Source organism: Nycticebus coucang, chromosome 8 (assembly GCF_027406575.1).
Source record: "Nycticebus coucang isolate mNycCou1 chromosome 8, mNycCou1.pri, whole genome shotgun sequence".
Classification (NCBI taxonomy): Eukaryota; Metazoa; Chordata; class Mammalia; order Primates; family Lorisidae; genus Nycticebus; species Nycticebus coucang.
In genome coordinates, this window is record NC_069787.1 from 59,832,030 (window position 1) to 59,904,118 (window position 72,089).

At 38.7% G+C, this 72,089-nt stretch overlaps 2 pseudogenes; both read right to left on the reverse strand.

The window, feature by feature from the left end:
• Positions 1-29,095: 29,095 nt before the first annotated feature.
• On the reverse strand, positions 29,096-29,531 carry LOC128592468 (ubiquitin-conjugating enzyme E2 variant 1-like; annotated as a pseudogene).
• A 21,692-nt stretch (positions 29,532-51,223) lies between these two features.
• On the reverse strand, positions 51,224-51,396 carry LOC128592774 (uncharacterized; annotated as a pseudogene).
• Between the last annotated feature and the right edge of the window lie 20,693 nt (positions 51,397-72,089).

Below are 72,089 nucleotides of genomic sequence, written 5' to 3' on the forward strand. Positions count from 1 at the left end.
TGTTGATAGTATACGCCCTGTATATGACGTGATAAGAATTATCCCCAAAACTGATGATAGTCTAACCATGACAAAAACACACTAGACAAGCCCAAACTGAGAGACCTACAAAATATCTGATCAGCATTCCTCAAAAAGGTCATCAAAAATAAGGAAAATCTGAAAAATTATCATAGCCTCAAGGAGTCTAAGGAAACTTCACTACAAAATGTAATGTGATATCCTGGATGAGATCTTGAGACAGAAAAAATAATAGAGGAATCTGGGTGTGGGGTATATGATAATTCTTTGTCTATACTGCCCTTGAAATTTTTTCTTTAAATCTAAAAATATTCTAAAATAAAATTTGTGCTAACAAAAAAGAATGACAAATATTTGAGTTGTCTATTTCCCGAATGAAGCCATAAACCTGATTTAGACTGGTCATTACTGAAGCCTCTCCCCTCTCCCCAACTTTCCTGGTGTTGACCTGACCCTTACTAACTTAAAAGCAGCAGCAACAAAACAAAATCTAACTTTGAGATGATTGTCTAGGGAGGTTGAGGTTAAGATTAGGAGTCTTTGTGGTTATATGACCAGGCCAGTAAAAATACTGACCTGTGAAGACCATAGTGGTGACTCCATTGAACTATATCGTAAAGAAACTGATGTCCTGTGAACACTTACGCCTGCTTGCTCATCTCTGCATGCCCAGGACTCACCTTGCATATAGTCAAATTTATGTTGAATAAATGCATGAGTAAATAAGTGAATAAGTAATTATATCAACAGACCTAGTCAATGGACCAGCTCACTGATAGGCTGCATAAAAAATAGTACAGAGCCTGGCCACAGTGGGCCCTTAATAATTGATAGTTTCCTTTCATAAGAATCTTTGTATACCAATGGCAATAATAACTGTATTCATGGACATATCTGCTAACCAGGGCTCTTCCATAGAATCAGCCCCTTCTCACCACAAATTGTTCTGCTCCAGAGTCAAGGTGAATGGGTGGGAAGAGGTTGCACTTTTACATGACAAATTAGTGGATAAGATTGAAGAGACAGCCTCCTTCTGCAGGGGGCTAGGAGATAGCAGCTTGAATGAATGTCTCATCATTAGAATACATTTTTTAAATCACAGACTGGGAGGTATTCAGTTTGGAGCCTTGGAATGTTTGGCTCCATCTCTAAATATCACATTGAGATTGAATTGTCTCTTTTCCCCAAAGCTGCTAAAGAATGAGATCTGTGTTTCAGGTGGGATTTAAGGCGGGTGAAATGTTTCTGTTTTTCATTTGCATTTTAAAGCAAAAAGCAAAGTGTGTATTTTATGAGTGATCGTGATGTCTGCCTTTGATGGCCAGCTCTAATCACCCAGGCACACAAAGAAATGGGGCAAGACAAACCATTATTGCATAGTTTATCAAAGTTTAAAAGATTTTTTAAAAGCAATGAATTAGCAGCTTTCATTATGGGGTTCTTTAGGGGAACATTTCCATCATTGCAGAAAGTTATATTGCTCTATTCTAGAGGATAGCTTCTAGGGGCTCTTCTGTTTTGTAGGTCCCACACACAATTATCTATACTGCGTATCTATTAATCAGGATAGGCTAGGTTTTGCTGCAATAACAAATAACTTCCAAACTTTGTGGGTTTCAAACAACAAAAGTCTATTTCTTACTTGTACTACAAGGTGTCTCAAAGGTCACCAATAGAGTCATACTTTAGGGAAAATGAGAAACTTACTACAACATTTTACAAAGTGGTGGTCAACATGAAGGGAATATTTTGCAAATAGTTTGTAATGAATATTTTATAAATAAAGGTACATATAGCTACAATTTCTGATTTTCCCAATAGCTGGCTACTTTTTGGGTGATCAGTAGAGTTAAATACAGGATCCAGGTTGAGATAGAACTTACCATTTGGAAAATTGTCAATCACCCTGACAGAGGAAAAGAAACCTCTGTGGGTCTTGTAGTAACTATTACTTCCCCAGACCAGAAATGCATGTTCTCCATCCCTAACTTATTGGCAGAACAAGTCATATAATCCCACATAACCCTCGAAGGAATCAAGACTTTCAGAGAGAAAAACTGGCTGTCAGTGAGCTGGTCCATTGACTAGGTCTGTACATATGATCACTCACTCATTTAGTTACTCATGCATTTATTTATCATAGATTTGAATACCTGCAAGTGAACCCTGGGCATAGAGAGATGAGCAAGCAGACATGATTCTTGTTCTTATGGAGCTTCCTTAATATTTGCTGGTAAATGACCATTAAAAGAACAATTGCAGTAAAGGGAGATAAGTATTCCAGTAAGGAAAGAATAACATGCTTCCGCATCAGCAAAGCAAGAGTTTGCATGTTTATCAGTGAGATAAATGGAACTATGAATATTTGTCCAAGTTAAAGAATCCAGAACAAGTACTGGGATAGGACAGCAGGGGCTTCTGTTTATTTTTCCATTCCCTTCCATTTGCACATTTGCCCCATTCCCAAATGAAGCCTAAGAGAACTGTTTAACTTGCCCCTGCCAAGAGGTCACCTTGACTGAATGTGCATTGGACTGGTGCCTAGAGTTTGCAGGGGAGCCTCTGTAGGCACACTGGCTTATGCTCACAGAGTCCACCATGGCACTCAGTACTGGCATTCCTGAAGCACAGCCCCAACTAGGCAGTAGGCCTGTGAGCAGGTGGGCGCCCTGGGTTTCCACACTGGAGTAGCTAAGAGCCGAGAGCCACCTGAGTGAATCTCCATGGCAGTGTGTGTGGAAGCAGTAGGAGGATGGGCAGGCAAGGGCTGCCTGGGTGCCTCATGCTGCCTGCAGGGTTCTCTGTGGTTGTCAACACCTTCTTATCTTCAGAATAGGACACATGGCTGGATGTCACAGTTCAGGTCTTGTCGTTTGGCTCAAAGGGTAGCTACAAAGTGCAAGTTTAGTAAGTTCCCATTTCCAATGAAGCGATGGGCCTTGTAGCTCAAGCTAAGGTGATCTCATCTTATTGGATACACAATAGGGAGCCATTGAAGGATATTGAGTTGGAGTTGGAGAGCGAACTTGGTCACTGAGATCAAAGAAGGAAGTGAGAACGTAATTTCACAGAGCAATGGGGCCAACTGAAATGTGTCTCAAATACAAGAGATAAAAATCATAACTGTGCCATTTAGAACGCTTACTGTGCACCTGGCACTATCCTCGGTACTTGGTTTGATGAACTTACTTGATTTTCATAATACTTCCGCCGGATGGGTACTCTTGTTATCCCCAAGTTACAGATGGACCAGAGGGGTTAGTCACTTGCCCAAGATCACACAGTGAGAAAGTCCAGGTCCAGGGTTCAAACCCAGACAGCCTGGCCCTGAGCCCATGCTCTCCCTGCACTATGAGATGCCTGCATTTTGTGGGCGTCAGGGAAGGAGGGGGTGAAATGGAGTACATGGAAGTTGGGAGATACTGCTCTCCAAGAAGGAATGGTGGAAGGGGTGATTTAAAATTCAGCTTGGGGATCCTTCTTGGGAATACTTGTTCTCTGAAACACTAGAGAAAGAGCAACTGTGAATGGAAGGAGCCAATGTAGGATAAGCGCAGTTAAAGGATCTTCTGAGAAGTAATCCTCAGATATTCTAACTTGAGGAACAGCTGAGAGGGAGGTGGCAGAAGGGTGGTGCTTATTAGGGGTTTTCAAAGGGGAAGTGGGCTTTTGAAACAGAGTTCCTGATCATATAACCTAATAAAATATTTGTTGTGCCAGGCTAGGCCCTTTCTGGGAAGGCAGTGTAGCTAGCTTTGTCAATTTCTAGATGTGTGACATTGGGCATATCACTTAACTTCTCTGTGTCTCTGCGTCCGCATTTGGAAAATGAGGCTACCTACCTCATAGGGTTGTTGTAATTTTAAATGTGCTATTTTATGGAGAGGGCTTAGGATAGTAAGCATGATGTTAAGTATTAGCTATTATTATTGTTATTTTTCCTGTAATCCCAGAAATATTTTTGTCAGCTTCACTGAGGTATAATTGATCTAGAAAGGACTGCACATACTTAATGTGTACAATTTGATAACTTTGAATATATGCAAAACCCTGTGATACCAGTACCATGATCAAAGAAGTAGACATATCTTTCTAAGTTTTCTTTAGTTCCTTTGTTTTTGTTTTGTGTGTGGGAGGGACAGGGTGGAAATGAGAACACTTAATATGAAATCTATCCTCTTAACAAATTTTGAAGTGTACAAAACTGTATTGTAAATTATAGGCACTGTGTTATACAAAAAACACCTAGTTCTTACTCATCCATCATACCTAAAACTTTACACCCATGGAACAACAAATCTCCACTTCCCCTACATCCCACTCCTGGAAACCATTATTGTTCTCTGCTTTTACGAGTTTGGTTATTACAGACATCTCTTATAAGTGGAGGCATTGTCAGACATCTTGATGGCCCAGGGATAGTGGTGGTTGTTGGCCCAAACCTTTCCGGACAAGCTCCACAGCCCAGTGGCTGGAGTACAGGAACATTCGTGATGTTTCAGGTTGATTAACAGAGCGCAAGCAATCTATCTATGTCTGGTCAACTAACTTCCTTCTTTTTCAAGTGGCAAATTCAAGGATCACCAAGGAAGCCTTTAGAGACAAATTCCTATCAGGAGAACAGAAGTGTTCAGTAGAGTACTTACTAATAAGGTACAAGCCAAGGGGAAACATGAAGTCTTGTGAAAAAATACTGGTTATGCTAACAAAGGAACTTAATCTGTGCTTCAAACTACAGACGCTACCACCCCCTCAGCAAGATTTCAGTTAGTTTAAAACCCTTCTCCCAAAAGTTATCTGTTTTAGGGAAGACCTTCTGTCTTACCTGGTCCTGCCTGTCCACGCCACCCCCTTACCTTCACTACAGGGACATAAGAGTTTCTGATCACCAACAAAACTGAAGATGTTGAGACAGGTAACTTTCCAGCAAGCCTCTTGTGATAGAGTGAAGTCAAAATGATTCTATTTGAATTTGAGAGCATATTGCAATGCATTTGTAAGATGTAACACTCTCAATAACAATTCACTATATCAGCAATATTTCAGACTAAACCTGTCAGCATCTCAGACTACATGAATTTAAGAGGTACCATCTTGAGAAGCTGGGGAACCACATTGGAAACCTTTGTTCTCCTATTGGCCTGAGTCATTGGAATTGGCAAGGTCCAGGGAGGAGGCATGCCCTCCAGCTCTCTGATAGATGCTCCATGCAACCAGACCTCTACAGGCTTATTCCACTAACTAAAGATTATCTGGATTTATAAATGTCCATTTGTCTTATGAGAATTCTTGCCATATGTCTCTCATTATGCAGCTGAATCAGGCCTTCACAGGCCACCTGAATGTCTGGAAGCCAGGGGCAGAGGTGAGAGAAGAAGGTGGGGAAGATGGAAAGGTTCACCAAGTATTTCACCTTCTTTGCAGATTTGCCTAGGAGAAAGATGATCACTTAGGGAACTTCACAAAGAGGGTGCACTTAAACGAAGAAGAGACCATTTGAATTTCTGTAAAAATCCGGACTATCACTCATCTAATAAGCACATGTATTGAGGCTTTCAGCCTTGGCTACACATTCAGACCAGTCAAACCAGAATGTCTGGGAGTGGGACCCAAGCATCAGTATTTTTGGAAAGCTCCCTAGGTGATTCCAGTTGCAGCTGACATAATGGCACTAAGTGCTTTGTGCCTATTAATACATTTAATTATCACAAAAATCTTGTAAGAGAGGTACTGACATCGTTCCCATTTTATAGATGAGGAGCAAGAAGCACAGCAAAGTCCCATGCTTTGTCCAAGATTGGCAGCTGGTAAGTTTCAGGGTGTGGATTTGAACCCAGGACATCTGGCTCCAAAATCCATACCCTTAGCCAACAGGTTCATTTCCCTCCATGACACGAGAAACACAAATTCTTGGCAAAGCCCCACACTATAAAGTAGCCATGGAGCAGGGGATGGGGACCCTGTATCTGCTTTCTGGGAAGCTGAATAAAAGATCTTCCCAAGCAATGCCACTTTATAATTAGTGGTTTAAAATTTTTTTCTACCAGAAAATGCAGAATTTCCCATTCCTCCCACAGACTGTCTGAGGGTAAAATTTCTAACCTTTCCTTTTCTTTCCCATATCCACCCAAAAAAGGTCACGAGCTGGGCTCCAGCAGGAATTAAGTGAAGAGTGGGTGTGGTTTGTCAGCTGAGTCTTCTATTTGTGGTTAAGGTCCAGCCTGTCAGGTTGAAGGCTCACTGACATGTGCGTGGGAATGGAAGACTTGTCATATTCATGTTTTAAATTAGTCTGCTGCTTTATTAGATGGGCTAAAAGGCTGGGGAAAGAGGATGGGGCTGGAAGGGGAGCTGTATATGCTTCCAATTCCTCCTTTAAACCAGCCCTAGGAGAGGCTGGGATGCTAGTGAGTAACTTCACTTCCCTCTGAGCCTTGGCTCTCTTCTGTAAAATCAAGAGACAATTGGATTCCATTAAAGGTCACATCTCAGTTCAGCCAAGAGACATGTTTTATTTGGCCCCATAGTTTTTTTGAATTTTTTGAATTAATTGCCAACATTAAAAAATTGGAATTATTTACATACAGATGTCGATTCCCAGCTTCTCTTGAAAAATTGAAAAAAATGTTCTTGACACACTGGGTCCTGTAGGGCTGTGAGCCAGAGTTGAAAGGCGGCTGCTCTCTTTAGATGGGGCATATTCTCCCCAGGTTTCCATTTCCCACCTGCCCGACATCATTGTTTACATATGCAGGGGCTAGAAATCAGATGACCTCCAAAGTTTCTTCCACATGTTGAGATTCCTTTGTTCATTGGATCTTAAAACCTGCAGGCAGAGATGAAATCTTAGAGATTCAGACTCGGTCAATATTTTCACATAAAGATGGGGATGATCAAAGTAAGGCTAACATTAATACATGGTAATGTTCTCTGTTAGATACCTGCCTAAGTTTTGTCTTTAACCTCACCACATGTAATTTATAATGTTTGGCATACTTTTTGTGCATTTTTATATTCTGGCTCACTTTTTGAAGACATAAGCAGAGACAAAACAAAAGCCATAAAAGGCTATGAAGAAATTGCGTGGTCAGTAAGAGAGAGGACACCAGGATAATGTGTTCTCAGAAGGACACTCTGAAATTACAGAAGAACTACCTATTCTTCAAAACAAGATAATCTGCAATAAATTCTAAGAAAATATGTCAGGTGGGTGCTGAGTCTGATGTTTTCACAGACTACATTCAATAAAACTCTCTTTTCTGATGGGATATGAAGTTTTTAGGGAGCTGATTCTTTATGTAGAAATCTTCAGATAATCATATATTTACTTGAAACCATATAAATTTAAGTATTTTTTAACTCTTAGAACTCTTCAGATGAGACAATAATAACAGATGGTTTTAATCCCCTCTGTCCATCTGACCACTCACAACTTTCTTCTATACATTTCTTTCATTTTTATTGGACATTTGTGAAAATAAAAGTAATATATACAAATATCGAATAGAGTGGAAATGGGAGAAAAGAGAAGTAAATGTCTTTATTCCCTTTTTTTTTTTTTATCATTTCTTGTGGTAAAATACACACAAAATTTACCATCTAAACCATTTTTAAGTTTTAAGTACATCATTGTTAAGTATATACACTGTATATATATAGTATACTATTAAGTATATATACTGTCAGTACTGTTAAGTATATTAAGTATATTCACATTATGTTTTCTCTCTTATTTTAACCCCAATGTTATTATATTTTTTCAAAAAAATATATGAAAATTCTTTATTATTTATACAAATATATCTCTACATATCTTCCAAAGCTTTCATATCACCATAGACCAATCTTGCTTGTTCTTTTTAGTGGTCGCAGAATATTCCATTTTTATAAATAGAACATATTATATAACCAATTCTTTATAAATAGATACTTAGGCTATCTTGAGATTTTAGCTATTATTGAAAAGAAAAAAATATCCTATAGTGAACATATTTGGTTCATATTATCTTGGCCTATGCACAAGTATACCTTGTGAAAAAATTTTCAGCAGCCCATAAACTGAGATGTTTGTTTGACTGAAACATTTTTATCTGAAAATGGATATAGCTGCATACTGTGACTTTTTATATTGGGAAGAATAAGCATCATAAATGATAATGGGATAGAAAATTAATTGAAGCAGTAAACTAGACTCTAGAATTAGATGATCTAAGTCCAAATTTAAACTCTGACAGAAAGTTGCAATTTAAACTTTGGCAACTTCCTCAATTTTCTCATTTCTCATCTTGGGCAACTTGCCTCAATTTTCTTTTTTATTTTATTAAATCATAACTGTGTACATTAATGCGATCATGAGGAACCATACACTGGTTTTATAGACTGTTTGACACATTTTCATCACACTGGTTAACATAGCCTTCCTGGCATTTTCTTATTTATTGTGTTAAGACATTTATATTCTACATTTACTAGGATTCACATGTACCCTTGTAAGATGCACCGCAGGTGTAATCCCACCAATCACCCTCCCTCTGCCCATCCTCCCCCCACTCCCTTCCTTCTCCCCCTTCCCCATATTCTTAGGTTTTAAGTGGGTTATAGCTTTCATATGAAAGCCATAAATTAGTTTCATAGTAGGGCTGAGTACATTGGCTACCTTTTCTTCCATTCTTTAGATACTTTACTAAGAAGAATATGTTCTAGCTCCATCCATGTAAACATGAAAGAGGTAAAGTCTCCATCTTTCTTTAAGTCTGCATAATATTCCATGGTGTACATATACCACAATTTATTAATCCATTCGTGGATTATGGGCACTTGGGCTTTTTCCATGACTTAGGAATTATGAATTGGGCTGCAATAAACATTCTGGCACAAATATCTTTGTTATAATGTGATTTTGGTCTTCTGGCTATATACCTAGTAGAGGAATTATAGGATTGAATGGCAGATCTATTTTTAGATCTCTAAGTGTTCTCCAAACATCTTTCCAAAAGGAATGTATTAATTTGCATTCCCACCAGCAGTGTATAAGTGTTCCCTTTTCTTCACATCCAGGCCAACATCTCTGGTCTTGGGATTTTGTGATATGGGCTAATCTTACTGGAGTTAGATGATATCTCAAAGTAGTTTTGATTTGCATTTCTCTGATGATTAAAGATGATGAGCATTTTTTCATGTCTGTAGGCCGTGTGCCTGTCTTCTTCAGAGAATTTTTTCTTCAAGTCCCTTGCCCAGCCTGCGATGGGATCACTTGTTCTTTTCCTGCTTATACGTTTGAGTTCTCTGTGGATTCTGGTTATTAAACCTTTGTCGGAGACATAACCTGCAAATATCTTCTCCCATTCTAAGGGCTGTTTGCTTGCTTTATTTACTGTGTTCTTGGCTGTGCAGAAGCTTTTTAGTTTGATCAGGTCCCAGTAGTGTATTTTTGAAGGTGCTTTGATTGCCCAGGGGGGTTCTCCTCATAAAATACTCGCCCAGACCGATCTCTGCAAGAGTTTTCCCAGTACTCTCTTCTAGTATTTTTTTTTTATTGTTAAATCATAGCTGTGTACATTAGTGCAAACAATGGGTACAATGTGCTGTTTTCATATACAATCTGAAATATTCTCATCAAATTGTTTAACGTGGCCTTCATGGCATTTTCTTAGTTATTGTATGTAGACATTTGTATTCCGCCTTTAGTAAGTTTTGCCTGTACCCATTCTAAGATGCACCGTAGGTGTGGCCCAACCCATTACCCTCCCTCCACCCTAACCTCCCCCCTCCCTTCCCCTTCCTTGACCCTTTCCTCATAGTCTTGTGCTATAGTTGGGTATAGCCTTCATTTAGCTTCATACTAGGGCTGAGTACATTGGATACTTTTTCTTCCATTCCTGAGATACTTTGCTAAGAAGAATATGTTCCAGCTCAATCCATGTAAACATGAAAAAGGTAAAGTCTCCATCTTTCTTTAAGGCTGCATAATATTCCATGGTATACATGTACCACAATTTGCTAGTCCATTCATGGGTCGATGGGCACTTGGGCTTCTTCCATGACTTAGCAATTGTGAATTGGGCTGCAATAAACATTCTGGTACAGATGTCTTTGTTATATTGTGATTTTTGGTCTTCTGGGTATAAACCTAGTAAAGGAATTATAGGATCGAATGGCAGGTCTATTTTTAGGTCCCTAAGTATTCTCTGAACATCCTTCCAGAAGGAACATACTAGTGTGCATTCCCACCAGCAGTGTAGAAGTGTGCCCTTTCCTCCACATCTACGCCAACATCTCTGGTTTTGGGATTTTGTTATGTGGGCTACTCTTACTGGGGTTAGGTGATATCTCAGAGTAGTTTTGATTTGCATTTCTCAGATGATTAAGGATGATGAGCTTTTTTCCATGTGTTTGTAGATCATGCGTCTGTCTTCTTTAAAGAAGTTTCTCTTCAAGTCCGTTGCCCACCCTGAGATGGGATCACTTGTTCTTTTCTTGCTAATACATTTGAGTTCTCTGTGGACTCTGGTTATTAGACCTTTATCGGAGGTATAACCTGTGAATATTTTCTTCCATTCTGAGGGCTGTCTGCTTGCTTTACTTATTATGTTCTTGGCTGTGCAGAAGCTTTTTAGTTTCATCAGGTTCCAGTAATGTATTTTTGATACTGCTTCAATTGCCTGGGGAGTCCTCCTCATAAAATATTCACCCAGGCCAATTCCTTCAAGAGTTTTCCCTGCACTTTCTTCAAGTATCTTTATAGTTTCATGTCTTAAGTTTAAATCTTTTATCCAGTGAGAGTCTATCTTAGTTAATGGTGAAAGGTGTGGGTCCAGTTTCAGTCTTTTACAGATCGCCAGCCAGTGTTAAATAGGGAATCTTTTCCACACTGAATGTTTTTAATTAGCTCGTCAAAGATCAAATAACGGTAAGTAGCTGGATTAATCTCTTGGTTCTCTATTCTGTTCCAGACATCTACTTTTCTGTTTTTGTGCCAGTACAATGCTGTTTTGATCACTATAGATTTATACTACAGTCTCAGATCTGGTAGCGTGATTCCTCCTGCTTTGTTTTTATTACTGAGTAATGTTTTGACTACTCAAGGATTTTAATGATTCCATATAAAATGAAGTGTTATTTTCTCAAGATCTTTAAAGTATGACAGTGGAGCTTTAATAGGGATTGCATTAAAATTGTATATTTCTTTGGGTAGTATGGACATTCTAACAATGTTTATTCTTCCCAGCCATGAGCATGGTATGTTTTTCCATTTGTTAACATTTTCAGCTATTTCTTTTCTTAGAGTTTCATAGTTCTCTTTATAGAGATCTTTCACGTCCTTTGTTAGATAAACTCCCAAATATTTCATCTTCTTTGGCACTACTGTGAACAGAATAGAGTCCTTAGCTGTTTTTTCAACTTGACTATTGTTGGTATATATAAAGGCTACTGATTTATGAATGTTGATTTTGTAACCTGAGATGCTGCTGTATTCCTTGATGACTTCTAAGAGTTTTGTAGTAGAATCCCTGGTGTTTTCCAGATATACAGTCATATCATCTGTGAAGAGCGAAAGTTTGATCTCTTCTGACCCTATATGGATACCCTTGATCACCTTTTCTTCCCTAATTGCGATGGCTAAAACTTCCATTACAATGTTAAAGAGCTGTGGAGACAATGGGAAGCCTTGTCTGGTTCCTGATCTGAGTGGAAATGATTTCAATTTAACTCCATTCAATACGATATTGGCTGTAGTTTTGCTGTAGATGGCCTCTATCAGTTTAAGAAATGTCCCTTCTATACCAATATTCTTAAGTGTTCTGATCATGAAGGGATGCTGGATATTATCAAAAGCTTTTTCTGAATCAATTGAGAGAATCATATGGTCTTTGTTTTTTAATTTGTTTTATGGATATTGAACTAGCCTTGAGACCCTGGGATAAAACTGACTTCGTCATGATGTATAATTTGTTTGATGTGTTGCTGGATTCTGTTTGTTAGGATCTTGTTGAATATATTTGCATCTATATTCATTAGTGATATTGGTCTATAATTTTCTTTTCTTATTGGGTCTTTTCCTGGTTTGGGGATCAGGGTGATGTTTGCTTCATAGAACGTGTTAGGTAGTCTTCCTTCTTTTTCTACATTTTGGAACTGGTTGAGTAACATAGGTACTAGTTCTTCCTAAAGGTTTGGTAGAATTCTGATATGAAGCCATCTGGTCCTGGGCTTTTTTTTTTTTTTTAGGGAGATTTTTGTATGGTTGATCCTATTTCGGAACTTGATATTTGCCTGTTCAACATTTCCACTTGATTCTGGCTAAGTCTTGGAAAGTGACGTGCTTCCAAGTATTGGTCAATGTCCTTCAGATTTTCATATTTCTGAGAATAAAGTTTCTTGTATTATTCATTAAGGATTTTTCGAATTTCTGAGGAGTCTTATTATTTCGTCTTTGTTATTTCTGATTGATGAAATTAGAGATTTTACTCTTTTTTTCCTGGTTAGGTTAGCCAAAGATTTATCTATTTTATTGACCTCTTCAAAAAACCAACTTTTTGATTTATGATCTGTTGTATAATTCTTTTGTTTTCAATTTCATTTAATTCTGCTCTAATTTTGGTTATTTGTTTTCTTCTACTGGGTTTGGGGTTGGAATATTCTTCCTTTTCCAGTTGCTTGAGATGTCCCATTAAGTTGTTAACTTGCTCTCTTTCCGTTCTCTTGAGGAAGGCTTGCAGTGCTAAAAATTTCCCTCTTAGGACTGCCTTTACAGTATCCCAAAGGTTCTGATAATTTGGTCTTCATTGTCGTTTTGTTCCAAAAATTTGGCAATTTCCTTCTAAATCTCATCTCTGACCCAGCTGTCATTCAGCATAAGGTTATTTAGCTTCCATGTTTTTGTATGAGTATGCAGATTCCTGCTGTTACTGAGTTCAACTTTTATTCCATGGTGGTTGAGAAGATGCAAGGAATAATTTCTATTCCTTTAAGTTTACCAAGGTTAGAGTTGTGACCTAAGATGTGATCAATTTTGGAGTATGTTCCATGGGCTGATGAGAAGTATGTGTATTCAGTTTTGTTGGGATGAAATGTTCTGTAGATGTCTGCTAAATTTAAATGTTGGATGGTTAGGTTTAAATCTAAAATTTCTTTGCTCTGCTTCTTATTGGAGGATCTATACAACACTGCCAAAGGAGTGTTGAAGTCTCTGACTATTATGAAGGTAGAGGAAATCAAGTTGCTCATGTCTGTTATAGTTTTTCTTATAAATAGAGGTGCATTCTGGTTGGGTGCATAAATATTAATAATTGAAATCTCATCATATTGAGTATTACCCTTAACAAATATGAAGTGACCATTCTTATCCTTCCTTACTTTTGTTGGTTTAAACCCTTTTGTGTCTGCAAATAAAATTGCAACACCTGCTTTTTTCTGATTACCATTTGCCTGAAATATGGATGACCATCCTTTCATCCTGAGTCTATGTTTATCTTTTAAGGTAAGATGTGACTCTTTTATGCAGCAAATATCTGGCCTGAGTTTTTGTATCCAGTCAGCTAACCTGTGCCTCTTTAGAGGACAGTTTAAGCCTTTCACATTAATGGAGAATATTGATTAGTTTGGTAATTTTGGGGTATCGAGTTTTTCGAAAGTCCAGTGGACATTTTTAATCATTTTGCCACTGTGGAAATTGGTGTTTGATCAAAAGTTTCTGAGTGAGTTTATTTTTGTGGTAGAGGATTGGGCTGGTCATTATGCAGGATAGGTCTGAGAATATCCTGAAGAACTAGTTTGGTTATGGCAAATTTATTCAACATCTGAATGTCATTAAAGTATTTAATTTCTCCATCATAAATTAAACTCAGTTTAGCTGGATACAGGATCCAGGGTTGAAAGTTATTTTGTTTTAGGAGATTAAAAGTTGATGACCGTCCTCTTCTGGCTTGAAAAGGTTCAGCAGAGAGATCTGCAGTCATTCTAATATTTTTCCCCTTGTAGGTAATGGACTTATTATGTCTGTCTGCTTTCAGAATTTTCTCTTTCCTATTGACTCTAGTGAAATTAATTGTGATATGCCTGGGGGATATCTTATTTGGATTGAGTCATGCTGGGTTTGTGAAACTGTCTGCTATCTGAATATCAGAATCTCTTGGCATGTCTGGAAAATTCTCTTTCATAATTTCATGGAGAAGGGCCTCTGTGCCTTGCAAGGCCATTTCATCACTCTCAGGGATTCCAATGAGGCGGATATTATCCTTCCTTGAATTATCCCAGAGCTCTCTGAGAGAATGATCCGTTTTTGCTCTCCATTTCTCTTCCTCTTTGAGAGTTTGGGAGTGTTCAAATGCTTTGTCTTCAATATAAGAAATCCTTTTTTCTGCTTGCTCCACTCTGTTTCTGAGGGATTCTACTGTATTTTTCAGATCTTTGAGGGCTGCAAATTCTTCCTTCAGTGCGTCAAAATCTTTGGTGGTTTTGTCTTTAAATTCATTAAATTCTTGAGACAACTTTTGAATTTCTCCTTGAATTTCTAATTCTGGCTTTTGAATTGCTCCTCTAATTTCTAATTCCAAATTTTCCTTCATTCTATTAATCTTGTTTGCAATCAAATTCTGAATTTGATTTCTGACATCTCGGCCAGCTGTTTAATGAATGGGATCTTTAGTTACAGCTGCCATATCTTTCCTTGGGGGTGTTGATCTATTCTGGTTATTCATGTTGCCAGAGTTTTTCCACTGATTCTGCCCCATGATTATTTTACACCATTTGACTTTTCCCCTGGAGCTTTGTCAAGGACCCGTACAGTGCTATGGCCTGAGAAACTAGGGACCTGTTTGGTGTGGTGGGGCTAAGTGGTTCTGTCTTATTTTCAGCTGGTCTCTGTCTTACCCGTGAAACAGTTACTCTGGGTTGAAGTCCCATCTGCGGAGAAATACCAGCAATTATGTTACCCCGTCCCCCACAGGCAACAATTGGAAAATGAAGATCAAACCTTCCTACAACCACCCACCCCGGGCACCACTTGAATAGTCCTCGAGGAATTGGCTCAGTTCAAAAGGTCTAAATCAATTGTCTCAGTCAGCACCTGTCTTATGTGGGAGAGTTTAAAAGGTCTCTGGCAACTGGATCAAAGGGGTCTGATGAAAACTCAAATATGACTTGTTCTGGTGCTCTGTGAAGTCAGGAGGACCCACCCAACAAATAGTTTAGTCTGGGAAGTTTGATGCCTCCTTCCCCACCTTGCACCTCTGTCACTCCCAGTCACTGATAGCCCTGCAGGTGTGTGACCCAGTTGCCTCCATTTAGCAGATACTCCAGGGGTTTGCACCTGCCTGAATCACAAGGAAATCTATGTCTGCTCAGCCAGGCTGCTTCTGTATGCCTCTATCCTGCAGGGTGACGTGAGGCCTGACAACCTCCGTAGCTTGATGGAGGCTGGGGTGTGTTCACTCAGTTCCAGCCCCGCCCCTGATTGATGTTACTGACAGAACAGAACAACTTTGAAGGAATTTGTTTCTTTCCCTGTTAAATTCCCCTGCAGAAGAGAAGCTGTTTTCAGTTCCCAGATCCTGTGCCTCAGGCCCTGTCTTTGCTCCTGCAGGTTTGTATTAGCAGCATAGTTAGGTGTCAGTTCTAGCCTCCTGTCTTCCTTTGCCTATAGGCTGACGATCTCCTGAGCTCTGGGTGCGTCTTAGGCTCAGTAAAGCCGTCCTCTGGGTCAGCCCTGCCCTGGGAATTTCCTGGCTCTGCATGTGCATTTTCTAGTCCCTGCGCTCCACCTAGGCCGGTACCGCCTCAGGCAAACCCTTTACTCAGGGGGCCTCCGTTTCAGTCCCAGATCTGTTCTGTGGTGGTTGCCACCTGAGAAGATGCCTGGCCTCCTCTGGTTGCCCAGGGAGACAGGGGGTGTGGCTTTGGAATATCCAGGTTGAGCCCTATTGTTGCCAAAATTGGCTGCTAGTCTGCACTTCGGGGCACTGCCACTCCAGCGTGGTTCCCTCTCAGTTGACCATCCTCTCCTCACTCCTGTGCTGCAGAATCAGCACTGACCAGCTGCAGTCTAGGCCCTGTCCACACCCCTGAAGAAATCACCCAAGAATCTGGACTCCTGGGGGACAGGCCTCCCGACCTCAGAGTGAGAGTGGAGGGGAGTGCTGGGAGCTCAGAATTGCAGGTAGAGAATATATACAGTTTTATGCCTGGCAGGAGAATGCCGTGGCACCCTAGTAGGGGAGGTAGGTCCAGTTTTTAGAGGGTCTCTCCCATGGAGTGTAGTGGGAGGACCTTTGAACTCTGCTCATTTGTTTGTGGGGCACTCTGAGCCGTTCTCATGGGGAAGGGGACTCCCGTCTGCTTGGCGATGGATTTTGTACCTTTTGTTTATATTCTTGGAGTCATAGCTTGCCTCAGAGGGGTTAATGTGCATCCTTCAACCTTCTCTCTTGGTGCAGCTCTAATCCACCAGGTTACTTGCTAAATTTCTGTCCTTTAACTTTCCTTCTGGACGGGAGCCTCTGTGGAAAGCTGGCTTCAGTCAGCCATCTTGTGTCCGCCACCTTGCCTCAATTTTCTCATCTGCAAAATGGGCTTAAAAATACTACCTACTTAATTAAAGACCCAGAAAAAAAAATACTACCTACTTATGAGGGTTACTGGAAGAGTTTGTAGAAGAAAAGTACCTGGCAAATATTAAACACTATATGTATTAGCTATTATTTTAGATCTCTTAATCATAAAATTTGAGCCTAATATTTTAAACACAATAATAGCTCCTCAGGCTCAGTGTCTATAGCTCAGCGGCTAGGGTGCCAGCCACATACGCCGGGGCAGGTGGGTTTGAACCCAGCCAAAGCCTGCCAAACAACAATAACAACTGTAACAAAAAATAGCTGGGAGTTGTAGTGGGTGCCTGTAGTCCCAGCTACTTGGAAGGCTGAGGCAAGAGAATGGCTTAAGTCCAAGAGTTTGAGGTTACTTTGAACTGTGACACCCCAGCCCTCTACCAAGGGTGACGTACTAAGTCTCAAATAAATAAATAAATAAAAACAAAATAGCTCATCAGATATTTTCATTTTAAAAATCTTTAAGATCCCAACATTTTAGTCTTTAATTTTATTACCAAAGTATCTGTAAAATAGACAAAACTGATCCACATATTAAAGCTACCCTGCAAAAGACTTTATCCCTTTTCTGTATCAATCCTTATTTTCCTCCATTTCTTTAGGAATACTTTGGATTTCCCTTTCTTTCTTTTTCTTTTTTGAATTTGGCATGGAAAATTATACTGGACTTTTCTGAACTTACTCTATGTCAAATGAAGCCAGAGCCCAGGGACAACCTTTGGAGAGAATAATTCTTTACCACACCTCACATACATGAAAATTTTTCTTGCACTTTGCCTAATATTCTTGGCTTTGTTTTGTCAGGTTATCTGTAATGACCCATTTCTTTTAATAAATGAGAATGGAGTCAAAAGAATCCCTGTAAAGTCCTTCTCCCTTAGTTGCCCTACCTGGTTTGGGTTGATGGAAAAGAAGGATGCAGTTTTACCAAATGCTCCTCACCCTGGGTAGCCACTGGCCACCTGCCTGGATTTCAATGGTGTTACTTTGTGTCATGGAGCCCAAACCACTCACTCTTTGCACCAGACTAGCTATTCTTTTGTTCTTTGTAGCCTTATAGAAAGCACCCTTCCATCACCATTCATTGCTCCAATTATCATTTTTTACAGTGACAAAGGATGATTCAAGTGAAACAATAGCAATGCTGGCCAGGGAGGAGTTGTTGACAGTAAAGGTGATGGGGTGGCCTATAGGCAGGTTTTTGTGCAGATGGAATCTGTCCAAAGCAGCGGCCACAGCAACCCTAGAGTGAGCCCTCAACCTGGAGCTGTTGCCACAGAATAACAGTTGAAAGGCCCCTTAGCTCTTGCCATTACTTTGTGGTCACAAGGGGTTCCTCTGCCCTAGGTTGTCAGGTGGTATGCAAAGACACCGTCCCTAAGGTCAGAGAAACAGTAAGGGATCTTGTAGACCTCCATCTTGGAGCCCAAGAAGCAAGTTGACTTTCTGTGAGTAGTTAAAGACAGAATGAAGTTTTGTGTTGTTTGTTTTTGCAATGCCTTGTGCTGATTTCTGAAAAGGTGTACATTCTGACACAGTGGTTCTGGGCACCCTGAACTGCTCCCACTGAGCTCTGACCTCAACTCTAAGCAAGGTGAGGTGTTGAGAGCATGCTGAAATCAGGAAAATGTCCTTTTGGAGGATTCATCTTGCAAGCTAACAGAGAAACTAAATATTTATTGAAGACCTGCCATGTATCAGGCTTTGTTCTAGTACCTGGGAATGAACAGAATAGAGAAACCTCCAGCCCTCTGGGAGTTTGTGAGGGCAATTGTAAATAGATAAACAGCCAATAGGATTGGTGATGATAACTGCTGTGAGAAAAATACACAGGATAAGAAAGGTCAAGAATGACAGGAGCAAGAAAGTGAAATAAAAGGGATCATAATGAAAATAAATAAAACCATCTCTACTTGCAGATGACATGATGTTATAGTAGAAAATCCTAAATAATCCACTAAAACACTATGAACTAATAACCAAGGTGTTTAGGAAGGTTACAGGATACAAGATTGGCATACAAAACTTGATATATTTTTATATACTTGCAATAACAACATGAAAAAGAAATTAAGAAAACAGTAACACTTGCAATAGCATCAAACAGAATAAAATGCTTCCATAACAAATAGGGGTGGCACCTGTGGCTCAGCTGGTAGGGCACTGGCCCCATATACCGAGGGTGGTGGGTTCAAACCCAGCCTCAGCCAATGGCCAAACTGCAACAAAAAAATAGCCAGGTGTTGTGGCGGGCACCTATAGTCCCAGCTACTGGGGAGGCTGAGGCAAGAGAGTCGCCTAAGCCCATGAGTTGGAGGTTGCTATGAGCTGTGACACCACGGCACTCTACCTAGGGCAGTAAAGTGAGGCTCTGCCTCTAAAAAAAAATACTTCAGAATAAATTTAACAAAAGAATTGAAAAACATGTACTTAGAAAACTACAAAATACTGGTGATAGAAATTAAAGAAAATAATGAAAAATGTCTCATGTCCATAGAACAGAAGATACGTTGTTAATAGGATAAACTTACAGGTTAACTGGATAGCCATATACAAGCCATAAACTCTTAGAGGAATGGTTGAACCTTGTCTCATATACAGGAGAATGAATGTGGGTCTTTAGTTCCCACCATGCACAAAAACTGACTCAAAATAAATCAGAGACTTACACGTAAGAGTCAAAACTGTAAAATCCTTAGAAGAAAACACAGGGGTAGATCTTCTTGACCTTGGATGTGCCGATGTATTCTTTGATATAATATCAAAAGCAACAAAATAAAAAAATACATAAAATGACCTTTATTAAAATGAACAATTTGGGGTCTTTTAAAAAACATGATAAAGAGTGATAAGACATCCACAGAATGGAAGAAAATATTTACAAATCATATATCTCATAAGGGACTTAAATCTAGAATATACAAAGAACTCTTCTCACAGCTGACTGAGAAGACAAATAGCCCAATTAAAAATGGGCAAAAGATCTGAATAGGCATTTCTCAAAAAAAGATGTACAGAAAAGCACACGAAAGAGGTTCAATTATCACTGGCCAGGAAGAAATTGAAAATTAAAACTACTTCACAACCTATGATAAAAAAAAAAAAACCTCTATAATCAAAAAGCTAATGAGTGTTGCTAGGATGTGGAAAAATTGGTGTGAAGGTAGAATAATGCAGCCACTTTGGAAAACAGTTTGGCATTTACTCAAACAATTAAACATAGTTACTATTTGACAAAGATGTTTTACCCGTTGGTATATACACAAGAGAAATGAAAACATATCCACATGAACACTTTTACATAAATATTTACAGCAATGTTATTCATAATAGTCAAAAGATGGAAACAGCTCAAATGTCCATCATTTGAAGAATGAACAGACTAAATGTGTTATATCCATACAACGGAGTATTATTCAGGCATAAAAGGGAATAAAGTACTGATACCTGCTACCATGTGGATCAAGGACTTACATGTGAGAGACAAAACTGTAAAACTCTTAGAAGGGTGGATGAACCTTGAAAACATGTTAAGTGAAAGAAGCCAGTCACAAAAGATTACATATCTTATTATTTCATGTGTAGGAAATGTCCAGAATAAGGGACATTTATTGACTCCCATAATATAGGGAGACATAAAGTAGTTTAGTAGTTGTTTATGGCTCAGTTTAGGCTGGGGTGGATTTGAGAGCGATAAATACAGGTGTCAGGTTCATTTTTGAGGTGATGAAAGTGTTCTATGATTATGGCACAACTCTGTGCATATGCTAAAAAAACAGTGAATTGTGTAAGGGCAGTCTCTAGGTTACAAATGAGATCGATTCTGTGCTTTTCAAATATTTCCACCCCCCATTGGAATCAGAATAGCAGCAGAGTGGCACATTTTATAATTTCTGGAAGGCACTAAGTAAAGTTGGACCCAAGGCCCTCATGATAAAGTCAAGTTCTAATAGATGGGGATGGACCTCTTCCATAATTTTACAGTAATTAGAGATGAAATGTGGAATCTTCATTCAGCTGGGAAGAGGTTGGCAGCTGATTGGCAGAGATGAGAATTGGCTGTGCACTATTGTCAATGCTCTGGGCTCAATTGGTTCAGTTCCTCTCTTTTTTCTGCCCATTCAACTCCATTCTCAATTTCTTTCTAGCAGGAAGCTAGTCTGTGGGATCTAGAAATAAAATGGGGGAGAAAAATGGTTAGAGGAATCGAGGCCAAGTTTCACTTTTAATACTAATACAGCAAACCCACTATTTTTACCTCTTATATTCTGTTTAAAGGAACACAATTAGAAGATCAATAAAAATAGTTTATTTCAGTAGGAAAATGACACACAGGATAGAATTCAACCCCGAGAGTATTTATAAAGCTCTATGTTAATCTTCCCATCTACTGTTTACTCTGTACTGGTTCAAGTACTCTATAAGCCTTTTTAATAGTAATAGTAATAAACATTTTTGAAAACTTGTATACTCCCTCCTCTTCCCAGGGCAACTCACTCAATTAATTCCTAAGGATCAAGTGGTTGCTGGAATCAGTAGAAAGCAGAAGTAGTTCTGGCAACCCCAGGCCTACCGCCAGGCACAGAGGGTAACACCACACCCTGGGAGGGCGGGCATGCCACACCCCAGCAGACCTCTGGCTGCTGTTCCTTTCACAGCCCTGAAGGGTACTCTGAACCACGGAAGGGGCCTGTGCAAGTGAGGAGGCCTGAAACTTAAGCTTCGTTAGTTTTCAGGTAAATTCACCACTGCTCTTGATCCATATTATAAGGATCTTTTATTCCTATGAGGCAGGGACAAATTGTTCAATTGAAGACTTTGACCCACAGTAACAAATTGTTCAATTGATCCTATGATCCTTTTACGGTTCAGATAATTGGTATTATTACTGTCACTTACAGGTCAGGGAACTAAAGATGACAGAGGGAAGCATCTCCCCAAGTCCTACAGACAGCCAGTGTGTTTGGGAGCCGAGATCCCCACCAGCCCTGCCAGGGTCCTACTAGGGCTCTCAGCCACTAGTTCCATTGCTTTGGTCTCTCTGACCAGGAAAGAATGAGGGAGACTAGAGAAGCTTTGGCAGAGGAGGCAATGGAGAACCTTGGCAGTTTCTCTTCCTAGCCTTCCTTCTGCCCTGACTTCCCATTAGCTGAAGACCATCTACCCTTCCCCCATGTGTGGTCTATGGGTTTTGTGTTTCACAAATTTTCCCCTTTCAATGAGGTCATTGGTGAAAAGCCCACTTCCTTTGCTCCTGTAAAGTTGGTAGGGATGGCATGCCCCAATTGTAAACCCAACGATCAGCCACACTCCTGAGGCTCTGCCTGTGTCCTTCCACCAGTATGATTTGGCCTATTACCTCCTCACATAGAAATGGGCTTAGGTCCTGTCCCTATACCGCTGCATTCCTGTCATATCTTAGTCACTCATTTATTCGTTCAAATACGAATTGTCAACTTTGTGCCTGACATTACGATAAGAATAGCTAGGGGCACCATGAGGCTTCCTCAATGTGGGCATATGACATGGGGAGTACAGAGCAGTGCCCCTCTGGGATGGGAAGAGTCTCTTTAAGAGATGGGGTCTTGTTCTGTCACCCAGGCTGGGGTGCAGCAGCTATTCACAGGCATGATCATATGCACCACAGCCTAACTCCTGGGCTCAAGCAATGCTCTGCCTCAGCCTCCTGAGTAGCAGAATTATAGGCTTGTGCCACCGTAAGCTCTATGATGGTCAGTTTTATGAGATTAGGTCAAGTTACAGTCCCCAGTTGCCACCACAAAGGCATTTTGTGGACATGGTTAAAGTCCACCATCAGTTGACAGGAAATTTTCCTCGATAATTTGGGTAGCCTGATTCAATCCATTTAAAAGCCTTAAGAGCAGAACTGAGGTTTCTATGAAGAAAAACATTCTGACTAGAACTGAAATTCCAGCTCCTGCTCAAGAGTCCAGCCTTCCCCTCTTGACAGCCTGCCCCATGGATTGTAGACTTGCCTACCAAGCCTGCAGGGTCACCAGCTCTTTACAATACAGCTTGTAATATATGTCTCCTGCTGAATCTGTTAATCCCCATTTATACACCTTGTCAATACCTATGAAGTTATCTGTTTTGATCATACTCATTTTTTCCAGCCTTCAGCTTGCATACATAGAAAGATAAGAGAAACATCAAGGTTGGCAAAGCAACTTGGTTGTCCTCATTCATGATCCCACCTCTGTGATACTTGAGGCAGGGTTACCATTTTAGGTGACTTCAAAGTTTCCCAAAATGGGTAGAAAATAGGGATGGAGCTCAGGATGAGAAAATCAGATGCTCAACCCCTGCTGGCCCTGACTTGATGAGCCACCAAGAGGCATGGGCGCCTGAATAGCACTCCCAGGGAAGGCATTACTCCCACCAACCAAGCAAAAGTATGTGACACAACGTGTGGATTACACACAAGACAGCCAGCCCAGCTTTACTTGCTTGTAAGCAACCACTGTCCTCTATTTTAGACTTTAGTTGGTGCCTGGCTTGTGCACAATTCATGTCTTTCAGGAAAACATATGAAGAATGGTATTGTCAAAATCTGTCCTGGGCTCTAAAAACTTAGGTTTCTATTTCCTGCTGTATAAAATTTGAGGAGTGGTCTTCCCAAGGTTTTTCCCAATGCCAACATTCTTATGATTCTCTTTGATAAACCTCTCAGTTTCTACCACCAACTAGAGTGTTCTTCAAAGTAAGAAAATGTTTAGCCATGGATCGGCTGGGCTATCCTCAGAGAATCTGAATGGTGGAAAATCAGCCTTATCACGAGGTCGACTCCAGGGTATGCAGGGGCTGCAATTCCCCAGAACATCACAATTTACCTTCTGAAAGACATTTGCACAAGTATGGCAATTCTTCCAAAACCGTGAAGTCTGCCAATTACTGTTTATCACAGTTTCTCAGTTTGCTTTGGAAGCAGCAGATTGTGAGAGGAATACCTTCATTGCTGAGATAATATTGGTTTTCTCGATTCTCAGTGAGTCAACAGTGACCTGAGACCTGGAACCATTAGGCACAGAATTTCCTAGAAAAGGACGACCTGTGTGAGGGAAAGGAGAACGGGAGCCTTTCAGTTTGGATTGGGATTAGCTTGATTGGGTACTAAAAAGCAACCTAGAAAACAGATAAACTAATTCTCTGGCAAATTCCACCACAGAGGCACTTATCAACAAAGAAGATCAGGGCCTCTCAGATCAGAGAAAAGTCCACCACAGAAATTGGTTTCAATTTCAACTGCCACAAACACCCTATAGAGGCACAATGCAGTTTCTAACCAATGGTCACATTGACCAAGCAAGTGTGCTGTGTGTGCTTTAGAATAGCCAGGGACCTCCAATCCATCTGTAGACCAAAAAACAAACAAACAAACAAAAAAAAAACTTGTTCCAGTTATTTCATGGATTTTCGTATGACTTGTTCCTAAATCTTTATAGATGATGTGATAAGGAACCAAATACAAATTACATTTGAAAGTCTACCTGAACTAGTGGCTTTCAGGCTTTTGACCACTCAGACCACTCAAAGTATAGCTGCTTGTATGCCAAAAACCATTTTTGACTTTGAAAGAAGGTCCTCTAAACACAAAGGTGGTATCCACTGTACAGAAGGGAAAAGAGGCTCTTCTCTGTCAGGCTTGCCTGGCCAGCCTGCCCTTGGCTTCGTGGAGTCCTGCCAAGCCCACAGTTGCTGGTTCTGTCTATACACTCCCCCGCCCCAGTTGTCAGCCACGAAAAACATCCCCAGCTGTCCAGGGTGAGAGGGGACACAGACAAGAGGCTACCGGGCCTGTGTATGTTTGTGCCTCAACTTTAAAAGCATGGCCCTGTATAACAACAGGGGCGGTTTAATTTAAATCTCCTCTCCAGAGCTCACACTTAGCTCTTTTCTTTCCTTTTCTTTTCAAAATTACACCTTGTTGCTCTTTCTTTCTGGGTTGTATTTACATTTTCTTCCGAATGTGTGGTTTCCGTCTCATCCAGCAGATCTAAGGTAATTTCAGTATTGTTTCTAAAAATGTCATCTTCTGCTTCTTTCTCACCCTCTGTTTTTTGTCTTTGGATAATGTGGCTATTTAGCCACGTAACACATGGAGATTCTCTTCCCAATGCTTTATAACATTACCGAGATCAGATATAAGTCAACAAAATACTCATTTGGCTCTAAAATGAAATCTGATAAGTAGGTTAAGATACATTGTCTGAAACAGTGTGGTAGACCATTGCAAATTTTTTGCCTGTGTATTTTTTGGTATAGGAAAAGTTATGACACCAGATTTTGGATATGCTCTCCTATTTTCTTAAGCAAACTCTTAACAGTTGTTATTTGTCAAACCCAGGGGACTTTCAAATGCTCAATATGACTACATATGTAATCTGGAAATAGATTAGCTTTCATTTCATACTCCTATTGCTTCTTGTTGCTGGCACTTTGATGTTGGAATGATCTCTTATTCTTAGACTATGTTTTCCATTCTCAAGTAATCCTAAAGCTAGCTCAATACATTTAAGCTGGTTATATTGCTTTCAAATGGATTTCCTGAACTGCTAGTAACAAGTACTTTGCTCTCTTTTCATGATACTCCACTTCTATTTATAGCCAAGAGATGAGTGGAAGCCAAGGTCAAGGATAGTTGTTATTTGGTCAAGTCCAGCTGTCAAGTGCTGATTGGTAACTGGCAAGGTGTGGCGACTGCTGTCTGGCCATGCTGTGGTCCTGATAGCACCGTCAGCGTTTGTTTAATTCAGGCAAAGGCAGTTAACTTCAGCCTGCTCTGCAGACGCAAACCTGAGGTGTTTGGGACATCTCAGCCAAATTGGTTCTTGAGTTCAGACACAACCTGAAAATTAAAAACAGCACTGTCTGAGTCAGGGGGTCTGTTATGAAACACTGCCTTCCCTCTGTTTAGGATTCAGAGACAGAAATGTGTATCTCAATCCCTTTCTAACAAAGTGTATTGAGCCAAACAAATGCGAAAACCTATTTTTGTAGTTCAGAGAGATGAATATTTTCATGACTTTTTAAGTAGCTAAAGAGAGAGATGTATTAAATCAAACATAAGAATTAATACGGCATCCTGGATACAGTATCTACCAGAAATTAGATCAGCCCTAAAAGAAATTAGGCTATAAATAAGTTAAATATATATTTTAGGGGGAACTAGATATTAAGGCACTGTTTTAAAATGATGAATTAATGCTATTAAATGGCCTGACATCACAAAGGTGGAGGGGCTGATGGAAAAAATGCCTGCTCTGGTGGCTAAAGCTTTACTGAGATTGATATTCAGAAATCTTGGCAAGATTTATGCAGATCCTGCTTTGTACTTGCAAATTACTTTCACAATAATTTCAATCATCATTAATCAGCAGGCATTGTGTGAATGACAGATGCTATGTAATCTCTACAAAACAGTCCTCAGGATCTGATATTCCATATAGTCTCCCTCCCCTCCCTGTCCAAGGAGCAACAAAGCCTACTGTCTTCAGCATCATTCTGAGAGAGGTTGGAATACTTCTCTAATTTTAGGAGAGGAAAGTGAATATGAATAAATGGTCCTTGGGAGCCAGGATGACCCTGACCTCAGTTCCTCTCTTGGACGTGGACTCAGGTAGGTGAAATGCCAGGGATTCTTCCATCTTTCCCTGCGGGAGTTCACAGGGAAATGGGGCTCCTTTCCTGGAGACAGCTATTTTATTTTGAGGATAAAATTTAGCAAGAGCTGGGTGTAGTGTCTCATGCCTATATTGTCAGCTACTCAGGAGGCTGAGGCAGGAGGATCACTTGAGCCCAGGAATTTGAGGTTGCAGTGAGCTATGACAGCAACACTGCACTCTAGCCTGGGTGACAGAGCAATACTCCAACTCTTAAAAAAGAATTGAAAGAAAAAATTAATAAGCTTCCTTCCTCACAAAAATGTTATTAAAGCTCTCAGAATACAGATTTTTTAAATATTCTCATGTTCATAGACCCTGTTTTTTAAGGAAAACCGTATGGTTTGGTGGCCAAGAACATCCACTCTGGGGTCTATCTGTGAGGCCCCAGATTGAATCCTATCTCTGCCATTTACTCTGTGACAGAATGTCAGCTGGGGGAGCAGGGTGTGAGTCCAGAGTTTCTCTTTGCCTGGCATGGGCACAGATGCTCACTGGGATAAACACAGGTAAGATAGGCTGTGGATCAACTTCACTGCCAAGGCTCTAGCTGTTACCCATCCCTTTCTCTCCCACTCATCCTAGACAGAATCTGTAAAGAATCACTGTATGGGTATATGTAGCAGGTCTTTGCCAAATATTTATTAGTTGTGTGATTAAATTTAAAGACATCTCTAACAAAATCCCAAATAGTCATACTGGTAACCTTTTCAGTTGTGTGCAGGAAGTGATCATGTTTCTGATGGGTTCTCATATGAGAAACACCACACACAAAAAGAAATCTCAAACCATTAGAGCATTTCATTGATAATACATGTTTTACTATAAGGATTATGAAGAGAAAATTCATTGAAAAGGAAATACAAATGGTTAATGAATATAAAAATATTTTTATGTTACTGGTAGTTTTAACAAATGCAAATTCAAGAATAATAAAATCTAATTTTCACCTATCAATTTTTCAGATTTAAAAAGAAAATTTATTATTGGGAAGGAAGCAGAAAGATGAGGAATCCCATTCATGGCTGGTTGAAAATTTGGCACAATCACAGGGAAATTATTTATCAACATATAACAAAAGGTCTTTAAAATGTTCATATCTTCCAATGTATTCATCTACTTTTTTATCATATTTTATTTATTTTTTAATATTAATGCACACTTCTTTATTATATTAAAATCAGGCAATGATCTGACAATCAAAAGGCTGCTTATGGAATACTATTATGCTGGACTTTACTTATAGGATGTTAAATCCTTAGAACTAACATTTTCCCCAGAAAAAGATTAATGGAAACATCAATTGCTTTCCAGACTTTTGACAGTTCTGCTCAAAAGGTGGTTTTACAGAAATGCTAAATTAAAAAAAAAAAAAAAACTTTAGTACACAATGAATTGCTTTTATTTCGGTACTCATCCACATTTCAGCATTTAGTGGTCCTGAACAGAACATGAAAAAAGACAGCAATTTGCCAGGAAGGTCAAGCCCGACAATTTTGGGGATCACCTGTGCACACCCAGTTCTTTCTGGATCCCTGCTGAGGATTGGATCTTGCAAAGCAGCAGCACCAAAACCAAAATATGCACTGAATTCAAGATTTTCTTGTTCCAGTCGTCAAATTCTAAACTAGACCCCAATCGATTGCAAGGATGACAAAACGAGAGCCCTGTTTAAAACTTCTTTGATTTTTTTTTTAAACTTCTTCAATTTTTAAAAGCAAAAGCAATTACAGTAAAACAAACAATTCAGATGAATTGCGTGTGCTTACAAGTATCTTCATGTAGGCTTTCTCCAAGTTACCAAGGACTGTGAGAGCTGGCAGGCCTGAGTAATCCAAAACCTAAGCTAAAAAAGTGCATCAGCTGATAATGACAGCAGAGGTAGCAGGGCTGAGGACCCAATTCATTTCCCAGGCTGGTGGAGTGAATAAATGCAGTTCCAAAACTAAACAAGGAAGGTCAGAGACTCTTTCCAACCATACCTGATGGCTTTTGGCCAAAGCAAGGAAGTGTCATGGGAAGTGTTGGGTGGTGATAGTGCAAAGAGGGACTTGAGGAGGAAAGAGGAGAAAGCAGCAGCCCTCAATAAAGGTGGGGGAGAGAAGATACAGGGAAAGGCCTGAATTCTTTACTGAAGGCCAGTCTCAGAGGGGAGCAGAGGGGCTACAAGTCTATGCTTTGGCCAAGGGCAGGAGTGGAGAAAAGTGAGAAGGGGATGATTCCTTGGAAGAGGACATCAGTTAAGACTTACAGAAATCAGGGGTGCAGGCAAAACGCTCCACATACCCAGCAGTAATCCCACAGGCTGTGACCTGAAACCTTCACGTCTGCTCTAACAAGCCCCCAAGCTAGAGGGCTGTTGCAGGGAGGGGAGGAGACAGAGGCAGGGGAAATGAGAGAAGGCAGAGACCCCAGGCCATGTAATCAACAGCAAGGTGACTGTATGATGTGTCTTCACAGCTGAGTTAGATGTGCCCTACCAGTTATGATGGGAACCAATTTAAATATACTTTCTTGATCTCAGAAGTTCAGCTATGTGGACAGAGGTTACTCTTGATGGGATAATTTGTTATAGCACAACTTATATATTTCAAATGGACAAAAAAATCAGTATCGTTTACAGTATCTTAAGATAAATAGCCTTTGAATGGGAGTTTCCTTTCCAGTACTTTGAGATTTACAAGATGTATCTAGAGAATTTACTACTGTGGAAAATGAAGACTGCTAAAATCAAATGCAGGGGCAAGGGAAGGGCCTGTGGTTTTTCTTTTTGTTTAATTGCTGTAACAGTCATTCAGGCAGCTGAGGGAGTTTCTTATTTTTTTTAGACATCATTAGGCACCGAAGCACTTGCAGGACAACTTTGATGCTATATGAATTCTGCCATTTTGCTAGCACTGATACAGCTCTTGGGTCCACCACTCCATTAGAACTATTAACTCCATTCATAATAATTTTTGTTATAAATCTTACAAAGGGGGTGCTTCTGGGTATTTAGATCCACATTCTATTTTAAGGCTGTATAGTTTGTTTTCATAAATTGTTCTTGGAGGCCCAATTATCATCCCTGTCCATCTTGTAAGTGTCATGTCTTCATCATCATCTAGACCCCAGCTAAGTGTGCCATCTCAGTTAAAGGCCATACTCCTTTCTGACCTTCTCTGAGTTCTTCCAACAGTTGGAAATTGTCAGGGACTTTTATACCCAAGCCTATAGTGGCTGCCATCTTGTGTCGCTGTCCTTTAAATCACATTTTTAAAAAAGTGAACAGAAAGTTATATTCAAAGATATCCATTACAGTACTATAATTTTTAATAGGGAGAATTAGAAAATAACTTAGAACAATAAAAGGTGGTTAAATATGCTAGTTAGAATGAAATATTATGCTACCATTAAAATGAGACTTTAGGCTTGGCACCTGTGGCTCAAGCAGCTAAGGTGCCAGCCACATACACCTGAGCTGGCAGGTTCGAATACAGCCCAGGCCTGTCAAACAAAAAAGACAGCTGTAACCAAAAAATAGCCAAGCGTGTGGCAGGCACCTGTAGTCCCAGCTACTTGGGAGGTGGAGGCAGGAGAATTGCTTGAGCCCAGGAGTTGGAGATTGCTGTGAGCTGTGATTCCATGGCACTCTACCCAGGGGGACAGCTTGAGGCTCTGTCTCAAAAAAATAAAAACAATGAGACTTTAGTAATAATCTATAGTCAAAGCCACCATTTATAAAGAGTTTATGTCAGGCTGCAGTCTTGGGAGTTTGAATATATATTATCTCACTTAAATTTTATTGTGACAGATTAGTAACCTAACTTCCAACAATTTTATTTTTCATCTCATTTAAATCCATTAACAAATTAGAAAATTAAAAAAAATGTTAACATGAGAGAATACTCTTGATATTCCTTTGAGCAATCAAACAAAAATAAAACAATATACAAAATTACATGTACAGCATGGTAGTCCCCCCTTATCTGCAAGGGATACTTTCTAAGACCCCCAATGGATACCTGAACTTTATATGTCCTTTGCTTTTTCCAACTGATAACTTGGACTATTACTAAGGAATATACAGCATGAATACGCTAAACAGAGGGATAATTCACGTTCTGGGGAGATGGAATGGGACAGCACAAGATTTCATTAAGTTACTCAGAATGGCATAAAATTTAAAACCTGTGAATTGTTTATTTCTGGAATTTTCATACCTTTTTTTTGGAGTGTGGCTGTCTGTGGGTAACTGAAACCTCAGAAAGCAAAACCGCAGATAAGAGATGAACTGCTGTCGTTCTAGCTCAACTATATAAACACAATGAACCTCCCCATAACGGTATATGTAGGAATAAAACTCCAAACTGCATGGAACTCAGGTTTTATTGTTACCAAGATCCTGAAGTAGCAGTGGGGCTGGAAGGTAAAGGACAGTTAGTCCCTAGCCATGTTCCAGCAGAATTCACTTTATTCTAGGGTTGTGGATATATGAAGTTCAAATAGAAATTTACCAAAATGTTAAGTGGTTGTCTCTGTATTGTGGCATTATGGGTAATTTATGCTTTTCTGTATTTTCTGTTTTCTGTATAGTATTATTGCATAAAAGATAAAATGCTTCTAAAAGTCTGAAAAATTAAAAAGCAATTTGTTTTATAAGGGACAAACGGCCTCTCCATTTACAGTCCTTTTATATCTGACAGCTCAATAATTTAGGCAGGAAATGGAAAAGGCAAAACCCAGTGGTCAGAGGGAAATGAGAGGCGTGTCCCCACCTAACTACAGTGAAGGAGCCACGTGACACCTGTGGTAGCATCTGTGGTTGCATGTGTTACAAGTGAAAAAAAAAAATCACAATGAGGTTGGCAAAGCTTTGGGCATTACCCAACCCCATGTACCTACCAAAAATACTTTTAAAAATCTATTACAAAAAAAAGACCGTAAGGTCTCTGTTCTGTAAGAATAGACATGTCCCCCAAGTTAGCATGCAAGGCTAGTTAGGGGACCTCCGCTCTCTGACAAGAAACAATAAGCAAGCTCAGAGCTTCCTTCTGCTATTTGCAGGATCTTTGAAGACTAAACTGGAGTTAACTTTGAGGCCAGCCCATCAGCGGGTAATGCTGAGGTTCTGAAGCCGCCCTCATGCAAGGTGTGCTCTTGTTACTGTAGAAACCAAGCACCCAGAGGAAAGTGCCTGGGGGAACCCCTGTCGGTGGGAGGCCAGGCCCAGGGATGGGCCCACAGGAAGCGCTCAGCTGTTGTTGAGGTGGCAGCAGAGGGCCCGCCCTTGTTTGTTGAGGCTTTCCTACTAGGTTCTGTGAGAGGTGGCTAAAAGCAGAGGGTTCAGAGAATCCTCAGCCCTTGGTAAGGCCTAAAGGCTGAGGTTAGGTACATTTAGAGAAGTAGATCTCCCATGCAGATCACAGCTGGCGCATCTGGGAGAGAGAAATGCTAAATACTCAGTTCCAGATGGACCCCTGGCAGCAGGATGGTAACTTTCCAGAGTGTTTTCATCTTTCTTCAGAGCCATTCATTCATTTGTTCAATTGATATTTACGCAGCATTGTTATAGACACTGGAGAGACCAAGAGAAATAAGACAGCATCACTGCACACACGAGGAGGAAACAGAGAACCCACAAAAATACATTTCAGTGTGGTGAGTGCCATGGTGGGTGGAAGACCAGGGAACAGTGGGCACTTCCTGGAGAGGATGGACTTTCACCCATACTAAGGGCTGACGGAAGTGACCATGTCCAAATTGTGTCTTAACTTGGTGCTTCTCGGACTGTAATGGGTGTAAGAATTATGTGGGGGTCTTGCTAAAATGCAGGCTCTGATGCAGCAGACCTGAGATTCTGCTTTTTTTTAACATACTCCCAGGTGATGCTGATGCTCCTGGTCCAAGGATAACCCTTTGAGTATCTAGGTCCTAAGTGATGGTTAAGAGGGAGGTAGCCAGTAGAGAAGTGGGAAAGTTCATGAGCAGGAGGGTTGACTCTTGAGGGAAGTTGGAATTTTGCTGGGTAGGCTTGAAATTTCCCTAAGTTTGCCTCTTCCTTCTATTAGGGGTTCATTCATTCTTTCAAGCTCAGACCTAAACCTAGTATTTTGAGAAAGATATTTCTTTTTTTTTTTTTTTTATTAAATCATAGCTGTGTACATTGACATGATCATGGGTGGGATTACACCAGAGAAAGATATTTCTAACATGCACCTGGCATGTGTCCTTAATGGTGCCTAATGGTCTTGTTCCCATAGTGATCTTTTCCTATATGGCAGTGGTTCTCAACCTTCCTAATGCTGCAGTGTATTTTCATTGTTACAAAGGGGTCATGACCCACAGGTTGAGAACCACTGCAATAGGGGATAAGGTCCTGGGCCAAACCAAGTGGTAGATGATCAGTCAATGGGATTGAGTTCCTCGGCCCTAGGCCACAGCTCCACAAGGAAGGTCATTGCTTTTCCATTGCATAGGGAGCACAGTGTCTGAGAGACATGAGCAGTTGGGTGGTTTAGAGTTCAAGCCCTGGAATCAGAATGACAGAGCTCAAATCCTGGATCTGCCGCATACTAGCTGCATTAACCTGGGCATACTTCTGTTCCTTGGTTTCCTCATCTGTAAAATGGAAAGGGTAATAGTACCTGCCTGAAGGGATTGTTATACACATTGCGTAATACATATTAATTGCTTCTAGCAATTGTAGACATTCAGTAAGTGTTATCTGTTATTTTTGTTAAGGGCTGAAGTTGACATTAGCTAACCCGACCACACATTGACTGTTATAACTTGGTGAGCATGGAAATATTTGTCTAAGGTAGGGCTAGTGAGTGAGCTTATTTATCTTTGCCATGCCTGCCCTCTATTAACACATATGATGGCAAGTAATTGTATTATTTTTTATAAAATATTTTTTTGAAGCTAAAGTGGGAAATGCACCCATAAGGACAGAAATAGGGGTCTTGGCAGAATACTTCAAGTGGGACCCTTAGGTAAGAGCTTGTTTCATGAGACCACCTCTAGTTATTCAGGGGGAATTGTCTCAGAGAATTTAATTCTGTCTCACTATGTGCTCACCAGAGCTGGGCCTCTGGAATTCTAGATGAGACCATAGAAATAGAAATATTTGCTCAACAAACAGCCAATAGGTATAGACCTGGATGAAATTGTGTGTTATGTGGGTGAGGAGGGAGTGGAACTGTATGATATCACCTCTCAATACTGTTGTGGATTATTTAAGGTTTAGAGTGAATGATTACAGAAAAGCTTTGGGACTAATATCACCTATCTTCTTTTCTTTTTTGTCTGTGAATACTTAGAACTGCACTGTCTAATATAATGGCCATTAGCTACATGTGGCTATTTAAATTAATGAAAATTAAATAAAATTTAAAATTCATTTGCACTAGATAGTTCAAGTGCTCAATGACCACATGTGGCTAAGTGTTACTAAGTTAGACAGCACACATGTAGATATAGAACATTCCATCGGAATTTACTGACTTAGAGTGTAAGTTTTAGACTTCAAGAGTTGCAGATTGTAATTGAGTTACCCAAAGATGGCAAAATCCCAGAAATCATGCAATAAGGATGTTGCAGAATTGAATACAAAAATTAGGAAGTATAAAGGGCAAGTTTGCGTTATTTTGAGATAGCAATAAAGTTTGACTCTACAGAATTTGATTCAATAGCTGTTAAATAAGCAGGCCCTTACTTTAGGTAAAGCACAAAACTAAGGGCCCTGGAAAGAAAACAAAGTCTGTCAGATGCAATCACTGACCTCAAATAGTTTGCTGGCAAGTTGGGTAGATACTAAGTAAATAGAAGGACATTAAATAGCAGTCCAAGGAGGTAAGTGAGAAAAACCCGATATAATAATACTGAGATGAACATGAGTTTAATACGTGTAAAGGAGGTGATGATTGACTGTCACTTGACAGGAGGCACAAGTGGAACTGAGCTAAGGACACGGAAATGGATACATCAGGCTGGGAAGACAGGCAACAGGTACCTAAAAACAGGAAAACAGGTAACAGGTAAGTAAAAATGAACTACAAATATTAATAGGCAGTCAGATTGCAAATACGGCTGGGGGCAGGTTTTGGAAGAACTCAAATGCCAGTCTACAATGATTAAACTTTAACGTGCAGATGGTGGGAGCCATAGAAGAGTTGGGAGTTGAGGAGCACCATTATGTAAGCAATATTTTGCCAAATTGGGTCTGGCAGGGATAGAAAGCTGGACGGAAGGAATTAGCCATCTTTGCTAGGATACCAGCCCAGAAGGTTGTAGAAAAACCCACGCAAAAGGTGAGAAAGACCTAAACAAGGTCAATACTAAAAGATCCAATACTTACTTCCCTTCTGTGCTTTGGCCACAGCCCTCTTCCAGGATGGCCTCCCTTTGCCTTCTGCTTTGCTCAAGTTTACTCATTCTTCAAGATGGCAAAGACCCACTTCTCCCATGAAGCCCTTTTTGATTGTTCCAGCCTGTAAGCAGGTCATCTTTTTCTAGAATCCTACTGTACTTATTTACAGTGTCAACATTTACCATTCTCTAATTGTCTCATTTCTTACTTGTGCTTTCCAAACAGATTGAACTCAGGGTTTATGTCTTGCCCTTCAAATCACATCATCAAAATTGAAGGTTCTGTGACAATGAAAAATCCTGGCTCTTTTTCAGGGTTTTCAAGGTGGCCTCTTAGAGACTTGACCCTAGGCAGAAGCTCTCATTTTTCCCTCCTCCCCTTACTTACTGTCAAGTCCTGATTTCAGATACTTTACAGATCGAGTGTTTTGAGACTTTTGTCTGAGGAAAGTGTTCCTTAGCTAAAGCTTGGGAATTATTGGCCCCAGCCACTGGACTTGAGAATTAGCTTAGTAGTTATGGTAGTGAGGAACATTCTAGATTGATCCATTCTTCTTCATGAGTATCTGAAAGCTAAACTCTGTGCCGGGGAATAAAGTGGAGAACAGGGATCAGCCCTGAGGAGATGAATTAAATTGCTCTTTGTAGTGAACTTGGAAAGCACAGAAAAGTATAAAGAAAATAAAAATAATCTCTAATCCTACCACCCAGAAGGAACATTGTTAATCTTGGCATGCTTTTCAGTTCTCTAGTCCCACACACTCTCATAAATATAATTTGTCACAGTTGAGATCATTCTGTTGTCGAGTTTGGTGTCCTCCTCTTTTTGCGTACAATTTTTATATGATTCTAAAAATCCTCTTAAATATATTTGTGATGGCTCCTTGATGCAGATTGGTTCCCCAGAAAGTAGACTCTGAGGTTCAGATTGGCATGTAGGACATTTGTGAGGGACTGCCCTTGAAATCAACATCTGCCACAAGGAAGGGAAGTAAGCAGGTGAGACAGGGAGAGGCTGAGCTGTGATGCCGGCCGTGGTCAAGTCTGTGGGAATTCTGGAGCTGGGACAGCCCTCCCAAGCTATCCTAGGTTGGGGGAAACGGGACAGACCTTTATACTACCAGCTGGACTACTCATTGGCTTCAGGCTGCCCTTAGAAGGAAATACTATCTTGGGCAAAGTAGTCCCCAAAGAGGGTTCAAAGCAGAGAGCTATCGTGGATCACCAATCCCAGCAGCTGGGAGAATGACCCCTTCATACTCAAAGGGAAATCTGGGCAGCATGTCACAGCCTCCACTGCCCTTGTAACACTGCACAGAATGTTCAGTAATGGCTAAAAACGAGTACTTACCACCTCACAAGCATCATGCTAGGTGATCTTTATTCATCCCACTTAAGCGTCAGCAAAAAACTTAAAATTCAGGGTCAGTTATTGCTGAGGAGTGTTCTCCGCAATGTAATTTGGTTGCCTGGCAACCCGTGGGCGGGTGTTCGCAAGAGGAAGGGAAAGCTTCTGCGCCAGCAATTCAATAGCAGTATTGGCTTTCATTTCAAACGTGCTAAATAATAGGGCCGTACAATTCGCCTCCATTAGCCCAAGTTGCTTACTTTTTTTCTTGAATGGAAAATTAATCTGGTTTAGTGCCAGGTAACATTTGCAACCATACTTCCTCTGCCAGACATTTAAAAGAAAAAGTGTTTCCCATTTTGGAAAATAACAAAGTTCTGTGTCTGTCTTCATGTTTTATCATACTTTTTTTCTCTCCTCTTTTCTCTCTCTGTTTTTGTTAAGAAAACACATAATTTACAGCCTGTTATTCCTAAAATCCAGGCAAGAGATAGAAGAACTCAAGAAAAAGAGAGAGAGCAGGACAGCACTTTATTTCTGGATACAGAGTAGGGTTGTGGATAAAAGGAGTCCACTGAAGAGGAAGTAAGAGAACTGACAAGTGACCTAGGCACTGAGCAGTACTTGGGAAACTTTACCAGAGGTGAAAGGCAACCACATTTCTACTGTTGGTTCAGGGCCAGCGTATCCTCTACTTGACTGCTATTCACACATAAGACATAACAAGGTTTGATGTCACACGTAAGACCTTGTACAGAGTAGGCGCTCAACAAACGTGTGTTGGCAGTGCACTGAGCCTGGATACAGGGAATTCTATCAGCACAGCTGCACCCAGTCTCAGGGTTGTAGGAGAGCGTATTTTTAGTCTCACGTAATTTCCTGTCTTAGGGATGAGAAAAATGGACTGGCAGCCAAGGCTGGCAAGCTGTTCCTGCCTGAATATGAACCAGGCTCTAGTAGTGCATCATCAAAAACTCTCCTGTGCTTTTTTCCTAGTTGAGTAAATTCATTTTCATTTGCTTACTCTGAGTTTGCAAGAGCTATTCAGAGTGGATCATACTTACCTTCAGAATAGATTTAATAAGATTCCCATGTCTTTCTAGATATATAGAACCTGGTCCTGGCTAAAGATACCAAGACACTAACTTGAGGTTCTTTGGAAACACATCTTTGCTTTCTTTCTTTTTGCTGCCCAACAAAATCCGAGCCAATAGACTACAGCTTCTCATCAAAAAGTCATATATCAAATGGGTTTGATCAAAAAGTCAAAATCAAATAGGTTTCATTCAAGGATGCAAGCCTGGTTTAACATACACAAGTCCAGAAAAGTAATTCCCCATAGCAACAGAAGCAAAAACAAAGATCATGTGATCCTCTCAATAGATGCTGAAAAAGCATTCAATAAAATCCAGCATCCTTTTCTAACTATACATTGAAGAATATAGGCATAGGTGGCACATTTCTTAAACTGATCGAGGCCATCTATGACAAACCCACAGCTAATATTTTACTAAATGAAGTAAAACTGAAAGCCTTTCCACTTCAGACTGGAACCAAAGTTGTCCTCTATTGCCACTACTATTTAACATAGTGCTGGAAGTTCTAGCTAATACAATCAGGCAAGAGAAGAAAACAAAGGGCATCCAAATGGGAGCAGAGGAGGTCAAACTCTCCCTCTTTGCTGACAATGTGATCTTATACTTAGAGAACCCCAAAGACTCAACCACAAGACTCCTGCAAGTGATAAAAAATACGGTAATGTCTCAGGATATAATCAATGTCCACAAATCAGTAGCCTTTATATAAACCAATAACAGCCAAGATGAGAAGCTAATTAAGGACACAATCCTCATCATAGTAGCTTCAAAGAAAATGAAATATCTAGGAATATACCTAACAAAAGAGGTGAAGAACCTTGATAAAGAAAATTATGAAACCCTAAGAAAAGAAATAGCAGAAGATATTAATAAATGGAAGAACAGACCATGCTCATGACTGGGAAGAATCAGCATTGTTAAAATGGCTATACTTCTGAGTGGCGCCTGTGGCTCAAAGGAGTAGGGTGCTGGCCCCATCCCATATGGCAGAGGTGGCGGGTTCAAACCCAGCCCCGGTCAAAAACTGCAAAAAAAAAAGTCTATACTTCCCAGAGCAATCTGCAGATTCAATGCCATCCCTATTAAAATATCAACATCATACTTTCAAGATTTGGAAAAAATAATTCTTTGTTTGTATGGAATCAGAAAAAAAACCGTATAGTTAAGGCAATTCATAGTAATAAAAACAAAGTCTAGGGCATCAGCCTACCAGACTTTAGGCTGTACTATAGGGCTGTAGTGATCAAAACAGCATGGTATTGGCACAAAAATAGAGACACAGACATCTGGAACCCAATAGAAAATGAAGAGATGAAACTAACATTTTACAGCCACCTAATCTTGGATAAACCAAACAAGAACTTGCACTGGGGGAAAGAATCCCTATTCAATAAATGGTGCTGGGAGAACTGGATATCCACTTGTAAAAGACTGAAACTGGACCCACACCATTCTCCACTCAAAAAAATTGATTCAAGATGGATAAAAGACCTAAACTTAAGGCATGAAATGGTAAAAATCCTCAAAGAAAGCAATGGGAAAAACACTTGATCAGCTTGGAGAAAGACTTTATGAAGAAGACTTCCTTAGCAATTGCTGCAGTAGGCAGTTTAAATCCTCCTGTCTCTGGGCTGACTCCAATCTGGCTTGCTAAGTGAGCATTCTGCTGGTAAATTCCAACCCCTCCCATCTACACCCTGGATCCTCACAACCTGCTCCCTTCCATAGAGGTTGTTTGTAGAATCTTCTCCAACTGTTTGTTCATTTATCTTTCATACCACATGGTATATCCACTATTGTTTCATAGGATTATATCAGCTCTTCCCTCAATCACAGACTACAGAACTCTGAGTTTTTAACAGTGAGTCTTAAAATGGAAGCCAAGCCACGTTGGTGGTCTTCAGAGGTTTTTCTCAAGGGTGTAGGAGATCTCAGAGATTGTGAAGCAGTGCCCTTGCAATTTTTCACTTAAACTGCTCACTCTGAATAGTGCTGGTGAGCTCAAGGTAATGTTTTACATTAATCTTGGGCAGTTATAGGGGAGAGGCACAACCAGAAGGAAGAGAGAAATCAGAATTAGGTTTTTATTTATTTTAGTTTAGTTATTTATTTTTTTTGAGACAGAGTCTCACTATGTTGCCCTTGGTAGAGTGCCGTGGCATCACAGCTCACAGCAACCTCACACTCTTGGGTTTAAGTGATTCTCTTCCTACAGTCTCCCAAGTAGCTGGGACTACAGGTGCCCACCACAACGCCCAGCTATTTTTTGTTGTTGTTGTTGCAGTTGTCATTGTTGCTTTCACTGGCCTGGGTGGAGTTCAAACCGGCCAGCCTTGGTGTATGTGGCCAGTGCCCTACCCACTGAGCTACTGGTGCCACCAGGATTAGGTGTTTAGAGAAGGTTAGACATTTGAGGAAAGAAAAAAATAGAGAAGGAGCCATTGGCAGAAGTATAAAGAATGAGGAACAAAGATGAAGGCAGCCAGTTAGTGTCCCCATGGGGAGTTAGTGGTCTTAGAGCAAAAAACATACCTTCAAATGATTTAGGAGAAATGGGCAGCAGATAAAGGAATTGGAAGTTCTGAGAAGAGGTGGAGGCCTGGCCAGAGTAGAAGATTTAGGTAAGCCTTTTGGGGAGAGGAGTGTGCATATTACAATTAGTAGGCGTTGACTAGGATAAGACAGATGGTAGGAACTGAGTTCCTCTTCCTCTCATTCTTTCTCCCACTTCTGACATTACCCATTCTTTTTTCTTCTCTCTTGGATATCTTGTTTCTTTCTCTTTCCTGAACCAATCAATCAATCTTCCTTCTTTTTCCCCTCTTTCCTCTCCTGCCTTGAAAGCATTTCATAAGCTCTTAAGTCTAGGCCTTTCAACTGGTGATGAAATCAGTGCTGTGGGATGAAACAAGCATTTTCAAAACACTGAAATAGAATAGAATAACATAGAATTAAGTATATAAAATAATATACAATAAAATAGGAAACATTTGAGGGATTTAGGGTAAGGGTAAACTTCCATTTCAGTTACATATGCCTGTATGGGTGTATGTATGTATAAAATTATTTTCATCCTGTGGATTGAACTCAAGAAAAGTTTGAAGTTCCCTACAGTGTAATTTCCAACTAAAGAAATATCTTCGTTATTTGGTATAATTGGTAATGATTTTCTGATGAGAATTTTTAAGAGGATCATATTGATAAAGATTTAATATTTCTTTCTCTTAACTTCTCTGTAAACAAAAATAATCTTAGATTGTTAAATTACTTTTTGCTGGAATTTTTTTTTTCCAGTCTTTGGCTCATCCCTCAGCCCCCAAACTGGGTTGCTTCTTTCTTTTTTTTTCTTTTGAGACAAGGTCTCATTATATTGCCAAGGTTTGGTCGTGAATTTCTGGTCTCAAGCACTCCTTTCACCTCAGCCTCTTGAGTAGCTAAGACTACAAAGCCTGGCTAATGTTTTCTTTTCTTTTTTTTTTTAATCGTAGTATCACTATGTTGCCCAAGCTGGTCACCAACTCCTGGCCTCAACCTCAACCTCTTGAGTAGCTGAGACCACAGGTGCAAGCCACTGCTTCCAGATTTGCATTTTCTTAATTGTGACTTTTGAGTTGCAGAAGTTCTTAATTTTGATAGAATATGGTTTATCAGTTTTTTATTTTCTAGTTAAAACTTTCTATTTCTTAAGAAATCATTGCTAGACCCTCACATTTGCCAGGATAGTCTCTTGGACTCCTACTTCTATGGGTTTTAAAGTTTGAGCTTTTACATTTAGGTCTATGGTCCATTTTGAGTTAATTAAAGTGTATGGTGTGAGATAAGAGTTGAGATTCACTTTCTTCCTTATGGATGTCTACTAATTCAATCACCTTTTCTTTAAAACACCATCCATCATTGAATTATCACCTTTGTCAAAAATTAATGGATTGCATGTGTGCAGAAGCAAGACAGAACATGTATTTTTTTAATTAAAACTATTAAAATATAAATTTAGCCAGACCATCAGGAAAACAGAAGCTGAGATTGTTTTAATGTTTTGGCTTATGTCTCGAATGAATTCAAGCCTAGGGCAGTGAACAGAACTGACCCACAAGATAGCAGTCAAGCAGTGTGCATTCCAGGACATTTCCTACCAAGCTCCTCATTTCACGATACTCCTAAGGCTGTGCTGCCACATGGACATTCTACAAGAGGCACATACTCCCTGATCTCTGTTTGAAAGTGGGCTTTTGAAACCCTGTGGTCCCATCCCTTCACCCTTCACCCCTCACTCCATTCTGCTCCTCCTCCAAATCCTGAGGAGGACCCATCATGCTTAAAGGCAGATCTTACAGCAACAGTGATAATAGTTCGGAAGAAACTTTCCTCATGGACCAGGAGACCTCCCCACAAACTATCAACTGAACCTTTCTACAGGGGCTGGAGGGGACCACAAGAGTGTAGGAGACAGTACATTTAAACCCTGCTTTATAGCAAGCCGGGCTTGGTGAAGTGGTAAGTCACAGTTAAGTGCTCCAGTTGTTTTACTCATGCTTAAAATACTCACTGATTTCATTCATGATCTAAAGAAAGAAAGAACCCAAAACTCAGAGCTGGACTCTCAGAATTGGACTGGAGTTCTAATTCTTCTACTTGCCTTGTGTGTACTCATCATAAATAATAGAAATGCTGTATTATTATTATTGCTTAATATTTTAATGCAGCGATTGTCTGATTTCTTTTCTGAATATATTTATTGTCGTTCATTCTTTACAAGATTTTTGTTTCTAGTCCTTATCTTAAACATTGTTATTGTTTTAAATTTTAAGCTTTTTTAGGTTCGGCACCTGTGGCTCAAGCCGCTAATGCGCCAGCCACATACATCTGAGCTGGTGGGTTCAAATCCAGCCCAAACAACAATGACAGCTGCAGCCAAAAAGCCGGGCATTGTGGCGGGTGCCTATAGTCCCAGCTACTTGGGAGGCTGAGGCAGGAGAATTGCTTGAGCCTAGGAGTTGGAGGTTGCTGTAAGCTGTGATGCGACAGCACTCTACCCAGGGTGACAGCTTGAAGCTCTGCCTCAAAAAATAAAATTTTTAAGCCTTTTTAATTCTGTGAAGGCAAAAGTGGAAACCTAATAAACATGTGTATATGTAAAAAAAATAATAGAAATGCTGTTACTGACACACAGGTGAGCATCATATAAAAGCACTCTGCAAATTGTTTCAGTAGCCCGCAAAGTTGCTATATTCCAATCTGAGTCATTACTTAAATAGGCTCTGTTGAAATCAAGTGTAGGATGACTTTTAGTTGTTTGCTGATCCACTCTCCTTAAAGACTCATCAGCAAACATTTGCTTGTTGAATGATTCCCTGTAACCTTGAAATACATTAGAATTGGTTCTGCAGAAGGGTAATTTCTGGGAGCCTTGGTCGCAGTCAACTTTTCATTTGTTAAGAATTAATACTTTTACCGAGGAAGTATTGAAAATAACCAGCAAGACCAAAGGCCAGAAATAGTGAATCTTTATGTAAGTCATATAAAACAAAAACAAAACTTTTCCTCAAAAGGCTACATAAATAACTGGTTTCAGGTATTATAAAATATATGTTATTATATCTTTCCCCTGATATAAGTTAGTTTCTATAAATATTTTGTTGATAACCATGTTTTCCCCAACAATAATGGTGATGCAAGGCCAGGAGCAGTGGCTCACGTCTGTACTCCTAGCATTCTGGGAGGCCAAGGCAGGTGGATTGCCTGAGCTCACGAATTCGAGACCAGCTTGAGCAAGAGCAATACCCCCACCACACATCCTGTCTCTAAAAAAAAAAAACAGCCAGGTGTTATGGCAGTCACCTGTAGTCCGAGCTACTTGGGAGGCTGAGGCAAGAAAATCACTTGAGCCCAAAACTTTGAGGTTGCTGTGAGCTATGATGCCACAGCACTCTACCCAGGGTGACAAAGATTCTGTCTCAAAAAAAAAAAACAGTAATGCAAATTCATTACAGAAAACTGGGAAACTATATATTTTCAGTCATTTGTACTGACATATATATACACAGTAGAACAACTGTAAGTTGACCACCCAACAGATTATAACAAACTAGTCAGCATAGAGAGGTTGTCAACATAAGAAGCTGGGCCTACTCTACTGATAATGTACATGTGATGTACATCCCATCTATGGAAATTAGGTCAACTTGAGGTGGTCAACATAGGGAGGAGGTCCACTACAGAGGTTCTGTTGTATATTTTTAGAAAATTTGTTAAATATTCTTGATATAGTCTTGTAAATTGCTTCCCCCCCTTAGTAGTATTCATAAGTAGATTCTAATGTCAATATTTTCAGGAAAAATAATTTTGAAAGCTGCCTAATATTTTATCTACACTTAACATATATGAAAATTATTTAAACATCGTTTTCCAAGTTATTATGAAGTTAAATATGTAATTAAATTGTATCTACTTAAATTTGTAACTGGTAAATTTGAGTTATTAAAAGAATTCCAGATTCTGTTTTACATTGGGAAAATAAATAGGTATATTGAAATGTACACATGAATTTTGAAGGCAGATCATGCATTCTCAACAGTAGCAGTCACCCAAAAGGAAGTTAAAATTAGTTTTGGGTAAAAAGATCTTACCATTTTTTCATAGCTCAAACATGGATATATTGTAGATAGAGTGTATTAACAGGTATATAATATACTGGTAGTACTGAAATTGCATGGAGGAGAAGAATGATTAAGGAAAAAGAGGCCTACAAAGGTTTCTTAGTAGATGATGATGAAAAATAGCTTGAGAAACACGGAGATAATCTGGTAGAGAATTGAAATCCCACATGGCGATTCAATTGCTTTAAACCTAAACTCATTTCAAAGAAATCGGTTTCCTCTCTAGCATACAGAATCTTCTGACGTTCTGGTCTTAGGTGATCATTTCTTTTTTTTTTTTTTTTTTTTTTGTGGTTTTTGGCCGGGGCTGGGTTTGAACCCGCCACCTCCAGCATATGGGACTGGCGCCCTACTCCTTGAGCCACAGGCGCCACCCTGATCATTTCTTTTTAAATATGGCATGCAGATGAAAGAAAATACACAAGTGAAATTATTGAAATTTCCTCTGTTGCAATCACATTTAAGTAATAGCACTACATTATAAAACTATTCATTGTCAAATGGAAAATTCATTTCCCATCTCTTAAAAACCAGAATTAATCATTTACCTCTTAAAAGATTTTCTTTGTGTTTTAATTCAACAAACTTCAGTGAATTTTTGAGAGTATCAATTTTCATTTTGTATGCAAGTGTCTTTGAAAAGACACCATTGCCACAAGAACAAAAATGGTAGCTAGATGCCTTGCCTGGGGTTTTTAAAAAATAACAGCTGTCTTGAGACATAATTTACATCTATAAAATTCACCCTTTTAGAACATACAGTTCAGTGGTTTATAGTATATTTACCCATTCGTATAACCATTAACACTCTCTAATTTCAGAACATTTTCAAGCCTATACCCATTAGCAGTCACTCCCTATTCCCCTTTCTCCACAGCCCCTAAAACCCCTGATCTACCTCCTTATCTCTATAGATTGTCCTGTTCTGAGCCTTTCATATCATTAGATTTGCAATATGTGAGTGTTTGTGACTGGCTTCTCTCACTTTTTAAAAAAGTTCATTCGTGTTGTAGCATTCATCAGTCCTTCATTCCTTTTATGCCCTGAATGATATTTTACGATATACATTAATACCGCCTTTAGTTTATCCATTTATCAGCTGGATATTTGGGCTGTTTCCACTTTTTGGCTATTATGAAATAATATTGTCATGAACACTTATAAATTCTCAAATTTCTAGGGTACAGACATAGAATTGAATTTCTGAATCATATGGTAACACTATATATAACATTTTGAGAAATTGTACAACTGGTTTACAAAGCAGCTGTAATATGTTACATCAGAGCAATGTGTGTGGGTTCCAATTTTTCCACTTCCTTACCAATACTTGTTAGTGTCTTTTTAATTTTAGTCATCCTGTGGGGTATGACGTGATATCTCATTGTCGTTTTGATTTCCCTTTCTCCAAAGAATAGTAACATTGAACATATTTTTATGTGCTAATTGGGATTTTGTAGGTCTTTTTGGAAAAATTTCTCCTCATACCTTTTCTTCATTTTTAAATTGGGTTATTTGTCTTTTTATGGTTGAGTTGGAAGAATTCTTTCTATATTCTGGAAACGAGTCTATTATCAGATATATGATTTGGAAACATTTTTTCTCATTTCCTGAATTATCCTTTCATTTTATCTTATTTTCCCAGGGTCATTTTATTTATTTATTTATTTTTCCAGGCAACATAATTTTGTACATAGAAAAGAATTAAAAGTGAGTCAACAAGATCACTGGATTAAAATTCAATATACAAATATCCATTCTATACCATTAACAATTACAGAATTAAAGTTAGCATGACAGCACAAAATATCAAATACATAGAAATAATTCTTTGAAATATGTAGTATTTCTACATGGAGAACTTCTAATTATTATTGAAAATATAAAAGACATATCAGCATATGTTGCAAAATTGTTGTTAAATTTTTTTTTTTTTTTTTTACTTGTTTAGGTATTCCTTCTGTTAAAACTCGGGTAATTGTCTTTCTAGGGATATCACTATATCACTATACCACATAGCAAATTCAGTTTGCTCTGGGGGTTCAGAAGGATTTTGGCAAACAGCAGGCCCACTGGGGGCATACATATCTGATATTGGTGTTATTATATATGCAAGTTCCTTCAGGCTTTCCTCTGTACATTCATAATAAGAGTAAACCAATAATATAATTTTGACAGTTTGTCTAGTTTGGGTTACCTTTTGGATACATTTTTCACAACCTTCATATGTCTTATATCTAAAATTAAAGAAGAAAGGTGAAAAAGTCCATAGCAAAGAATCAGTAAATCAATCCCATGCCACTGTTGCTCATCCTCAAGCTTCTGCTGCTCATAGAACAGTCAGCTCCATGTGTAGGCTGGTAATTTGAGACTAGCAAGATCCCATCTCTACAAAATTTTCTTTTAAAAAAATCAGCTGAATGTGGTGGCACACTAGCAACTCAAGAGGCTGAGACAGTAGGATTGCCTGAACTCAGGAATTCAAGATTTCAGTAAGCCATGTGACTGGGGGAGGGCTGTAGTCTGTTTTTTCAGGGTAAGACAGCGGGGATGCTCTGGATATCATTGGACCATCCACTTCCCATCAATGGTTGATTTCACACATAAGTGATGTATCCAGGCAGGAATGCTATTCACCTTCACTGCTGTTGGTGTGGATAGGACTACCAAGTAGGGGCCCTTTCACTATGGTGAGCAGGCTCAGGTTCCGATCTTTAGTCCACACCTGGTTACCTAGAGAGTGGGGATGGACTGGGGAAGATAAACTAATAGGATATCTGTCATTCACCCATTCTGAAATCCTTTTTCATTATTTTTCCTGGTGACATTATTTGGTTAGTAAGTTAGTAAGTTTTGTTTCTTCTATTTCTCTCAGGGTCCATGGTAAGTTTCTTAAAATGGGAGGGGTTCTGTGATATAGTATTTTACAGGGTGAGTAACCTATTCTTTTGTTGTTGTTGTTGTTGTTTGTTTTTTGAACCAGGTTACATTGACTGCATTTGTTAGGTAAAGTCCCTCTTATAATTGTGTGTGTCCCGCCCCCAAAAGGTATGTCACACACCGTGACTCCGCTACTTTACTTTCTTAATGATGTCCTTTGAAGCACAAAAGCTTTTCATTTTGATGCATTCCCATTTACCTATATTTTCTATGGTCACTTCTGCTTTTGGTGTTAGATCAAAGAAAACATTATCTAATCCAGGGTCACAAAGATTTACTTCTATGTTTTATTCTAATTGTTTTGACTATTGCTTTTGCAATTAGGTTTTTGATCCATTTTAGATGAAATTTTGTTTATGAGATAAGGTAAGGGTCCAACTTTATTCTTTTTCATATGGATATCCAGTTATCACAGTGCCATTTGCTAAATGACTTGGGTTTTGAATCAAGATACAATAATGGTTGATTGACAGATTAAGATCTTTGTCTAGAACCAGTCTTTTTCCTATCCTATCACCCCTTTCTTTCTTTTATTATATGTAAAATACCATATATTGTATGATAATATTTAGATGTCATATATTTTACTGAAAATTATATTATTATGAACGGCAGAGAAGTGGAATGTTCTGGCTGTTTATGTCCCATCTATAAAATGCGAGTTTGAACTTAAATTTCTGAAGTCCCTGGAACCCTAATTAATATGGATTTAGCATATATCTCATGTGCATATTATCACTTTTTAAATAATTATCATGTCATAAAATTCCCATAGCATTACAATTTTTCTCAGGTAATAGAATGTTTTTTCCACAGTGCTAAATTGGGCTAGGCATGGTGGGTCACAACGGTAAATCCCAGAACTTTGGGAGGCCAAGGCAGAAGAGACCCTTATGACCAGTAATTTGAGACTAGCAAGACCCCATCTCCATAATTTTTTTTTTTTTAATCAGCTGAATGTTGTGGGCAAACATTAGCAACTCAAGAGGCTGAGACAGGAGGATTGCCTGAGCCCAAGAGTTCAAGATTTCAGTGAGCTATGAAGTATGAAGATACTGCACTACAGCCTGGGCAGCAGATGAGATCTTGTCTCTAAAATAAAATAAACTAGTTTAAAAATAAAATAAAAATTAAGCTTAAAAAGAGCTAAATTGGAAATTGGAATAAGCACTTAACTAGGAATGGGATGACCTGTGTTCTGGTGAACAAGGTTTTTTAAAAGAAGAGACAGTGAACACTGTCAGGTGAAACCAAGATTTGATTTCTAATAGGTAGGCTGGACATTATTGAGCAGCCAGGACATTATTGATGACCTTTCAGGTAAATCTCAATAGTTGATGGGTATAATGGTTAATTTGTGTAAACTTGACCGGGCTGTAATATTCTCCTAATCCAAGTATTGTTCTGAAGGTATTTCACAGATATACAATCAGTTGACTTTAAAGAGAATTTCCTTAATAATCTGGACAGGCCTCATCCAGTCTTAAAAGCAAAATCAAGGTTTCTCTGAAGAATAAGAAATCTTGTATACTGGCCTGCCCTTCAGATTTTGAACTCGTCAATCCCCCAAATTGCATTTGCCAATTTCTTGAAATCTTTCTCTTTTGATGTGTATACATATACATGTATACGCACATGTAAATTTATGCATGTACACACATATGGTATCATATAATAATATAATATACCTAATATACATACTTATAATTATGGATGCAATATACAATTATATATTAATATATATTGCCTAGATACATCATATATATATATATATGCATAAAAGAATAAGTTTGCCAGGAAAATAGAAGGGAGACCAAAGGGCAGATAATAAAGCATTTTGCTGAAAGAAACAAGTCTTGAATATTTAAGAGAGAGAGAAGGGTTTCAACGAGTTGAATCTAACAAAGTACTGTATTTAGACACTCCACAAAATAACCCTTTGCTTACATTTAATAAAGCATTTTTATTTACCATGAATGGATCTGAGTGTTTTTAAAATTTTTCTCCTTTTTTGGTAAATATGTATTGAGTAGTTTCACTATATGATCTAATGGTGTAATTTTATGGTCTAGATTCCCATTAAAAGGTTCTTTCTTTCACTGAGTGCCAGCTACTGGCATAGCAGACATAGTAGCAAGAAATTATTACTCAGCCTGCATAACATTTTCCTTATAAATTTCACCTTTTACATGTTGGCAGACATCAGAGAGGGAAGCCATAAAAGCATCATCATGGGGCAAAGCCATACATACAAAAACAAAGCATTATAGCTTGTATGCTAGCCATGGAATCATGGAACTAATCATGTAACAAGATAATTATTAAGAAGTTCTTTGGGAAAAAGTGAAGGAAATGTAATTTTCTTTTTTTTTTTGAAACAGAATCTCACTTTGTTGCCCTTGATAGAGGGCCTTGGCATCATAGCTCACAGCAACCTCAAACAGTTGGGTTCAAGTGATTCTGTTGCCTCAGTCTCCCAAGTAGCTAGGACTACAGGCGTCCTGCCACAACGCCCAGCTGTTTTTAGAGAGTGTCACTCTTGCTTAGGTTGGTCTCAAACTCTTGAGCTCAGGCAATTCACCCACGTAGGCCTCCCAGAGTGCTGGGATTATAGGCATGAGCCATAAGGCCCGGCCATGAAATGTATTCTTTATAAAATGTAAGGAGAAAGGATTGATAATGCCAGAAAACCAGAGATTTTGTTATCTTATCTAGGTCCACAAAATGATACAGTCTTTTAATTACACATAGCAAGCATACATTTATATTCTAAAATGCATACTGTAAAGAAAAAAAAGACTTGATTTGAGTCTGTCTATGGTGCAGTGCTGAATATAGTATTTTATAAATAAGCTGGAAAATGTTGATACAATTTGATTAAATACCATTTAGCTCCATTATACCCCTCCATTATACCCCATGTTGGCTTTGAAAAAAATTAGCTTTGTTGATGAATATTAGCTTAGTCAGCTACTAAAAACATATAGTTAGTTAATAAGCCAGTGAACCTACTTTGTGAGTATTATCATGGAGTTTTGTTCCAGAAGAACTCTATGAAGTTATCATACAAACATGAAATCCGAGTTTTCTTGACTTTTAACCTATTTATATATTATTGAGTCATGCTCAGTTCTTGGCATGAGAATATTTGTCAAGGGAGACTATGGTAGTGATATGTATATAGGTCTTCAATTGATTCTGAAATTTTCAGAAAGCAATGATCAATTAATTCAGATTATATTATATTTATATTACTAGGTATCATTCAAAGTAATCTTGAGTCTGTACTTCTCCAGAAAAAAATTATTTTTTAAAATAAACATTACATAAATCACTAAATGGTGTGTACCACAATTACTTAATAGTTACTTATTAGTTAGGTTTTATCCTAAGTGCATTCTTCTTAATGATTTTTAGTATTTATCCTTTGGAGAACAGGAAAAACAGACTAGGTATGATAGAAGTCCTTTGGAAAGTCTGGTTTCCATTGTCCTGGTTAGAAAAAATGGTTTTAAATCTTGATGCTACTTGATATCTTTAATTGTGACAATTGTTACAGAAATAAATATTTTGAAATTATTTCAAAAGAAATACTTGCACTAAGTTATATTGAAATATAATTTTTTAACTTCTCATGAGAAAAGGCAGAGAGTATAAAGTTCTTGATGAGAGGAACTTTAGTTTACTGCCTTTTTATTGCCATCAGTAGCATAGAGACTGGTACATAGTAGGCATTAAAAATGTGTGATTAATAAATTAACCAATCAATTAAGTAGAGTTATTGCATAAGGAATATTCATTATGATATAGCATTGGCCCAATAAGTAATTTTTAACAAGGTGATGGGTTGATATGAACTCTGCCCTTCAACTACATAAATGAATGCACTCTTGACTCAGAGGCCAGATTAAAATTCAATCTGATAAAAATTAGAGACCTGTTATGAGGTGGTGAGAATTCATCTGTAGAAGTATTTGTTAGCTGACTGATTAAAGGGGAAAAAGCTCAATGGCTCTATCTAATCAACCTCTTTATGATGAAGTACAGAAACATTTAATGACTATGTTTCATTTTCTCCTGAGGAAGATCATAACTTCTGTTGTTTGACAGACTGCAAATTGTGCTCATGTAGTCAGCCCACTCTTCTTCCAACTCTGAAAGAAGTAGATATTGTTCTACTTCTTAGTTACTCTAAAGATGTCCTACTTTCACCAATCATTCTTCCTGCTGTTATTCCTCTATCTTCAATTCAAGCCCCAGAAATGGGTAGTTCACAGTCAATTTTATTAGATTTTACAAAAGACTTTAAAGACTTAGTGAGCAAGTCCTGTCAGCTTTTTATTTGGGACCTTTATTTAGGCAAATTGTTGTATACAGTTGCTTTATTGTTAGTCACAGCAGGCCTAAAATTACAAAATCTGCTTGAGATACGTTTGTGTAGAAGTTGTTCAATTTCAATTGTCAGCCTCCAATAGTAATGTTTGCTTAATAATCATGATGCTTTTCTAGTAAACCAAAACTACTGGGGTAAAACTGATCCACTTCTGTAAAAAGGACAATTTTTGTTCGGTTCTTTCACTCAACTAGTATGAATAGCAAACATGGATGACTAAGTTCAAAAGGAAATACAAAGCATAAAAAAATAGTTCCTTAAGGAATTAAAATCTACACTTGATCTTAGCCAAAAGGCTGAGAAGCAATTGGGAATTAAAATCTAATTGGTTGATTTCCCTTAGCTTCAAGAAGGTAAATTAGCATCATTCATGAGAGTTTATTTTGGCAAAGACTATCAAAAGAAACTGAATTTGAAGCTCAGAATATGCTTTTAAAAAGGGAGAATCAGGAACAATTTATTATAAGTATATTTGATGTTACTACTAGTCTGCATTGTTGTAGAAGTTTGAGCCAATGTAATAAGATAAGAAAAAATATAATACATTTAAAAAAAAACATAAGTAGAAATGCACCTATATCTTTGACTGTAAGAAGAAAACTGAGAGGATAACATACTAAATGATTAAAAGTGGCTATTCTGAGAAGTAAGACTGTGAAGTGAAAAGGAAATTGACGTTCGTTTTCTCTCTCCATTTCAAGGCTGTCTGAATTTTATATTTATATTTTACATTTAAATTTTATATCTACTACAAATATGCATTAATTGGTTGCATTAAGTTAGAAATCAAGGAATCAATATAATCATGAAACAGGATCTCAGCAAACCAGAAAGAAAACTAAAAGGATTATCAAAACAAAGGACAAGTCAGAAGCAGATTTTAAGAGCTGGAGGATGGAATGTATGATTGAAGAGCTGGTAATGTGAGAGCAAGAAATCATGAATAAGATGGGAAGGCTGAATGGGGAACCATTTGTAACAAAACTGTGACAACAGTTTTCATGTGCACCATGAACTATGGTATATCCATACATAAAACAGTGGTCTCAATCTGTGGGTCGCGACCTACAGGAACTGGATTAAAGGGCCATGGCATTAGGAAGGTTGAGAACCACTGGTTTAAAAGGTCAGAATAGGACTGAAAATGTGAATGTGCACAAGTAAACTATTTTCAGTGTTTAATCAAGGAAATGGTACAATATGATCTACATTTTTCCCTCATATTTTTATTTAAAAAATTTCAAATCTATGGGAATTTTTTTTCTCTCTTTTTTAAATTAAATCATAGCTATATACATTAATACAATCATGGGGTACAATGTGCTGGTTTTATATACAATTTGAAGTATTTTCATCAAACTGGTTAACATAGCCTTCACGGCATTTTCTTAGTTATTTTGTTAAGACATTTATATTCTACATTTAATAAATTTCACATGTACCCTTGTAAGATGCATGGTAGGTGTGGGCTCACTAATTACCCTCTCTCCACCCATCCTCGCCTGTGGCTCAGTGAGTAGGGCGCCTGCCCCATATGCCGAGGGTGGCGGGTTCAGACCCAGCCCCGGCCAAACTGCAACCAAAAAATAGCTGGGCATTGTGGTGGGCGCCTGTAGTCCCAGCTGCTCCGGAGGCTGAGGCAAGAGAATCGCGTAAGCCCAAGAGTTAGAGGTTGCTGTGAGTCGTGTGACGCCACGGCACTCTACCTGAAGGCGGTACAGTGAGACTCTGTCTCTACAAAAAAAATAAATAAATGGTAAAGTGAACAGCTATATACTCTGTCAAATTTTGCCAGTTGTTAACATTTTTGTGTTCTTTGCCTTTCTTGATATGTATTTTTCCTGGAAACACTTGAAAGTGAGTTGCAGAGATTGTGACATTTCACTTCTAAATACTTCATCATGTATATAACATTTATAACTGTTAAATTGTAATAATAGTTGTTAGTTTTAGACCTCTTAACATGTGCCTGGCCCTGTGATAAATGTTTTACATATAGTAGCTAGTTAATACATACAACAATCCTTTGGGAAAGGTCTGATTGATGTCCATTTTATTGATAAAGACCAAGATGAGATGTAAGTCTATCTCTGATTGACTCCAAAGTCCAAGCTTAAAAACACAAGACAGGATACAGTTAAGGGTCCAGATGAGTGAATTGACATTAAGTTTCCATTGAAGTTCAGAGCAAGGAGCAATCATGGCAGACCAGAGTGGTTTGGAAACATATCCCAGAAATTGGATGGATATCTTTTAGTTGAACTGACAGAGATTATTTTCTCTGTTTTATTGTTGTTGGAAGTTAATGTCCTAAAATCACTGAATTTATACATCCATTTCCCCTTTCATTTTCAAGATTAAAATTAATTGTATATGAACAACTACTTCTCATCAGCTTTTCCTTATATGTAACTGCAATGGCATGCTCTCAAAGGATATTACAATGTATATTATATGGAATGTACATTACTTTGATGACATTATGTATTTTCCTGGTTGAAAGTAACAGATTATCATCAAAAATTTTCTGTATCTGCTGTGTAAAGACTTCTTAAATCATAGGAGCTCTCATAGCAGGTCTGTTTCTAATGTATAGAGGAATGTTATGTGTGTAAATATATCACCCAGAATGATTCAAAAGTGCAAAACTAGACATGGTTCATCACTCAACAAAAGAAAAGTGAAGTTGTGCCAAAACAACATTTCTCTTCACATATCCCATTGCGTCAACATTTAAAGAAGGATTATTTCTGAAAATGTGCATGAGTCAGAAGTAGGGAGTGAGTAATACCGTACTTTGGACTTTATTAATATTTTACTGCTGAAGAGACATCATCTAGTTTTCTTCAGTAAAATGTTGAGTTACTGCTTCATGTTCAGATTCCTAACTGGCTTCTTCAGAAAAACTTAAAGAGAATTTGAATAACTGAATTACCATTATCCTCTGAATTTAGCAGAGTTGTTTTAAAATGCTTTAATTCAGTGAACAATACTTTAATTTTTACCTGGGTGGAAATGACCACCAAAGGTGGAGGGTTACAATAACCTTAGAATAGTGCAACAATGTTCTTTAGCAAGTGAAAAACAAGGTTAGGTTGACGTTTCAAAGTCAGAATATGCATAAAACTACATTAGATGGTTTGTTGACATTTAAACTGCTTGGTGGATTTAAAAAATCTATCATCATGAAAAGGTCAATGAAAAATATTCATGAGGCCCATCATGGGGAAGAATTTTATTATGTCTTATAATTTGTACATTTCAACAGGATTTGGAAGTCCCTAAATTTCATTCCTCTGTGTATTCTTTATCCCCATTCCCATATTTCTCCCATTGAGTATAACATTTTTGGCTGTCATTATGAATGAGTCAAGGAATTTTTTTTAAAGGCCCACTTTGAGGCTCCATATTTTAAGCCAGTAGGGCCATGCTATTTTAATTCCCAGACACTTATTACTGGGCTCCAACTGTTATTCCACCACTAGAATTGGAAAAATGAGCACAAATCATCTATCTTTTTTCCTTTTTCCATCTTAGATCTCACAAATGGACCTGGTTTTCTCATTTGACACACCCAGGTTTTAGTACAGTGATCCTAGCATGCCCATAGCAATAGAAAGAATGGCCGTAATCTTTCAGGGGAACTCCACGTTTAAGGTGCTGAAAAAGAACAAAGTTTTGTATGTTAAAGTAAGAAGCATACCCTAAATTGCATAGAGGGACAAGATTTAATCTGTAACCTCATTACTCCATTTTGTTCTGGGGAGCAACTAAATAACACAAAGGCCTATCTTTTTAGAGTTAAGAACAAAATGTTTCCCTCCAAATAAATATACTTGTAAAAATAGAAGCTGGACAGTGCTGTCATATATGGATGTATCACCCAGAGCTGCCTTAAGGGCTGAAGGACTTATTCTTCCCAACTGTTGGGAGTACTATCAGTAGATGGCCCTCAACCCTTTCAGAATTGCCGTTGGTTGAGGAGAGCCGCCTCACCCAGGTCTTGCTCACATTTCAGGGAAGCCCACATCTAATTACTGGGCAGTGGAGGGGTGTAGATGCAGGCTCCATTGCTTACCCCAACTTGGAAAAATGCTGAAGGGCCCTCAGCTCCCCAGATCCCCAAGGTGATGGCTGAGGCCTCTCTTGTGACTGCATCAGGGACCGACCTCTCCCTCTGCCCAATATTGCTTCTTTCCCTTTTTTTTTTTTTTTATTATGGTTGTTGATCCCAAGAACACTCCTAATAAGCCACCTACATATCAGAGTCAGTTTCTCAGGGAATCAATCTTGGGAATGCTCACATGAGTGAGGAGCCATTCCACTCAGGGAATGGATTTTATAAAGCTCAGAAAGAATGATGCTTTGATAAATATTTCTTCATTGAACTTCTTCACAGTGAGTATTTCTATTTTATGCAAGTTTAATGTGAAGGAAAATCTTTATATGAAGTCATGCTGCCAGCCCATCCCCCCAGCCTTTGATTTTCCTATGTTTTTCAGAACACTGAATCCTGTTTGATGTGAGATCCAAGGCTACACTTTTGGAGTATGTGATGATTTGGGGCTTGATTTACTGCTCTTTATCCTTGGTTTGTTTCTGTTTGAATTCAGAGGATCATTAATCTTCCTGGGAAGCTCTCAGGAGTTGATGGTGCCCTGTCTCATTCATTGATATAAGCAGGATTATTTAGATATTCATATATCTCTGACAATTTTTATATCAGTAAAGTTTCCAAATGTGGCAATATTTACGAGGAGAAAAATACATTGGAGGCAAAGACACAATTGTTTGAGGTTTACCATAAGGATGTGACTGGCTTTAACTAGTTTGTTGGTAAAATGACAGAGAGTGCTGAACTCTAGCTTACTGGCAGTTGATGACCTAAGGCTAGAGAAAGAAACTTTACTGCAGGCACTGGAATTGCTCATCACCCAGCAAATCCTCAGACCAGCCTGTGAACCTGTCGGTTGGTATACAGACCCTAGAACCTTATTATATGCCTCTGCCCTCTCCAGGCTTCTCCCCTGTGGATGCTCTTACACTTAGGCACAACCTCAGACCCAAGTCACATTGAGTGTATGGGTCCTCATACATTGAGTTGTGGGGAACAGAATGGCATAATGATTAAGTGGACATACCCTGGAGCCAGTTCCAAATCTTAGCTCTGCCCCTGGCTAATTGTGTGATCTTGGACAATTACTTAACCTCTCTGTATCTCAATTTCCTCATCTGTAAAATGAAGATGATAATAAATTGTCTAATTCACAAGGTTTTTATAGATATTATATAAATTGATGTATGTCTAGTAGTTAAGACGGGACCTAGCACATATTAAGTCCTGTACTTTGAAAAATTAATTAAAATACGTTAGGAGTGACAAAATAATGTAGCAAGAAACACACGTGACATGGATATGGGGTCATAAGGACTGGCTCTATTAACAAACCAAGAAGTCTCCACTGACAAATTTTGACAACAGAAAATGTAACCATAAAGTAGAATGTGGGCCTAAATACTCAGAAGCCCCTCTAACAGTTACATTTATAATAATATATAAACCAAAAAAATAATTCTAGTGTAATGATGGATACATGAAGCATACTAATATTAGCAAAATGTATGCAGTTTTGTTCCTTTAAACTTTTTTAAATTTTTCACATATACATGTGTTTATTAGGTTTCCATTTTTTTGCCTTCACAAAATTAAAAAGGCTTAAAATTTAATAACAATAACAATGTTTAAGATAAGGACTAGAAACAACCTTGTAAAGAACGAACAAACCAAATACATTCAGAAAAGGAATCGGACAATTGCTACATTGAAATAATAAGCAATAAAAAGCATAGGAAAAACACTGGAAGATATTGGCCTGGGGAAAGACTTCATGAAGAAGACTGCCATGGCAATTGCAACAACAACAAAAATAAACAAATGGGACTTCATTAAACTGAAAAGCTTCTGTACAGCTAAGGAGACAATAACCAAAGCAAAGAGACAACCTACACAATGGGAAAGGATATTTGCATATTTTCAATGAGACAAAAGCTTGATAACTAGGATCTATAGAGAACTCAAATTAATCCACATGAAAAAAGCCAACAATCCCATATATCAATGGGCAAGAGACATGAATAGAACTTTCTCTAAAGATGACAGACGAATGCCTAACAAACACATGAAAAAATGTTCATCATCTCTATATATTAGAGAAATGCAAATCAAAACAACCCTGAGATATCATCTAACCCCAGTGAGAATGGCCCACATCACAAAATCTCAAAACTGCAGATGCTGGCGTGGATGTGGAGAGAAGGGCACACTTTTACACTGCTGGTGGGACTGCAAACTAGTACAACCTTTCTGGAAGGAAGTATGGAGAAACCTCAAAGCACTCAAGCTAGACCTCCCATTTGATCCTGCAATCCCATTACTGGGCATCTACCCAGAAGGAAAAAAAAATCCTTTTATCATAAGGACACTTGTACTAGACTGTTCATTGCAGTTCAATTTACAATCGCCAAAATGTGGAAACAGCCTAAATGCCCACCAACCCAGGAACGGATTAACAAGCTGTGGTATATGTATACCATGGAATACTATTCAGCCATTTAAAAAAAAATGGAGACTTTACATCCTTCGTATTAACCTGGATGGAAGTGGAAGACATTATTCTTAGTAAAGCATCACAAGAATGGAGAAGCATGAATCCTATGTACTCAATTTTGATATGAGGACAATTAATGACAATTAAGGTTATGGGGGGGGGGAGGAAAAGCAGAAAGAGGGACGGAGGGAGTGGGGTGGGGCCTTGGTGTGTGTCACATTTTATGGGGGCAAGACATGATTGCAAGAGGGACTTTACCTAACAATTGCAAACAGTGTAACCTGGCTTATTGTACCCTCAATGAATTCCCAACAATAAAAAAAAAAGAAATATTAAGCAATAATAAAAATAATAATGCAAAGAAAGTAACATTCACATTGTCAAATAAGAGTACGTCTATTATAGAATGCTTTGACTCTGAGATTCAGTATGGAGTCATCAGTTAACTTCTTCTTCTTCTTTTTTTTTTTTTTTGGCCAGGGCTGGGTTTGAACCCACCACCTCTGGCATATGGGACCGGCGCCCTACTCCTTGAGCCACAGGCGCTGCCCTTCTTCTTTTTTTTTTTTTAAGTATCAAAAAATAGACAACTAGGGCGGTGCCTGTGTCTCAAAGGGGGGTAGTGCGCCAGCCCCATATGCCAGAGGTGGCGGGTTCAGGCCCAGCCCCAGCCAAAAACTGCAAAAAAATAATAATGATAAATAAATAAAATAAACAACTAATATTTATCAATAAAAGTAAAAGATAATTTTGAAAAACAGATCATGCCAAATCTTATGGACCATAGAAAAAGAATACTTCAAAATCATACTACTTGATCTGGATACACCTGATATTAAAATTGGAGAATATATGTTATTATAAAGGGGAAATTACAAACATATGTCACTTATAAATGAGGATGCAATATCCTGAACAATATATTAACAAGTTGAATTAAAAATTAATGTTTAAAAAATAAAAAATTAAAATTAATGTTTAAATAATGTACTTTGGTCAAAAATTAAATCCAATTTATGTGAGAATTAGCCACTGTTTTCTTTTCTCGTTTTTTTAAATTTTTCTTCTTTTCCTTTCCCTCACCCCTTACTTCCTTCTCTGTCTGCTCTTCCTTTTCCCCGTGCCCCACCATGTCATTAATTGTCATTAATTGTCTTCATATCAAAATTGAATACATAGGATTCATACTTCTCCATTCCTATGATGCTTCACTAAGAATAATGTGTTCCACCTCTATCCAGGTTAGTACAAATGCTGTAAAATCTCCATTCTTTTTAATGGCTGAATAATATTCCATTGTATATATACACCACAGCTTACTGATCCATTCCTGAGTTGAAGGACATTTAGTTTGTTTCCACATTTTGGCAATAGTAAATTGGGCTGCGATAAACAACCTAGTACAAATGTCTTTATAATAAAAGTTTTTTTTTCTTCTGGATAGATGCCCAGTAATGGGATTACAGGATCAAACAGGAGGTCTAGCTTGAGTTCTTTGAAGTTTCTCCATACTTCTTTCCTTCCAAAAAGGTTGCATTAGTTTGCAGTCCCACCAGCAGTGTAAAAGTGTTCCGTTTTCTCCATATCCGTGCCAGCATCTGCAGTTTTGAGATTTTGTGATATAGGCCATTCTCCCTGGGGTTAGGTGATATCTCAGGGTGGTTTTAATTTGCATTTCTCTAATAATTAGGGATGATAAGCATTTTTTCATATGTTTGCTAGCCATTTGTCATCTTTAGAGAAGGTTCTATACATCTCTCTTCCCCATTGATGTATGGGATTGTTGGGGTTTTTTCCTTGTGGATTATTTGAAGTTCTGTATGGATCCTGGTTATTAAGCATTTGTCTGATTCAAAATATGCAAATATCCTTTCCCATTGGGTAGGTTGTCTATTTACTTTGATTGTTGTCTCCTTGGCTATACAGAAGCTTTTCAGTTTAATTAAATCCCATTTGTTTATTATTGCTGTTGTTGCTATTGCCATGACAGTCTTCTTCATAAAGTCTTTCCCCAGGCTGATATCTTCCAGTGTTTTTCCTATTCTTCTCTGAGGATTTTTATTGTTTCATGCCTTAAATTTAAGTCCTTTATCCATCTTGAATCAATTTTTGTGAGTGGAGAAAGATACAGTCCAGTTTCAGTCTTTTATAAGTGGATTTCCAATTCTCCCAACACCATTTAATGAATAGGGAATCTTTCCCACAGTGGATGGTCTTGTTTAGTTTATCAAAGATTAGGTGGCTATAAGTTGTTGGTTTCATTTCTTGGTTTTCTATTCGATTACAAATGTCTATGTCTCTATTTTTGTGCCAGTACCATGCTGTCTTGACCACTATGGCCTTGTAATACAGCCTAAAATCTGGTATGGTGATACTCCTGGCTTTGTTTTTATTACTAAGAACTGCCTTAGCTATATGGGGTTTTTTATGATTCCATACAAAATGCAGAATCATTTTTTCCAAGACTTGAAAGTAGGATGTTGGTATTTTAATAGGGATGGTGTTGAATCAGTAAATTGCTCTGGGAAGTATAGACGTTTTAACAATGTTGATTCATCCCAGCCATGAGCATGGTATGTTCTTCCATTTGTTAATGTCCTCTGCTATATCCTTTCTTAGGGTTTCATAATTTTCAGCATCCTTTTCTAATTAGAACACTGAGGAATATAGGCATAGATGGCATATTTCTTAAACTGATCAAAGCTATCTATGACAAACTCACAGCTAATATTTTATTGAATGGAGTAAAACTGAAAGCTTTTCCTCTTAGAACTGGAACCAGAAAAGATTGTCTTCTGTCACCATTACTATTCAACATAGTCCTGGAAGTTCTAGCCAATACAATTAGATAATACAAGAAAATAAAGGGCATCCAAATGGGAGCAGAGGAGGTCAAACTCTCCCTCTTTGCTGATGGTACGACCTTATACTTAGAGAACCATAAAGACTCAAGCACAAGACTCTTGGAAGTCATCAAAAAATACAGTAATGAGACAAGATGGCTGACTGAAGCCAGCTTTCCACAGAGGCTCCAGTCCAGAAGAAGAGTTCAAGGACAGAAATTTAGCAAGTAACCTGGTGGATTAGAGCTGCACCAAGAGAGAAGGTTGAAGAATGCACATCAACCCCGCTGAGGTGAGCTGCGACCCCAAGGATACAAACGAAAGGCAAAAAATCCATCACCAAGAGGACGGGAGTCCCCTTCCCCATGAGAACGGCTCGGAGTGCCCCACAAACAAATGAGCAGAGTTCAAAGGTCCTCTCGTTACACTCCATGGGAGAGACCCTCTAAAAACTGGACCTACCTCCCCTACTAGGGTGCCACGGCGTTCTCTTGTCAGGCATAAAACTGTATAAAACTGTATATCTTCTCTGCCTGCAACTCTGAGCTCCCAGCACTCCCTTCCACTCTCACTCTGAGGTCTGGAGGCCTGTCCCCCAGGAGTCTAGATTCTTGGGTGATTTCTCGAGGGGTGGGAACAGGGCCTAAAGTGCAGCTGGTCAGTGCTGACTCTGGGGCACGGGAGTGAGGAGAGGACGGTCGGCTGAGAGGGAACCACACCGGAGCAGCAGTGCCCTTAGGCGCAGAGCAGCATCCGTCTTTTAGCAACAATAGGGCTCACTCCCGCATATTCTGAAGCTACACTACCTGTCTGCCTTGGCAACCACCACGAAACAGATCTGGGACAGAAATGCCGGCCCCATGAGTAAAGGGTTTGCCTGAGGCGGTACCAGCCTGGGTGGAGTGTGGGGACTAAAAATGCATGCGCAGAGCCAGGAAGTTTCCAGGATGGGGCTGACCCAGAGGATGGCTTTACTGAGCCTAAGACGCACCCAGCCCTCAGGGGATCATCAGCCTATAGACAGAGGAAGACAGGAGGCTAGAACTGACAGGTAACCGAATACAAACCTGCAGGAGCAAAGACAGGGCCTGATGCACAGGCTCTGGGAACTCAAAACAGCTTCTCTTCTGCAGGTGAATATAGCAGGGACAGAGACAAATTCCTGCAAAGTTGTTCTGTTCTCTTCTGTCAGTGACATCAATCAGGGGCGGGGCTGGAACTGAGTGAACATCCCCCAGGCTCCATCAAGCGCCCGAGGTTGTCAGGCCTCACCTCCCCCTGCTCGATAGAGGCAGAGCGCAGTGGCCTGGCTGGGCAGAAATGGATTTCCTTGTGATTCAGGCAGGACAAACACCCTAGAGTATCTATTCACTACAGGCAACTGTGTCAAAGCCCGGCAGGACTATAAGTGACTGGGTGTGACAGAGGTGCAAGGTGGGGAAGGAGGCATCAATCTTCCCAGACTGATCTATTTGCTGGATGGGCCTCCTGACTCCACGGAGCACTATAGCAAGCCATATCAGAGTAGTCACCAGACCCCTGCAATCCAGTTGCCAGAGACCTTTTAAACTCTCCCACCTGAGACAGGTGCTGACTGAGACAATTGATTTGGACCTTTTGAACTGAGCCAACTGCCTGAGGACAATTCAGGTGGTGCCCCGGATTGTGGTTGTAGGAAGGTTTGATATTCCTTTTCCAATAGTTGCCTGTGGGAGGTGGGGTGACTTAATTGCTGGTATTTCTCCATAGCTGAGACTTCAACCCAGAGTAACTGTTTCACTAGGGTCAGACAGAGACCAGCTGAAAACAAGACAGAAACACTTACCCCCACCACACAAAACAGGTCCCCAATTTCTCAGTCCATAGCACTGTATGAGTCCTCAACAAAGCTCCAGGGGAAAAATCAAATGGTGTAAAACAATCATGGGGTGGAATCAGCGGAAAAACTCTGGTAACATGAATAACCAGAATAGATCAACACCCCTGCCCCAAAGGAAAGATACTGCAGATGTAACTGAAGATTCCATTCATAAACAGCTGGCCGAGATGTCAGAAATCGAATTCAGAATTTGGATTGCAAACAAGATTAATAAAATGGAGGAAAATTTGGGATTAGAAATTTGAGCAGCAATTCAAAAGTCAGAATTAGAAATTTGAGGATAAATTCAAAAGTTGTATCAAGAATTTAACGAATATAAAGACAAAAACCACCACAGATTTTGACGCACTGAAGCAAGAATTTGCAGCCCTCAAAGATCTGGAAAATACAGTAGAATCCCTCAGTAACAGAGTGGAGCAAGCAGAAAAAAGGATTTCTTACATTGAAGACAAAGCATTTGAACACCACCAAACTCTCAAAGAGGAAGAGAAATGGAGAGCAAAAATGGATCATTCTCTCAGAGAGCTCTGGGATAATTCGAAGAAGGCTAATATTCGCTTCATTGGAATCCTTGAAAATGATGAAGTGGCCTTGCAAGGCACAGAGGCCCTTCTCCATGAAATTATGAAAGAGAATTTTCCAGCCATGCCAAGAGATTCTGAAATTCAGATAGCAGACAGTTTCAGAACTCCAGCATGACTCAATCTGAATAAGACATCCCCCAGGCATATCATAATTAACTTCACTAAAGTTAATATGAAGGAGAAAATTCTGAAAGCAGCCAGACGTAAGAAATCCATCACCTACAAAGGGAAGAATATTAGAATGACTGCAGATCTCTCTGCTGAAACTTTTCAAGCCAGAAGAGGGTGGTCATCGACTTTTAATCTCCTACAGCAAAATAACTTTCAACCCCGGATCTTGTATCCAGCTAAACTGAGTTTCATTTATGATGGAGAAATTAAATAATTTAATGACATTCATATGTTGAAGAAATTTGGCATAACCAAACCAGCTCTTCAGGATATTCTCAGACCTATCCTCCATAATGACCAGCCCAATCCTCTACCACAAAAGTAAACTCACTCAGAAACTTTTGATCAAACTCCAACTTCCACACTGGCGAAAGGATTAAAAATGTCCACTGGACGTTCGAAAAACTCGATACCCAATATTTTACCAGACTTATCAATATTCTCCATTAATGTGAACAGCTTAAAATGTCCTCTAAAGAGGCATAGGTTAGCTGACTGGATACAAAAACTCAGGCCAGATATTTGCTGCATAAAAGAGTCACATCTTACCTTAAAAGATAAATATAGATTCAGGGTGAAAGGATGGTCATCCATATTTCAGGCAAATGGTAATCAGAAAAAAGCAGGTGTTGCAATTTTATTTGTAGATACAATAGGCTTTAAACCAACAAAAGTAAAGAAGGATAAGAATGGTCACTTCATATTTGTTCAGGGTAATACTCAATATGACGAGATCTCAATTATTAATATCTATGCACCCAACCAGAATGCACCTCAATTTATAAGAGAAACTCTGACATGAGCAACTTGATTTCCTCCAGCTCCATAATAGTTGGAGATTTCAACACTCCTTTGGCAGTTATGGATTGATCCTCCAATAAGAAGTTGAGCAAAGAAATTTTAGATTTAAACCTAACCATCCAACATTTGGATTTAGCAGACATCTACAGAACATTTCATCCCAACAAAACTGAATACACATACTTCTCATCAGCCCATGGAACACTCTCCAAAATTGATCACATCTTAGGTCACAAGTCTAACCTCAGTAAATTTAAAGGAATAGAAATTATTCCTTGCATCTTCTCAGACCACCATGGAATGAAAGTTGAACTCAGTAACAACAGAAATCTGCATACTCATACAAAAACATGGAAGCTAAATAACCTTATGCTGAATGATAGCTGGGTCAGAGATGAGATTAAGAAGGAAATTGCCAAATTTTTGGAACAAAACAACAATAAGACACGAATTATCAGAACCTCTGGGATACCGCAAAGGCAGTCCTAAGAGGGAAATTTATAGCACTGCAAGCCTTCCTCAAGAGAATGGAAAGAGAGGAAGTTAACAACATAATGGGACATCTCAAGCAACTGAAAAAGGAAGAACATTTCAACCCCAAACTTAGTAGAAGAAAAGAAATAACCAAAATTAGAGTAGAATTAAATGAAATTGAAAATAAAAGAATTGTACAACTGATCAATAAATCAAAAAGTTGTTTTTTTGAAAAGGTCAATAAAATAGATAACCTATTGGCTAACCTAACCAGGAAAAAAAAGAGTAAAATCTCTAATCTCATCAATCAGAAATGACAAAGACAAAATAACAACAGACTCCTCAGAAATTCAAAAAATCATTAATGAATATTACAGGAAACTTTATTCTCATAAATAGGAAAATCTGAAGGAAATTGACCAATACTTGAAAGCACATCACCTTCCAAGACTTAGCCAGAATCAAGAGGAAATATTGAACAGGCCCATATCAAGTTCTCGAATAGCATCAACCATACGAAACCTCCCTAAAAAGAAAAGCCCAGGACCAGATGGCTTCACGTCAGAATTCTACCAAACCTTTAAAGAGGAACTAGTACCTATATTACTCAACCTGTTCCAAAATGTAGAAAAAGAAGGAAGACTACCCAACACGTTCTATGATGCAAACATCACCCTGATCCTCAAACCAGGAATAGACCCAACAGGAAAAGAAAATTATAGACCAATATCACTAATGAATATAGATGCAAAAATATTCAACAAGATCCTAACAAACAGAATCCAGCAACACATCAAACAAATTATACATCATGACCAAATCGGTTTTATCCCAGGGTCTCAAGGCTGGTTCAATATCTGTAAATCTGTAAGTATAATTCAGCACATAAATTAAAAAACAAAGACCATATGATTCTCTCAAATGATTCAGAAAAAGCTTTTTTTAAATTTTTTTTATTGTTAAATCATAGCTGTGTACATTAGTGCAATTGTCTGTACCCATTCTAAGATGCACCATAGATGTGGCCCCACCCATTACCCTCCCTCCACCAAAACCTCCCCCCTTCCTTCCCCTTCCTTGGCCCTTTCCCCATAGTCTTGTGCTATAGTTGGGTTATAGTCTTCATGTGAAAGCTATAATTTAGCTTCCTAGTAGGGCTGAGTACATTGGATACTTTTTCTTCCATTCCTCAGATACTTTGCTAAGAAGAATATGTTCCAGCTCCATCCATGTAAACATGAAAGAGGTAAAGTCTCCATCTTTCTTTAAGGCTGCATAGTATTTTGTGAGGAGGACTCCCCAGGCAATTGAAGCAGTATCAAAAATACACTACTGGGGCCTGATCAAACTAAAAAGCTTCTGCACAGCCAAGAACATAGTGAGTAAAGCAAGAAGACAGCCCTCAGAATGGGAGAAAATATTCGCAGGTTATACCTCCGATAAAGGTCTAATAACCAGAATCCACAGAGAGCTCAAACGTATTAACAAGAAAAGAACATGTGACCCCATCTCAGGGTGGGCAAGAGACTTGAAGAGAAACTTCTCTAAAGAAGACCGATGCAAAATCTACAAACACATGAAAAAAATCTGATCATCCTTAATCATCAGAGAAATGCAAATCAGAACTACTCTGAGATATCACCTAACCCCAGTAAGAGTAGCCCACATAACAAAATCCCAAAACCAGAAATGTTGGTGTGAATGTGCAGGAAAGGGCACACTTCTACACTGCTGGTGGGAATGCAGAAAAAGCTTTTGATAATATCCAGCATCTCTTCATGATCAGAACACTTAAGAAAATTTGTATAGAAGGGACATTTCTTAAACTGATAGAGGCCATCTACAGCAAAACTACAGCCAATATCGTATTGAATGGAGTTAAATTGAAATCATTTCCACTCAGATCAGGAACCAGACAAGGCTGCCCATTGTTTCCACTGCTCTTTAACATTGTAATGGAAGTTTTAGCCACTGCAATTAGGGAAGAAAAAGTGATCAAGGGTATCCATATACGGTCAGAAGAGATCAAACTTTCACTCTTCACAGATTGTATATCTGGAAAACACCAGGGATTCTACTACAAAACTCTTAGAAGTGATCAAGGAATATAGCAGCATCTCAGGTTACAAAATCAACATTCATAAATCGGTAGCCTTTATATATACCAACAATAGTCAAGCTGAAAAAACAGTTAAGGACTCTATTCCATTCACAGTAGTGCCAAAGAAATGAAATATTTGGGAGTTTATCTAACAAAGGACGTGAAAGATCTCTATAAAGAGAACTATGAAACTCTAAGAAAAGAAATAGCTGAAAATGTTAACAAATGGAAAAACATACCATGCTCATGGCTGGGAAGAATCAACATTGTTAAAATGTCCATACTACCCAGAGCATTATACAATTTTAATACAATCCCTATTAAAGTTCCACTGTCATACTTTAAAGACCTTAAAAAAATAATACTTCTTTTTGTATGGAATCAGAAAAAACCTCGAATAGCCAAGACATTACTCAGAAATAAAAACAAGGCAGGAGGAATCACACTACCAGATCTGAGACTGTACTATATATCAACAGTGATCAAAACAGCATGGTACTGGCACAAAAACAGAGAAGTAGATGTCTGGAACAGAATAGAGAACCAAGAGATTAATCCAGCTACTTAACGTTATCTGATCTTTGACAAGCCAATTAAAAACTTTAAGTGGGGAAAAGATTCCCTATTTAACGAATGGTGCTGGGTGAGCTGGCTGGAAACCTGTAGAAGACTGAAACTGGACACACACCTTTCACCATTAACTAAGATAGACTCTCACTGTATTAAAGGTTTAAACTTAAGACATGAAACTATAAAATACTAGAAGAGAGTGCAGGGAAAACCCTTGAAAAAATCAGTCAGGGCAAGTATTTTATGAGGAGGACCCCCCAGGCAATTGAAGCAGCTTCAAAAATACACTACTAGGACCTGATCAAACTAAAAAGCTTCTGCACAGCCAAGAACACAGTAAGTAAAGCAAGCAAACAGCCATCAGAATGGGAGAAGATATTTGCAGGTTATGTCTCCGACAAAGATCTAATAACTAGAATTCACAGAGAACTCAAATATATAAGCAAGAAAAGAACAAGTGATCCCATCGCAGGCTGGGCAAGGGACTTCAAGAGAAACTTCTCTGAAGAAGGCAGGTGCACGGCCTACAAACATGAAAAAATGCTCATTATCTTTAATCATCAGAGAAATGCAAATCAAAACTACTTTGACATATCATCTAACTCCAATAAGATTAGCCCATATCACAAAATCCCAAGACCAGAGATGTTGGCGTGGATATGGAGAAAAGGGAACACTTCTACACTGCTGGTGGGAATGCAAATTAATACATTCCTTTTGGAAAGATGTTTGGAGAACACTTAGAGGTCTAAAAATAGATCTGCCATTCAATCCTATAATTCCTCTACTAGTTATATACCCAGAAGACCAAAAATCACATTATAGCAAAGATATTTGTACCAGAATGTTTATTGCAGCCCAATTCATAACTGCTAAGTCATGGAAAAAGCCCAAGTACCCGTTGATCCACTAATGGATTAATAAATTGTGGTATATGTACACCATGGAATATTATGCAGCCTTAAATAAAGATGGAGACTTTACCTCTTTTGTGTTTACATGGATGGAGCTGGAACATATTCTTCTTAGTAAAGTATCTCAAGAATGGAAGAAAAAGTATCCAATGTACTCAGCCCTACTATGAAACTAATTTATGGCTTTCACATGAAAGCTATAACCCAGTTATAACCTAAGAATAGGGGGAAGGAGGAAAGGGAGGGGAGGGAGGGGGCATGTGGGCAGAGGATTGGTGGGGATTACACCTTCGTTGGATCTTACAAGGGTATATGTGAAACTTAGTAAATGTAGAATATAAATGTCTTAACACAATAACTAAGAAAATGCCAGGAAGGCTATGTTAACCAGTGTGATGAAAATGTGTCAAACGGTGTATAAAACCAGTCTATGGTGCCCCATGATCACATTAATGTACACAGATATGATTTAATAAAAAAATAAAAAATACAGTAATATCTCAGGATATAGAATCAATGTCCACAAGTCAGTAGCCTTTGCATATACCAACAACAGACAAGTTCAGAAGTTAATTAAGTACTCAACTCCCTTCATCATAGCCCCAAAGAAAATGAAATACTTAGGAATATATCTAACAAAAGAGGTGAAAGATCTCTATAATGAAAATTATGAAATCCTTTAAACTTTTATACCTATTTTTTATTTTTAAAATTCAGGTCAACATGAGGGTACAGACCATTAGGTTACATAATTTGCTTTTATAACGTTAAAATCTGAGTTGTAGTTTTTGTATCAATATTCATTAATGACATTGGTCTGTAGTTTTCTTTTTCTGTTGTGTCCTTTCCTGGTTTTGGTATCTGGATGGTATTTGCTTTGTAGAAGGAGTTGGGGAGGGTTCTTCCTTCCTTCTCAATGTTTTCTGCAACATAGATTCTGCAATATGAGTATAATACAAAATTTATGCAGTATTAAAATTCAACTTTAAGGCTCGGCACCCATCACACAGTGGTTACAGCTCTGGCCACATGCACCAAGGATGGTGGGCTTGAACTCAGCTCCAACTTGCTAAACAACAATGGCAACTGCAACAAAAAAATAGCCAGGTGTTCTGGCCAGTGCCTGTAGTCCCGGTACTTGGGAGGCTGAGGCAGGAGAATTGCTTAAGCCCAAGAGTTTGAGGTTGCTGTGAGCTGTGACATGACAGCACTCTACAGACATAGTGAGACTCTGTTTCAAAAAAAAAAAGAATAAAAACTAAAATTCAACTTTAAGAGATACTAAGTATAATTACATCCAAAAAAATATGAATTTTCATAGCCAAAAGAAAGACAAGTATACAATGATTAATTTTAGTGTATCTCAAACTTGCTTAAATTAGCATACCTTCTACTCTTATTAAACCACTTACCCATTACGTAAACAAATTGCAACTGGTAAAGATGACCTGGACAGTTGTGTTTAGTATCTGTACTCCCATTGTGTTTTCAGACAAAGGGAGGAAAATGAAGCACACATTTCCCTCCTTATCAAGGCATTAAGCATAGACCCATAATACTTAAAATGTTCAGGCTTATAAAGCATAAATATGGCAAGAAGTGTTAGATAATTTACATTTCCAAAAAGTAATCCCAAGAAGGATGGATTTTGGGTGGGGGCAGGGGGCTCTTATACTAATTTACTTAGTGAAGGAACTAACTACTGTGTACATTATAAAAAATAACATGTTTGATTAATACTGCAACTGACTGTGTTAATCTTTGAAGACATGTGGATACTGGCCACTGGTAGAATTAAAACTATGCTCAGAAATATTTTGATATCTGTACTTACAAAACAAATGATAGAGGGAAATGCACTTCTGTTGAATGCAGCTTTATGTGTTGTATGTTCCAGACATGTTAAATAATTATTTATAACCTTTGCTTACCATTCATTCAAGTTTAAGTTAAACCAATACAAAAGAAATAGACTAGTGAATATATGACTTTAAGGTTAAAGTTAGAATTAAATGTAAATCAATTATGGAAAATGTTCCTAAAAGAATAATAGTAACTTGAGAGGTCTCTTAACTCATTTAAAATCTCCAAATGTCTTAAACCAGTGATTTTATCTGGTGTGCCATGATAGGATCTTAGGTGTGCTGCAAAAAATTTTAAAGATCATTAATTTATTAATTTTGAAAGAAGTTCAAAGCACAATAAGAATATTCTTTTTTTTTTACTTGTATTATCTTTATTGTTATATTGTTGTTTTATATTTTTGTGGGTTTTTTTTTTATTAAATCATAGCTGTGTACATTAATGCAATCATGGGGCATCATACACTGGTTTTATAGACCGTTTGACACATTTTCTTTTTTTTTTTTTATTGTTGGGGATTCATTGAGGGTACAATAAGCCAGTTACACTGATTGCAATTGTTAGGTAAAGTCCCTCTTGCAATCATGTCTTGCCCCCATAAAGTGTGACACACACTAAGGCCCCACCCCCCTCCCTCCGTCCCTCTTTCTGCTTCCCCCCCCATAACCTTAATTGTCATTAATTGTCCTCATATCAAGATTGAGTACATAGGATTCATGCTTCTCCATTCTTGTGATGCTTTACTAAGAATAATGTCTTCCACTTCCATCCAGGTTAATACGAAGGATGTAAAGTCTCCATTTTTTTCATGGCTGAATAGTATTCCATGGTATACATATACCACAGCTTGTTAATCCATTCCTGGGTTGGTGGGCATTTAGGCTGTTTCCACATTTTGGCAATTGTAAACTGAGCTGCAATAAACAGTCTAGTACAAGTGTCCTTATGATAAAAGGATTTTTTTCCTTCTGGGTAGATGCCCAGTAATGGGATTGCAGGATCAAATGGGAGGTCTAGCTTGAGTGCTTTGAGGTTTCTCCATACTTCCTTCCAGAAAGGTTGTACTAGTTTGCAGTCCCACCAGCAGTGTAAAAGTGTTCCCTTCTCTCCACATCCACGCCAGCATCTGCAGTTTTGAGATTTTGTGATGTGGGCCATTCTCACTGGGGTTAGATGATATCTCAGGGTTGTTTTGATTTGCATTTCTCTAATATATAGAGATGATGAACATTTTTTCATGTGTTTGTTAGCCATTCATCTGTCATCTTTAGAGAAAGTTCTATTCATGTCTCTTGCCCATTGATGTAAGGGATTGTTGGCTTTTTTCATGTGGATTAATTTGAGTTCTCTATAGATCCTGGTTATCAAGCTTTTGTCTGATTGAAAATATGCAAATATCCTTTCCCATTGTGTGGGTTGTCTCTTTGCTTTGGTTATTGTCTCCTTAGCTGTACAGAAGCTTTTCAGTTTAATGAAGTCCCATTTGTTTATTTTTGTTGTTGCAATTGCCATGGCAGTCTTCTTCATGAAGTCTTTCCCCAGGCCAATATCTTCCAGTGTTTTTCCTATGCTTTCTTGGAGGATTTTTATTGTTTCATGCCTTAAATTTAAGTCCTTTATCCATCTTGAATCAATTTTTGTGAGTGGGGAAAGGTGTGGGTCCAGTTTCAGTCTTTTACATGTAGACATCCAATTCTCCCAACACCATTTATTGAATAGGGAGTCTTTCCCCCAAGGTAAGTTCTTCTTTGGTTTATCGAAGATTAGGTGGTTGTAAGATGTTAGTTTCATTTCTTGGTTTTCAATTCGATTCCAAGTGTCTATGTCTCTGTTTTTGTGCCAGTACCATGCTGTCTTGACCACTATGGCTTTGTAGTACAGACTAAAATCTGGTATGCTGATGCCCCCAGCTTTATTTTTGTTACTAAGAACTGCCTTAGCTGTATGGGGTTTTTTCCGGTTCCATACAAAACGCAGAATCATTTTTTCCAAATCTTGAAAGTACGATGTAGGTACTTTGATAGGAATGGCATTGAATAGGTAGATTGCTTTGGGAAGTATAGACATTTTAACAATGTTGATTCTTCCCATCCATGAGCATGGTATGTTCTTGCATTTGTTAATATCCTCTGCTATTTCCTTTCTGAGGAGTTCATAGTTTTCTTTATAGAGGTCCTTCACCTCCTTCGTTAG